This window comes from Myodes glareolus, chromosome 17 (genome assembly GCF_982192425.1).
Source record: "Myodes glareolus chromosome 17, mMyoGla1.1, whole genome shotgun sequence".
In the NCBI taxonomy this organism is placed as follows: Eukaryota; Metazoa; Chordata; class Mammalia; order Rodentia; family Cricetidae; genus Myodes; species Myodes glareolus.
The window spans coordinates 4,559,285-4,630,794 of record NC_142042.1 but is presented as its reverse complement, the minus strand read 5'-3'; the positions used below and the strand labels follow the sequence as shown (position 1 = coordinate 4,630,794).

Genomic DNA, 71,510 nt, shown 5'->3' with positions numbered 1-71,510 from the left:
TCAAGTGGCTGATTTATATAGCTCCTTAAGTGTGGAAAAGGTGACATGTGCCACCAGATCTGCAGTAGAGAGCTACCTGTGCAAGCCACCAGGTCCTTTTCCATCCTCTATGTGGATGAATGTCATGGAAGACCTGGTTCAAAGGATGTTTGACTCCATAAAAGAAGGTGCGTGGAACAAAACTGACCACATGAAGCAGGGCACCCTTGCTGGTTCACTGTGGATGACGTGATTGCTAAGTCATTTTCATAAATCACATAGCCTATGTCTACAATTGTGTGAGCATGTGTGGAAGTGTGGGGATAGAGCACAGAAGGATTAGAAAGTAGACACAAAATAGTCAACATTGGCTGATCCCATAGTCTGTGTCCCAAATCCAAGAAAACGAAGTATTAGAAGCAATTAACAAAGGTTAGCTGTTTCTGAAAAGGGAATTTAATTATTTAGATTTCATTTGTATTCTATGTATATGCTCAAGCATTGAATGCTGGAATGGAAATGACATTTATGTTTATAGTATCAACGCACCCTATATGGTTCTCAAGAACAAAGCTAATCAAAATGTACAAGACTTCTATGGTGAAAGGTAGAAAAATGACACAAGAAAGGGTTTACACAGGCGAGGAAGATCCGGCTTAAGGGAGAGTGTTCTCTAGCATGGGCAGAGCTCCAGAGTTAGCACCCAGTGCCCTGCCAACAAAAAGTTGGTTTGCATATTTGGATCATGTGATTAGAGACTTTTAAACCACGTGATTAGAGATATGCAATTTTCCAGAGCTGCAGAATGAATTAGTAAAATGGAGACTCAGTAAGACTGACAGCCAGGGCTAGCCCCCACAATATCAAAAGCAAGAGTGTTGATGGTCCATGGCTGGCTGGACTCAGCCCAGTAAGAGTTTGTCTTTCGATCTGTGTCTGAGGACAGGAAAACAGCCAGGGCCCCAATAAAATAGCAATATAAGGCAAGTATTCTGACTCGTTCTAAGGAATCTAGGCCATTTTATTCAAGCCTTTAACTAGCTAGTTAGGTCATGAAGCACGCTCATTTACATCAGAGACGGTCCTCTGCCTTAGCCAGTATTCCAATTTATGTGATGCTCTTACTCAAAAAAGGCTCTTGTGGAACACCTAGAAAATATTTAACCAGGCACCTGAGCACTTCATGTCCTGATCAAGTTGACACAAAAAATTAACCATTATTTCAGATTTATGAAAATGAAAAAGTAATATTAGCAAAGATAGTATTTTTTTACCAAGGTGGATAGAATTTAATTCAATTCTAAGCAAAACTATATTTCAACAATTTGATAAAAATATTCTACAAATAATGAAAGAGTAAAGGGACAAAAATAATTTAAAATATGCTAGAAGAGAACTATCATTTTGTATTAGTTTTCTATGGCTGCTGTAATAAATTACCATCAAATTAAAGATTGAGAGCCATACAAACACATTCTCTTAAGTGTTCTGTGGATTAGAAACCCAGCATGGCTCGGTTACCTCTGGGAGCCAGAGAGTGGTGACCCTTCTGGGAGCAACCACAACAGCTCTTTTCTTGGCCTCATTCCCAGCTGGTACCTCCTCCCTCCATTTTCCTAAAGGACAACCTTTCCTGGTCCTCACTGTTCTTCTGTGACGCCACCACCTCCGAACCGGCTGCAGTAGCTTTTCTGTATGCTAGATGAGCTTGAATCTGCCTGGATGACCCCAGACATTCTCTTATCATAAGGTCGGTCCTTCACCTGGATGACCCCAAACAATCTCCAATCACAAGGTCGGTCCATCATTTGATCTCATTCACACAATCTCTTATGCCATGCAAGGTAACAGATGTGATCCAGAGGTTCTGAGATTTATTTCTCTGCCTACCACAGCACTTGCCACAACATCAATTATAGCATAAAAACCAGTACTGCAGCAGCAGTGGCTATGACAGCGAAGTTGAAAAAGGTCACGAGCAGTAGGTTGCTGAGTTTGGGAGAGGGCACCTGCAAGCAGTAGGTGACAGACCTATTAGTGATGTCACGCAAACAACAAAACAAAAAGCAAAGTGCAAACAAACACAACTCTAAGGTAAAATGACACCCAGACTACTCACTTGGCGATGAAACACTACAGACCACCCTTCTGACGTGCAAATATGAAGGAGATTCTTCCACAGGAAAGGGAAAAGTTTGCTATGTTTGTACATGTTTACATGTAAGTGGTTTCAGGAGAACAGCATCATTAAGTCAGTCCACCAATGGAGACAGAAATGTATTTGTGATCAACACCTTAAGAACTGAAATCCTATATAAAGTAAGAGAGCAACAAGCAAAAGCCAAGAGCAAGTAATTTTCAGGGGTGTGAATAGCTGCAGAAATAGAAAAGCACGCACAGTATCATTAATAATCAAGGAATCGCAAATTAAAACTCCAGAGGTGTAATTTTATAACTATTAAAGACAGAATAATTAATGAGATTATATCGAGTGTAGGGAATGTATTAGTAATATTTTTTGGTGTTCTTGCTGTTGTAAAAAGCCAGATAAAAGAGCACCTTAAGGAAGGGAAGGATGACCTTAACTCCTGGTCTGCAGGAGCACAGCCTGTCTTAGTTAGGGCTTCCATTGCTGTGAAGAGACACCATGACAACGGCAACTCTCATAGGGGAAAACATTTAGTTTGTGTGGCTTACATTTTCAGAGGCTTACTACACTATCAACATGGTGGGACATGGTGGTGTGCAGGCAGGCATGGTGCAGGGGAAGCCGCTGAGAGTTCTACATCTTGATGCACAGACAATGGAAGCAACTGTGAGCCACACTGGGTACAACTTGAGCATGGGAGCCCTCAAAGCCCACCCCTACAGTGACACACTTCCTCCAGCAAGGCCCCATCTCCTAATAATGTCACTTCCTTTGGGGGCCATTTCTTTCAAGCCACAATATTTCACTGGCTGGCCCCCAAAGGCTTGTGGTCACATCAAAAATCAAAAATGCATTCAGTTCAATCAAAAGTACCCATAGTCTCATATAACAGTATCAAATTCATTTAAAAGTATGAAGTTCAAAGTCTCTTCTGAGATTCATCCAATCTCTTAACTATAAAAGCAAAAACAAAAAGCGGATCACATGCTTCCAACATACAATGGCACAGGACCTACAATGCCATTCCGAAACATAGGAAAGGGAGCCCAGTAAGAAAATCCTGGACTGAAGACAGACCAGAGATCAGCTGGGCCAGCTCCACACTCTGCATCTCCATGTTTGACACCAAAGAGCTCTTCAAGACTCCAACTTCTTTCAGCCTTGTTGACTGCAACACACGTTTTCTACTGCTGTTAGCAGGTATCTCACAACTCGGTCAACTCCAGCACCTTGGGGTCTCCAAGGAAATCCAGGCTTCAACTGCACAGATTCACACAACGACTCTCTAGGTCTCCATTCAGGAAAATCCCTGACACATGCCTAAGCCTTCCTTAGTAGAGGAGTAATATAGCCCTTTCTTCTGCTCTCAAAGCCATAACCACATGGCCAAAGATGCCACGTTCTGCTGCCTCCTGGGGCTGGAGCATGGCCCCTCATTCAATTACATCTGCACCAGCCTTCTGTTTTCCATGGTTTCCTTCACTGCCGAACCCCAGCTGTTCTGAAACTCGCTCTGTAGACCAGGCTGGCCTCAAACTCAGAGATCCACCAGCCTCTGCCTTCAAAGTGCTGGGATTAAAGGTGTGTACCACTACACCTAGCTCTAAGATTTTTGTTAATTCCTTTTCAGAAGTTGGGAATTTAGCTGGGTGGAATCTTTCCATTTCTTAATCTGTTTATCTCCTTGAACACAGGACCTAGCTCCATTCCACTTCCTAGTTCTCCTTTTCTCCTTAAATACTTTACCTTGCTCAGCTTGCTCTTTCCATTATACATCTTCATTAGAGTTAACACTAGTAACCACACAGTCTATACTAGGCTGTTTTGAGATTTTCTCTGCTAAGGGAATTAATCCAAAACTCTTCACTTTAGCCTCGGGCAGACTTTTTAGACAAGGGCAAAAAGCAGCCACCTTCTTCACCAAGCCATCACAAGAACAATTTCTGAGCAACATACTAAAATTCTTCTCTACTGAAACCTCTTGAGCCAGCACCCCATAGCTCAAATCACTCTTAGCAACGCTGTCTTCCTAGCTCCTACTGGCTTGGCCCATTAAGCAGTGCTTAAAGCATTCCACTGCTTTACTAACCCAAACTCCCACAGTCCAGATTTCTCCCAACAAAAGCATGGTCAGAACTTTCACAGCAATACCCCAGTCCCTGGGGCCACACTCTATCTTAGTTAGGGTTTCTATTGCTGTGAGGAGACACCACGGCTAAGGCAACTCCTACAGAGGAAAACATTTAAATGAGGTGGAGGTTTAGTCCATTATCACGGTGATGGCGTGGCAGCTGGGAGTATAATGGCCTGTAGGCAGACGTGGTGCTGGAGAGGGAGCTGAGAGTTCTCACAACGTCACTCACGGGCCAGAGGAAGTGGTCAGTCTTGCTGGGTGTGGCTTGAGCATCTATGTCACCTCAAACCCACCTTCACTTCTGCCAACAAGGCCGTGTCTTCCACTAATGCCGCTCCCTTTGGTGGTCATTTCCTTTCAAGCCAGGACACAGTCTTTGCATTAGGTGTTGGGGAAGGCCCGCCCACAGAAAAGTGAGGCATTGGTCACATGTCTGCCGTCAGTCACAAAACACAGAAGTAGAAAGTCTGACTTCTGGTGCTCAACTTACGTCCTACCTTTCATTTGGTTCAGAACATCAGAGCACAGGAGAAGCCACTCACACTCAGAGTCTCTCTCTCTCTCTCTCTCTCTCTCTCTCTCTCTCTCTCTCTGCTAAACCTCCCTGGAAACATCCACACAGACATGCTTAGGGATGTATCTCATTGGTGATTCCAAATCCTGTCATGCTGACAAAAAACAACCTCACAGTGGTGATGGAGGACAACAGGGACTCTGCTAATGACAGTACGACTTGTCACGGTCCTTTTGGAAAAGAATCTGGAACCACATAGAAAGGTTGAATGTTACTGCTCCATGGGATCTAGTAGCTTGACTCCACACTTCTCTAGAAAAACATAGGCGTAAAAGTGTTTAATAAGCAAATATGATGTCCATTCTGCAAACTGGGAAGAGCCTAGTAGATACTGAGCCCGAGTCTTAGAAGAGGAGTATGTTTTTTAACTAAGGGGCAGTGGAGAGCTATATTGGCATATGTCTATAGCTGATACAAATAAATGTTGGACACACCTTAATTAGGAAGTTGCAACAACGAAAGAATACACACAGCCCAAGGTCATGGAGAGAAATTATTGAGCAATTTCAACAAATTTGGCATGCAGCATTGAGGAACACACGCCGCACAGTAGAGGTAGGAAGGCAGATGTAGAAATGTAACTTCTCAGGGCTGAGGCTGACTAAGGGCAAGGACCATGGGACAGGCCAAAGTTCTATGCTCCTTAGTGGCTGTGCGCAGTGATGTTAATTGTAGACTAACATCCAAAGCTAGGCTGTTTTAGCATCCTCTTCACCTTGATGGTAGGAAAGGAGATCTGTTACATAACATTTTGTCCTTCTCTGTGTGTTTTATATTTCAAGGGAGCAAAATCAGGGGCAGGCGAGAGACAAGAGGAGGGCCAAGCCTTATAAGAAAATTCTGTTGATGCAAAAATCATCCAATCATTTTTTTCCCAACAAACATTTGCTACGCAGGTTTGCTCTGTGACTTATCTTTGTGCTAAGAATCTGGGTGGAATCCTATTTTAATTTAACCTGTGCCAGAATTATTTAGTAAGGGAGTATGATGCCTTGTGACTTCAATCAGCTGAAGTCAAACCCAATAGAGAGGTTTTATTTTGTGTAATATAGACCAGAGCAAGCCTTTGGTAACTGCTGGACTGTGCCTGTCTAATTGGATGGCTGCTGAATCTTTTCAGGACATCCTCCGCCCGTTTGCCCGGCTCCTTCCTCATCATTCAAAGCTAAACCATCTGCGGTAATGAATGTAAGGCTTCCTGCTCTCAGTTGTCTCCTGATTCCTCTACTAAATGCTGCTTGTCACTTTCAATTTAGGAAAACATCATTATGCTCTCCAATTCCTCCTGTATGAGGTTCCTACCAGAATCTCAGCCCCTAGCCCACTCGAAGGGGCACTTCAGTTTGTCCAGAAGTTTCTAGATGTGGTATTAGCTCCATGGTGCTGACCAGAGAAGCAGTGATTATTTTTATCTTGAGCTTGCATTGTTCTTCAGGTTCAGCGTGGTGTCTGTGGAGAAGCCCAGAATGTCGCTTTGTGATGAGCTTGTTACCTGGAGTGATTCAAATGGCAATCCTGAGCGGATGCAGGGAAGAAAGTTTCAGAAAAATGTTTCCGCATTAAAATCCAACCCTGAACCTTGTGCTGGCAGTAACTGACAGGATTTCAGCTTGTTTCCACTATAGGATGTGGGTGGTCTGTGCTTTGGATGCTGGTAGGCTGCTCCAAAATTGAATAGAAGCAGAGAAGGAGGCGGGGGTACCTGAATAGAGGGTCCTATGGAGGCTTACATAAGGGTAGGAAAAGCTCTCCCAGGGAAGCTAGGCCTGGGAAAGAAGCAAGAAACAGCTTAGTTGTCAGCTAAGGATGCAGCTGTGGAGTCTGTAGTCTTTCCAGGATGCAGCAGAAGTGGTCCTTGGGACACTGTCAGATCATGACTCTTGTTGGCCGTGTCAGATCACGACAGCCTCCCGTCACTGGTTTTCCGAAACTATGTAGCACGGTTCAGCCCACTCAGTTAAGGACTGTGACCTTTACCTTCTCCCCTGATCAACAGAGGACACAGCTCGCAGCACCCTGGACCACACCTGAGTCCTGAGTGGTTCATCAAGCCCCTTCTTGAGGATGCAATAGTCATGGTTACTTGTGAGACTAACACGATTAATCTGGCTTTATTAGAAAAATAAAACCATTAATGGCTTGATCGTGCAAACCCAACCTTGCCATGTATCATAGAAGAAGTTTCTTGTTCTCGGGGAGCAGAAAATACTCTTTGTGTTTGTAGCACTACATTAATTAGAAGTAGACTCTAAAGAGGAACATTCCAGAGAAAACTTGTGAGGTTTTGTTCTCTTGCCCTTTTCCCTGGCAGATTTGGATCTTTACTCCTTCAAGCCTATATCTTAAGTCTCTTTGTTAGGGACCAGCAATAAATTACCTGAGGTCAAGTTCTGTTTATACAGTGGACGGTTCTGAGAGAATTACCTTCTTGACTTAATAGCTTCCTTTCGGGTGACATTTCTCCCTGAAAGAAGACAAATTGTCCAAGGTCAGCCTGCAGATCAGCTCCGAGTGTAAGAGGAAATTGTAGTGGATCAGCCAAATTGCACCAGCTCCTCCAACCAGCATCCGGCAGCACGCCGCCAGTCAGGGGTTGCCCTGAGGGACAAGCAGGGCAGCCTAGGGCTCACCCTGCAAGAACAGCTTTTGAAACTTTCTTTCTCTTCAGGCTGCCCATGGATTTTTGTGGTCGTGCAGCCTCAAAAGTTCTTCCTGAGGTCGAGGAATCTTCCAGTGTTCTGTCGAGTTCCTTTAAAACCTATCTCCCTCTACCCAAGTCTCATTCAGGAGTCTGAAGGGAAAGAGGGTGCGAGGTAAGACTCAGTGTGAACTTGGAGCTGTCTGGTTTCACGTTGGCAGTGACGAAGTAAGCTTCAAATTGCCATTCTGACAAAGGATGGAACTTGAGAAATTAGAAGTGGACTTAAAACCATTGATCATTCTCAGAGCACGGAAAACAGAGGCGCTGTTCCTAAAGGGGGCCGTCCCTGCAGGAAGAAGTGGCCTCAAACTCGTCTATAATATATCCACATACCAGGGAAGTGGTAGACCGGCCATCGCTTCTCTCCCTCACAGAAAAATCTCCAAGAAAGAGAGAAAAACAGACTCGCACGTCTCCTTTTAATTAAGCATTTCGCCCTTTGAAGTTACTCCGATTTTTTTTCACGTTGGTGATGTAATTTATGTAAATAATCATCTATCTATGGAAGGAGTGCGTCTGTCAAGAGCTGAAATAAAAAACATCCGTCATTTTGAAGTGATTAACATTCTCCAGATGTCTGCATCATCAGGTTTCAGGAGTTTCTCTTTGTTGTGATAATGACATAGTATCCAGAGCAAGGGTGTTTACTTTTTTGCATGGGTCAAATGTAGATCTTTCACAATCCTATTAAGGCATGCAGTTCATTGTAATTGTGTGTGTAGATGAAAGCATATTCGGTTATTATTATTCCTCTTAATTGTAAACTGCTGCTGGTAATTTTACTGTAAAGCTCAAACAAAAGGAGAGCACTTGAAAGGCCCACCACTGCCCACTTATGTAATCAATTTATATATGTCAAGTTTGTACTGGGATGGTTATCCCCTTCTGTTACCAGACATGTGACACGCTACCACCCTGCAGCTCCGGGCCACGCACGCATGCCTATGGTTCCCCGTGCAGGCTGCTTGGAAATACAGTTCATGTCGAAGATAATGTTAAATGACAGTTCCAAACTTGTTCCCTCAGGCCTGCTTGACCCTGGGGTTCAAGGTAAAACAGGAATGGTTCCGTTTACCTTCAGGGCCTGAGCATCCTCACGGCAGACAGATTAAACTTGGAGGCTCGGCGCAGGTCCCCGGAGGCCCAATTACCCCTGTTAGGGGACCCACTGAAGCATTAATGACAGATAGGTACTTCATTCATAAAGTCAGGCTCCACTCATGTCTAGCATTACCCCCCGCACATCCCTGCTGGCTTCAGATCCAAAATGCTTGTAGGGATTTATTAAAACCGTTTGACTGGGGCACAAACTGACTACACGCTTATTAGGGGCTACCTAAGTGTGGGCAAGGCAGAGAGGGAGGTCTCAGATCCCAGCTCAGCCTTGTAGAGCTGGGTTAATTAAGAGCAAGAGGTGCAGAACAATTCCATGAAGACTGTTCGTTAGTACTAATACGTCTTGTCACTGCACCTCCTCACACATACGCCTCAGAACTTCACGTAGTCTTATCCCAACGATGGCCACACACTTTCCTCTCTCTTGAGCATGTCAATGACAATGTTTCCTTTAATATTCTCAGGATAAAGCTCTACGAAGGCTAGATGTTACAGAGTCAGACAGAATGCTTTTTTCTGACTGGACTGAGTCTTGGTCACAAGCTAATAATTAATAGTTGCCATCTGCTATGCCCTGTGCACAACCTCAAATCGCTCTTCATTTGTATTTGAATGCACACACGTTTCTTTTAATCATTCCATGGGCATGTAAATACCTTGATAAGCCTTAAGTTCCTCCACGGTCCAATCAGGCCCCTCTGATGGGGCTTTTGAACGAGAACTTCATTAAAGCCCAAATCCCTGCTATAAGTGACGGAGGGCTGGAATGCTGGGTTAGGAAGCCAGGACCGTAGGCTTTCATCTTGTCGTCTCCCAGCACCAGAGCCTGCATCCCATTACCTTTCTGGACATATGTAATGGCCTCTGTCACCTAAGGATGGACGTCTTCACTGTTCTTTCTGTGTGACCTTGCCTTTCCACTATGTTGAGTGCTGAGTCCAAGATTATCTTGGGCTCTGTGAACCTCTATTTCTTTGTAGTAGAGAATAAGACACACTTCATGGTTTTTATACATCGGAACCTTGGTTTTTCTGTGTATCCAAAGGCTCCACATTGTCGTAAGTAAATGTGTATGCATATGTATGTGTGATGTTTGTATGTATGTATGTATGTATGCATGCACATATATGCAGAGCAGTCGGGGAACATATCAAGACCCTTTTCCGCTCAAGCACCTCCTCCACCATCAGCACTACTCTTGAGACAAGATGGACAATGAGGTTTACATCTATCTTCATATCAAAGTAAAATGGGAATGTTGATGAAAAATTAAAAGATCGTCTGCTAGGGTAAGCGACTCACTTGGGGTCTTACCTTTGCTTACCTACTGAGCACCCTTTTCCTGAGTCAAATACTTGCTGGCTGGTGACTGGGTGGTGCGAAGGCCAGGCTCCAGCTGTGTCAGATGAAGGAGGATGAGCCTAGGAGCTCCAGGGGAAGCTTGTTTCCCTTTTCCACGTTTCCTCTCACTTTGGACCCATTACTTCCAAGCATGAAAAAGTTTCCCATTATGATTTGGTTTTGAGAACTAACCTCATGGATCAAACTGTGGCCATACCTCTGCGGGTGGAACAGGCAAAGGCCATGAGACAACACAGGCTTTCTCAAATGCTTATCCTTCTACCTCAGGATAGACATCTTGGCCACAGTTCCTCTCTGTGCCAACAAACCCCAGTGAGGTTCTCTTTTGTCCAAGAATTCCCAGCTTCCCATTTGCTTGGCCATTCAAGTATTCCCAGCTCAGTTTTCGGTTCTCTTGGAATTCTGTGGCTCCAACAGAGCTATGGGAATGTTGGTACTAAACCTCACCTCCAGCAGCTTGTCACTGACATGCTGGCATCATGTAGTGTCACGCTATGGACCTGTGAAGTTCAGGGATGTATAAAGTTGGAAAGCAATGGAGAAAGTATGGCTGAGCTGTTCTCAAGGCCGTTTAAGGACAAAGCAGAGACAAGACACTATGCAACCTCCAAAGTTAAAGCATTTACAACAAACCTTTACAGAAACAGTTTTTAACATGTGTCCCAATGTCCAAGTTTTAGCATGCGGCCCAACATCCAGTTTCTAAAACTGGGTATCTCACTGCATACAGGAGATATGAAAAATTAGGCAACAACTCAAAAGTTTTCGAACTTGCAACAAACAAAAATTAATTCAGCATCGAATGCTTGAAAATTTGAGGTGTTTCTGGCAGAGCTCCTCTGTGTTGCAGGCTTCCTTGCAGCCTTGGTTCTGAGACACAGGATACAAACTTTGCACTGGGCATGTAGCCATATCATGTATCACCAACAAATGCTGCCTGAAACTGCCAAGGCCCACATTTGAAGCTATTACATGTTATTAATTGTAGTGTTTTTAATACACATACAAAGTTTCCTTCTCTATAGAAGCATGATGTTTTCATTATAGAACACAAAAGCTTTTAATATTTTCCTAACATCATTTCTCTGCATGTGAGTATCCAATTAGTATTATCTTTGAGTTGTATTGAATTAGAATGCTAGATTTAAAAACTGATGCTTGAGTTGAAAATTTGAGTTTCATAAAATATATTTTGATGAATGTCGCCTTGGGATTAGAATGGAATATCTGGCAACTTCTGAAATCGCCCTAGAGATGCTTCCATTACTTTGTACTATACATTTACGTGAAGCAGCATTCTCATGATTGACATTATAAATCAAAATACTGATTCATTCTGAGAAATATTTAAGACACTCTACTACATCCTGCAGTATCAAATATTCAGTCAAGATTTAATTCTTTGTGTGAAACCAAACAAGCACACCCATGTTATTACTCTGAAAATTCTGTCATCTGTAACAGGAAATAAAATACAAAGACTTATTTAAGTAAGGTTTGTAATGATTTGTTGTTATTAAATATTTGATCTGTACATATATTTAACATACCTCCGTATCTAGGGTATCATAAAAATTTCTCATGAAAAAAGGTTGAGATAGGAAAAAGCTTGAGAAACCTGAGTCTAATGTATTAGGAACTGGTCTACAAGATAAAAACCACAAATAAAACAAAAATGAAGGCATGCTTGTTTATGCTTTAACCCCAGCACTTGAGAGGCTGAGGCAGGAGAATCACCAGGAAGTCAAGCGCAGGCTAGATACATAGAGTCTGATATCCATCTAACAAATGCTTTCCTAAACTTTACTCTAAATAAAACTAACTGTAATTTATTTATAAAAAAAATCATAAGTGTGAAGGGTTTTCTTTCGGATAAATGAAATAAACAGAAACAACACAACTCTACATGGAAAGTACTTGCCATACTTTGTGTGAAAAAAGGTGTTAATGTCATAAAAGGTTAATGGTATTGCTATGCACCAATAAGAAGGGTATTTTCACAGAAAATCATCAAAATCGGGGAACAATAACTTCCAATGGAAGACAAACAAATGGCACAAAGTAGCTAAAAGGGCTACTAACCTAAAACAAACACTGAAATGATGCTTTGACTATATGTAGAAATAAAATCCCAACAACTAACATTGATGAACTTATAGAAATATGGCTACTTAATATCTAATAATTAGCATTTAGTAAAATGGCATAATTGTTAAGAAGTAGCAAGTTAAAATAAAAACAAATGTAAAATATAAAGATAAAAATAAAATAATATAAAAATAACTCTAAAATGTTAACAGGGTTGAGTAGCCATGGTAGAGGATTGCCTAGCACTCAGGGACTAGGTTCCATCCCAGCACCACAAAAATACTGAAAAGATATCAGTATGGTATGTTTAACATAACCAAAATAATTAATGAGAATATTTGCAAAAATATATACCCAAAATCAAAAATCAAATAGCTTTAAATATTGTTACCAGTGTTACCCAAGCACTTCCAAGTGAGGAAACTACAACAAACCCATCGAACCATGAAAATGACACTGACTGCTTTGTCCTTGTCTTTCTCCATTTTGGTTGTGCCCCTAAGTGCCTATCCCAACAGGATAAATCTAGATGACACACTGCCTTGAGTTCTCAATGAGTCCCTTCAGCATGCTATCTTCTGAAACAGTCAAAGCATTTCTCAAGTTGTCTTTGACACTTCTGACCTTGACTCTTTTGACCTTTAGAGTGCCCTTCCTCGACGTCTGTCCAGCACTCCTGGGACTAGACTCTAGCTGGGCAATAGTGGCAGGAACATCGCAGGACCTGGTGCTGTACAGGTTCTCCTTTTTGCTCCCTGGTAGCTGGTTAGTTTAATCTGTGAGCGCCGTAGGTCATGTCCACTCTTATTCCCTTATTGAAATCATGTCTGCCTTTGTGACTTCTAAACTATGAAGTTGCTCTTCTTAGTTGAAACCAAGAAGTATTTTTGAAGAGAGATACTGAATAATATCTAAAGAATCCTGATCTTCAAACTTCAAGTCACTGTGGGCATTGTTTCTTACTTTATTGCAATCTGTTCATGACTCTACTCATGCTTGGTGCACAGTCTGCTCAAACAGCAAGAACTCACTCAGGTCACTAAATGTTCTTTTTTAAGACCTTCAACCATTCACAGATTTCTTTTTCTGCTTTCTGTTCCAAGAAGGCAATCAGAGCACAGTACACAAAGGGTTATGGCTTTGTGTCCTCACATTTGGGGGCTCTAGTGGTTGTGTGTAGAGCTAGCAAGGCAGTTGGGACAGGCTAGGGACCTTGATCACTGAGAGGAACCTGATCAAATGCTTTATAGTATTGATCATGAAACTTTAGGTTTCTTTGTTCTTGGTTTAATGTTTTATGTTGTGTTAGCTTATACGGTAATTATTGTAATGGAGACCACAGAATCCTTTCTCCATGTCAGTCACTCTTCTTATCCTGCAAGTGTATTGGCTTGCCATGTTCATCATGTTCAGATTCACTGATAATACCAGCTTTACCCACAGTTCATGTATGACAAAAGTCAGAAACAAGAAACTTAAATAAACTTATTAAAATAACTACTGGGGCTAATTTTGATCATAGATAGTTCCGAGGGTCTAGCTTTTTGACCACTAAGGTAATTTTATAAATCTATTTTTTTTTTCTGTAACACATGACCCAAAATAAGTGTTAGGGCCTGGATTAGCTGCCACAAGAATTTCAGCTCCATCAGCAAGGACTTTAGGTTAGCAATGTAAATTATTCCATCCTAGCTCCTTTGGGTCTAAGTAAATTTTTTTCCTTGTATCATATCCTAGGACACACACACACACACACACACACACACACACACACACACACACAGCAATGTTATAATACATTGTAAGATGTATCTCATCGTCTTTACTAGATGTTAACCTATTTATGACAGTGACTTCATCCCCAATGTCATTCTGCTCATTAGAAGCAAGTTGGCATTTCACTCATACCCAAATAGGGGAGATTTTTCTAGAATCTGAAGCCTTGAGGGTACCCACCCTAGAACTGTCTGCCCTGGGTAATACCGGAAGAGTGGACTTGGAAGGACAAATGGAAAATACTTACCATATTTGACAAGGGAAGCATTCACAAAATTCTACAAAACAGAGAAAGACATAAAGGATAAAAGGTGACCTCAGAGATTAAAAATATAACTGAATTTTAAAAGAAGTAATTATGCGTATAACATAAGCACACAATTTCAAAACCTGCTGAGGTGACTTAAGTTCTGACTGTGTTTCTGATCTCGGGGAAGAGAGCACATCCTTCTGTCTCCCTGCAGTGCTGTCAGATCCGTGTTCTGTCTCTAGGGTCTGGCCAGCTGCCTTGTTCCCAGTGAGAGGCAGAATTTCAGGAAACAAAATACATACATATATGCTTACATACATACATTCGTACACACATACCTCAATGGTTGCTGGAGTGTTGGCTCAGAAGTTAAGAGCCCACACTGCTATTATAGAGAACCAAGTCTAGATTCAGTATCCACTTCATATAGGTCACAACCTCCTGTAACTCTAATTCCAGGGGATCTGACACCCTCTTCTCGCCTCCCTGGGCACCTGCACTCACATGTACATACCATACACACACACACACACACAGACACACACACACATGCATAATAAAAGCAGTTAAAATATTTTTTAAAGGACAAGCAAGTAGACACACAGTTGAATCCCAACTGACTCCACTATGCCTAGTTCAGTGGGCAGCAAGCACAGTGGAGGAGCGGACCATGTGGTCTAGCTGTCTTCAGCATCAGTCTCAACCGTCAGCTCCTCTTGCTTGAGTTTCTGTGTTGTCATTGTCTGTTTCCAGGATGGATGTGTGAGGCAAGTGAGCTTCCTCCTCTCCTTCAAACGCGACAGGGCTGGCTCCAATGAGCCTTGTACGTCCCTGCTTCCAAAGCTGTCTGTTCCCTTCCCCATTCTCTCTGGCCTTATGATTTATGTCTATTTATTAGAAAGAAGAATAATGGGCTCGGGGAAGAATTGAATGCAAATGTCTGCTTGGCGCACCGTTTTTAACTTGAAATGACGGCTTGTAATTGACATCATTGATTTCACGCAGTATCAAGTTTCGTGTTCCACCCTAGTCCTAACATGTTTTTCTTCCCTGGCAATGGAGAGATGTGATGCTGGGATATCACCCTCACAACCCACTTCATCCTCCATCTGAACCCAGCTCTTCACACGATCAGAAGAACCATGTCTCTTGGTTCTCTAGGTTTTATTCTTTCTTTTATTCTGGGAGATATATTTACTGTTCCATGCATATCCTGCAGAAAATTTGTGGACTATGCTTTTATATCAGGTATCTCATTACATTACCAACAGCTGGCTCTTTAAAGGGTATTTTGGACATGTGCACAGGATGAGGAAATGGCAAATGAGAAAACTGGGTTCAAAAATCTCTTTTAGAGGCAGAAAAACTAGCTTTGAATCCCTTGTCTACTGTTTGTACTTGCTGTGAGACATCCTTGAGCCCAATTTGTGTGTGTGTGTGTGTGTGTGTGTGTGTGTGTGCGTGCGTGTGCGCGTGTGTGCACAAATGGAGGGTTGAGTATCTTCTGGCAGCCCACACAGTTAAGAACTTAAGTTCATGGTGTGACTTAAAGGAATGTCCACGTGTAAGAAGAAAAGGACACAAGCCGAAGGAAAGAAGAGGTGATGAGGTGGGGTTGTGATTTCAATGCATTGTCTTCAGGACCCATGCTGAAACCTAGTTTGCAATCTGGTAGCATCAGAAAATAAAGCCTTGATGCCTGATTAGCTCAGAATGGCAGCCCATTAAGGAATAGGCTCGGTGTCCTTGTAAGAGGCCCAGAGAGCTGCTCTGACTCCTCTACAAAGGGGAGACACAGTTAAGAAGGCACTGTCTACAAACCAGAAACTGGACCCTCGTCAGATGCTAGCTCTGTTTGCACCAGATCTCAGACTTTCCAACTTAATGCAGAGTAATGGAATTTCTATTGTTCATAATGGATTAATTTATAATATTGTGTTCTAATGGCTCACGCAGACAAAGGCAGAGGTGATATCACACACACACACACACACACACACACACACACACACACACACACACACACACACAATCTACCCAGGACTTCATGGTGGCTTTGAGCAGGACAGTGGGCATAGCAGTGGTCGAAGTGGACAATGCCTCTTAGCTCCTGCATCTGATTGGAGAAAGAGTTTACAGAATCAGTGCGGATGTGAGGGAAGTAGCTGAGTTCACGACCTGAATTCTTTGGTATGGAGAATGGAAAGGATGCCTTTAGCCGAGCCAGGGGATGCACAGGAAAGTAGCTCACACAGGAGGGTGGAAACGACAGGAATTGAGTTTTAGACATATTATTTGTCAGATCCCACCTTTGCTTGTTAAAGTGCAAATGCAAAATTCACGATCAGCTGAATGTATAAATGTGGAACTCTGGATTCTGTGCTGACGATACAATTTGGGGATTATTGGAATAGAAATAATATATCTTTTGTGGGTGTATGTGAGAGTATAAATGTGTATGATTGTGTGTGAAAGTGTTTGAGTGAATGTGGGTGTGTGAGTGTGTGAGTGTGAGCGTATATGAGTATGTGTGAGTGCAAGTAGGTTTGCATGAGTGAATGTGGGTGTGCAAGTTTGTGAGTGTGAGCGTATATGAGTATATGTGAATGCAAGTAGGTGTGCATGAGTGATTGTGGGTATGTGAGTGAGTGTATGAGCATGTGTGTCGGTGTGTTTATGTACAAGTATGTGTAAGTGAATGTGGGTGTGTTGATGAGTGTGAGTGTGCATGCATTATGGTGGAGATGGGAGATTTGTTGGGACATGCTTGCCAGTAAGAGCAAGGTACCTATACCCTGGGGCCCTAGAGCAAAGCTGTGGATGTCGCAAACAAGTGTTAGGTCTTTCTTACAGGTTCTGCCCTTCCCCAGTCCCAGCAATTTCTAAATCGACCCTTTGTTACCATGTCACCATTTGTCTGGCAGGCTTGAGTGTTAGTCTGTTTTCCCCTGCTGTTATCAAGCATTCTGACCCCAAGTGACTTGGAGAGGTTGATGCTAATTTTTTTTTAAGGTCAGAGGGCATCGCGGGGGGAGGGGGGGGTTGGGGCAGGAACTGAGGCGGAAACCATGGAGGATGCTGCTTGCTTGCTTGCTCACAGCTCCTGCTCAGCTAGCTTTCTTCCACAGCCCAGGACCTAGGGATGGTGTGTGGCCATCCTAAAGCAGCCATCACTCATGCGAATCTGTCACTGACATGGTCACAGGCTGATGGGACCGGGACAACTGTGGACGTGAGGCGTCCCCTCTTCCCAGGCGACTCTACGTCATATCAAGTTGACAGTGAAATGTAAGGAGGACACTGGCATCCAGCAGTGACCGTCCTTTCCAGGAAGACGCGTGAGAAATAAGAGACTGCACTGAACCTTGGAGAGCGAAGCTTGGCATTCTACCCACGAGATGAAATTCCTTGGCTTGATCATTTTCTTTGGGCATTTGCTCTTCTTAGCAGTGCTGCATCAGGGATTTTTTTTTTTTTTTGGCCTCAGGTTCATTTATAGATACATTCCTGCAAACAGCATGTGGCCAAACAAGGCTGAAATTTGAGGTTCTACTCTAGTTGTATAATAAACATGATGCCAGCAGAAATATCTAGCAAACTTGTTCCCCTCAGAACTTTCAGATTATTTTAAAGATGCAAACAACCAAAGCAGGCTTTCCATCTCCTTATTTGGATGCAAAGATAACCATTGATTTGCCTGAAATGTTTGACTTATTGATTTTAGACAACAGTATTTAAATCTATTTGTAAAGATTTATTTATTGTCATCTCATGGGGCTAAGTAGACAGTGACTGTAGAGGCCAGAAGAAGGCACTGGATCCCCAGGAAGTGGAGTTACGCATAGTTGTGAGTCACCATGTGTGTGCTGGCAACTGAGCCCTGGACCTCTGCAAAAGCAGCTAGTGCTCTTAATTACTGAGCCTTTTCCCAAGCCCTATAATTGTATTCAGAACTGGTAAAATATTGTGCTCCATTACAAGTTTAAGAGATTTTCTTAAAGCTACAAACTTTGGGGCTTCAGAGAAACTAGAAAGAAAACGAAGAGTTCACAGACTGGGAGAAAATCCACTAACCACACACCTGGTCACAGCTGGGTAACCACGTGTTATACACAGCCCAGCTTAAAGATGGGCAAAGGGATCAATGAGACATTCATTTAAAGAAATATACAGAAGTCTGATATGATTATGGAATGATTGCTCCTGCCATTAGTCACTAGAGGGATTCGAATAAAAAACATGAGGTCATGCCGTCACCCACTGGAGTAGCCGTGATGAAGACAGGACAGTAACAAGTGTCATCATGGACATGGTAAAACAGATACTCACACTACTGGTAAGAAAGGAGCCATCTGCAAAAGGTTCGGCAGTTTCTCTTCGTGTGTGTGTGTGTGTGTGTGTGTGTGTGTGTGTGTGTGTGTGTGTGTATTACGTATATATCACCACAAAGATTTGTGTGGGAATTCTGTAACAGCATATCCTTAATGATGGCAGAAATTGAAACACTGCTGCAGCCAAGCCTCTTACATCAATGAATTGATACAATGTGATTCATCCATAAAATAAACCACTGCCTAGACGTGAAAAGTAACAAAGGATGAAGCTGGCAAAGATCTCTGAGTCATCCTACACATCCAAGACAACCCAGTGAGAGCGCTGAACATGACGAAGCATATACTGCACAACCGCATTTATAAAAAAAGTCCTCAGTCTCAAATCTACAGGGACAGAAAAGATATTAATGCTGCCCAGGCCGTGGGTGGGGTAGAGAGGGGCTACAGACAAGGACCTCTACTTAGGATGACAGAAACATTCTGTCTTTAGATTGTGGACACCTAAGGGCTGCACAGTTTAATAAGTATACAAAAGTTTATTGAACCATGAAGTGAATGGATGATAAATTATATTTTTTTCTTTAATTTTTAAAAATTGGAATTAAAATATGATTATACTATTTTGAAGCTGGTGAAGAAGTGGTGTATTGTGATTTTAGAGATGTTGAGGAGTAAGGGCTTCCTGGGCACCTTACTCATGCTCTTGAGTCTCACCATGTCACTCAGGTTAAGTGTTACTGAGACTTTCAGAGTGTACTTGGAAAAAGATGGTTTTGGGGAAATTATTCTGACATTTTGATTTGGGGCAACAGGGGCAGAAGAGGAGGGATAGACGGGTTGATCGCAAAGTTGATGCACAGTAACTGGATCCAGAAAGTTTCCAGAACGATCAGCCTTGCAACCTGGAAACGCCTGTTTTCTTGGGTTTCCATCATGCACCTCAAGCAGTGAGAGATGCCCAACTTGACTCTTAAGCAAAACATCTGCCACCCTTGACAGCGAGGTCTTCTTAAGTCAGAAGTCATCCCGTGTCATAGCTAATTTTTACAAAATAAAACTTCAAGAATTTTAAATCCCTCCTTAGTACAGACCTTACACTTTGGGGAAAATTTACTAACCCCTCTCCCCACCCCTGAAACCCCAGACAAGGAGAACAAAAAGCACCCATCTCTGTGCTATTTTCCCGGGAAAGAGATTATGCTAGCGTTATAGAAAATGTGCATTCCAACGCCACAGTCCTAACTCTGGACCCCACACCTGTTTATTTCTGAAGGGTTAAAGATATGGAAATATATGCTTCAGGGCTCTTTCCAAACTTACTTATTGAGTACAGGAGTTCAGGGTCCAACGTGGTTGTTATCTCAAGTGAGAAACTTCTCTCTGAGAAACAGAAAATAGGTGCATTAGGGAGTGAATGCACCCCGTTACCTGCTCCCATCCCCCACTCACTCTGGCTCTTTAGAGACGCATTCTGCATGATGGTGGCTAAAAGGTGGCAGCTGTGTCAGAGTCGTGGACCCTAAATCGCTGAGCAGAAGCGCGAGGGGGGAAGCTGTGATTGCTCACAGTACAGGAGTGAATATGTGCTCTCAACCACAAATCAAGCAGGCTGGAAGGAAAAAAAAAAGGCCCAATCAAGGCAGTAATGGCCTCCACTTCACAATCAGACAAGTGCTTCATACTTGAAAAATCCTACCATTTATAGCTGATTGCTAACCCTGGCCTCATTTCTAATCTAAAGGGCGAGTAATAATTTGGACAAGGAATTAGAACAACTTCCCAACAATTTAGCAAATTGTTATTATTTTGGGGGGAGGGGAGGTGGAAAGGAGTTGCTTTTGTAATGAGTGTCTCTCGTGGGCTACCATTTTCATGACATCAAATTCCATCTCTGCCGTGCTGGCAAGTAGCTAGCAGATAGTGGAAATAAGTGAAATAAAGGAGAGAGAGAGAAAGGGAGAGAGAGAGAGAGAGAGAGAGAGAGAGAGAGAGAGAGAGAGAGAGAGAGAGGGAGGAGGAGGAGGAGGAGGAGGAGGAGGAGGAGGAGGAGGAGGAGGAGGAGGAGGAGGAGTGTCTCCAATGAATGGAGAAACAGGGCCGTGGATTCTTTTGAAAACGCTGACCTACGGTATCCCCACATAAATTTGGACAATCGTCACTGATCGCTACTGTTTTAGAAAGGGTGTTGACCTTTCAGAGGATCTGACTTCTTAAAACATCATAAAGTTTCCACTGGGTGGTTCTTTTAGTAGTGGCAGATTTGGATCAGGGAAAGGTACTAATTCTAGAAAGCTACAACACAGCATGTGTGTGTACTCTTGTTTTAATATGTCCTATGGTACAGCATGTTCCTTTGCATATTGTCATTTTTGCTCATTAAACCATGCACACACACGATTATTTCATTAACACATTAATCCACAAAATTGAGGAATCTATGATGTAGGTTATTTTGAGATGAATGCACCTTTTCCTCTGAGCATGGCATTTTTGTACAATTAATATTACTCACACATATCAAACTCAGTAGCATACTAGTCAAAAACATACTGTTTTCTATTTTAAATTTTATTTTTATTTATGTGTATGTATAGGTGTGTGTCATATGTGTATAGGTGCAGAGGCCAGAAGGATATGTCAGGTCAGCTGGAGCTGGAGTTCCAGGCAGCTCTGAGCTGTGCAGCAGTGGTGCCAAGGACAGAATGTGCGTCCTCCTTAAGAATAGCCAGCGTTCTTCATCACTGTGTTATCTCTCCAGCCCCTATCAGTATTTTTTTTTTTCTGAAAAACAATTTGACTGGTGGGATTGGTGGACAGACAGATAGACACACCAACTCACAGACTCAGGAGAGACCACAGAACTGCTTGCCCAGCTTCTTCTCCTTCAAAGGAAGAACCAGGGCAGGGGACAGGTAGGAATCTCATAAAGAAGGAGAAGGCAGCAAATGATGGCTCAGCCTGAGGCCTAAGGTCCTCGCCCACCACACCTTCTGCGTTGTGAGTCTCTCCATCCTGAGTCTGCAGTCTCCTGGATGTGCCATGGGCTTTAAGCTGTTTTTCAGGCTCTGGCACATTAGCCATAGACTGCAGAGCCATCACAGACTCTGGGGAAGAAGATATTCCTGAGGTTAGTGTGTGCAGTGTGCAGCCCACAACAAGAATAACCTTTTGTTATCTACCTAATGGGACTTAGATGGCTCAGAGAACACCTTTGTTTTGGGCCTGAGGGTCACAACCTGCCAGCTTTGGCAGATACCTCACTTTACGAACTCTTTCCTATTTATTTAGAACAGACACTTGGTAGTAGAATACAACACAACGATGCTCTTCCAAGATTTCTGACCTTTAAGGTAAGCAACCAGCAGCAGGAAGGTCCCGCGGCTCTGCCTCCTCAGCCATGCGGGGTAAATGACAGGTCTGGGCATCCAGGCCACGCTTCCAATCTAGAATAGGGGAGGCCTTAGTGAACATTGTAAATTATTTATTCCTTTCTAGTGGACAAAGTAACTTTCTTTCGGTACTTGTATGTTTAGCAAATACTAGGTGTGGGAAATATATGTGGTTTTTGAACCCAAGGAAATATTTTTATTTTAGATTGGAAATCTTGAACACAGCAGGGTCACTCCTGAAGCAGGGTAGACTTTGCGCAGGCCTAAAGCTTGGATTAAATGAACAAATACAACTTTTCTTCATTTCTGCAAGTGATTTCAGTAAATCTTAAAGTAACTGTACCTTTAAGAAACCCAGAATGGACTTACAGCTAGCAATTACCCATTCCAGTCCATGTAAACAGGATCATAATTCATTCTACAGAGTCGACAGCTCATTTGAAAATGCCCACTGCGAATCTGAAAACAGCATATATATTTGCATAATTTCACATGTCCGGCTCCTAGTCTCCAAGCGAGTTTTTACAAAGAAATAAGTAATTGGTATTGATAAATTCCAGGTAACGGCAGCAAAGGCACTTTTTGAAGAGAGCCCGAACTTTCCAACACCTTCTGGAGTAGAATGTCCGAGATATTAGAAAGAAATGGGAATTGTATTATGGGTGGAACAGAGCCTCGTCCTCGCGGCTATGTGCTGCACAGCAGTTTGAAATCTAGAGTTCCCCCGTGGCTCAGGGGGTCAGAATATTTGAAGCACCGGGTCACTGTGTCATAGTGCGGATAGCCCTCCGCCCCCCTGCTCCCTACCCCCTGCCCCGCGCCCAGTCCCGGGTACCGGCCAATGGCCGATGTCTGGAGAGAATTTACGAAAATGAACTCAGGAGAAACTGAGAGCATATTGTTGTTTCACGTTCGTGAAATCAGAGAAGGTTGACAGTGTGGTCCAGGTCGGGACACTCCGGACAGAGACAGGCCACACGACCTTGTCCCTACCCTGTCCTTGGGTCCTAGTCGATTACCACAAACTGAAATGACCCCTAGTGTTAAACCGCGGACTTTCTTTTTACCAGGCACCAGACATTTCTAAACGCAGGGAGGGTCAGCGCAGGTTTGCCAGTCTCAATTTCAGAGACCCCCATCGTGGCTCTGTAAAGGACATCGCTTTTTCTCTTGTCCATTTAACACGGGAATATAACCCTGGGCTCTCGACCGACTCAGATTTTCTTTCCAGAAGGGACTTTTGAGTCACAGCGGATTCCTGGGACTCTTGAGTTCCTAGAGCAGTTGTAGCTACAGAGGCAGAGGAAGGCAAACAACGAAATATAATAGACTTTCGCGTTCTTTCCAGCAGCGTTGCTAAGCGCGGAGTGCGGAAAGCCAGCAAGGCAGGACTGCCCAGGCGGGAACGGAAAAGTCCCGCTCTTCTCAGCTGTGCAAATCGCGACTTCGCTGTGAGAAGGCGTTCGGGGCATTTGTGTTTAAAAGGGCTTGTGCCACCAGCCCTGCACAAACAAATCCTGCAGAATCTGTTTAACTGATTCTTTTTTAAGTCTTAAAGAGCAAATTTGGGGAGAGGAATGTAGTACAGAGGGATTCGCCTCTCTTTAGACGGAAGTCATCTTAAAGCATTGCCGCTGAGAGAGGGTGGTGTCCAAGACTCAGCCACTGACCAAAGGCCATCCGGCTGGGTTTGCAACAAATAAAGCTATTAAATATTAGTGTGGTTTACAGAAGGAAGGCATAAATTTTTTTTAAAAAAAAAGCTTAAAAAAACCTGATTCTAACTATGGCAAAATGAAACTGTAATGCACAGGCATACAGGCTTTATAGAAAGCCGTTTATGAGACAAACCCCTCTTGTGAGCCAAGAAATTCAGTGTTTGTAAATGAAAAGCAGGAAGAAGCAAAAATAAGAACGAACAAAATGCAGGTTTGTAATACAGGCTGAAAATGAAAATTACCTAACAAAGTGTGATGTAATTAATTTCAGAAAATTATATACTGATGAATACTAACATATAAAAATCCACTTTCATATATATGCTCTGAATCAAGCTATGAGTTTAATTTGGAAGCCTTTCTGGAGGAAAAACATGAATGTCCCAATGTGTTCATTGCTACCACAGTAATTATCTACAAAGAATACTCCATGATGACAAACTTCATTACTCAATAACACTGGTAAACATTAAAATATTTAAAGAATAATGCTGTGCATCATGGTTTATTCTATTTAAATGTCACAATTACAGCAGCCTTTTATGCCTGTATTTCTTTGGATTGCTAAGAATTGATGTGCTACTTGTGCAAGCTGATATTATAGTCATATGACCTAATTAAACATCGGGATTCATATTTTAAATATATAATTACCAGAGTCATCATTTTAAAAAACGTAATTACCGCTTTCTACATTAATAGCAGAAATTGGTATTCAGTGTCAACAGGCAATGGAAAGTTCCTGCATAATGTTTGTCTTTTCTGTAAAGAAACAATGAAAATAATTTTGGTGTGGAAACCCATTTTAAATATTATTTTCATAGAACAGATTGCCCTGTCTTTAAACGCCGAGAATTTCTGCTTTCAGAACCTTCCAGAATTATCTGATGTCATTTGTAATTCATTCATTTTTGTTGCTGGAAGCACATTTTCACTCTGAGAGTTTGGGAAATCCACACACAACATCAGCAAGATATCTAAGTGACGCAACATTCTCCCATTATTTCAAAACAGAGCCGCTTCAAAGATTCGGGGGCTTTGGGGAAGATTTCATTTCTGAATTGCAGAATCAATCATCACGACCTCTTCGTGATTTCAATATTGCAAATCCCTTCTGATTAGCCCTCTTTAAGCGGGAGATGAACTGGCTTCGGAATTGTTCGGCCCTGTTGGAAGCCCTGTCTCAGAGAACAGCAGATGATGTAATTAAATTGCATCGTGTGTTTTCCATAGAAAGAAGGCATGATTTGAGGACTGATGTGAATGATCCACTCATTCCTATATTTAGACTGCTCACGTCAGCAGGGCAGCAGGCCACGGACCAACAACTGAGGATCTGGATCATATGTAGTTTTTAATTTTAAAAATATGGAAAGATTAAAAAAAAATAAAGTAACTGAAAAATGGCCGATGAAATGTTCCCCCATTTAAAGAGCTATTCTTCATCCCTGGAGTGAAAGAACGCCCCATTTTCCCATTCAGAGGATTGATTGACTCAGACTGCAATACAGAACCGTCTGGGGAAGCAGTTAAGCTTAGGATCCAATAAGGAGCCAGGCCAGAAAGCAAGCACTTCAAGTCCATGGAGGAGCGCCTGCCAAATTCCTCCTCAGTTTGTAAGTGAAAATACAAATGTGATATTTAACAAAAACGCTCCTTTGTCTTTTAAATGGAACGTGTAAACTAGAGATTATGCGGCTAAGCCAGATCTTATTTGAGCTCCTTCTAGCACATAATAGCAGTAGCAAGGAGGTGAATCATTGGCCGTTTCTCAACATTTGATCACACTCATATTTACAAGAAGGACGATAGTTCTAACCAGGCTCCCCTTCTAGTTTCTCTTCACGGATTTCCACTTTTATACAGGCAGACCACAACGTTGCCCCACATTAACGCTGTGTTATACTTGAAATTATCAACGCTGCACTGAGTTGAAAAGGGTACCCTTTACCCTTTAGCTAGAGAGTCACAGAGAGAAAGCAGTGTCCCTTGACACCAAGAGATCAGACATTCTCTGGAGGGGCTGGGACGATGCTCAGTAGACAGGGTGCTGGATGTGCAGCCATGAAGTCCTGAGTTCAATCTCTAATAAGCAAGTAAAAGACCAGATGCATCTCACAATTCAAGCCTTGGGGAAATGCAGACAAGAGGTTCCCGGGGTTCACTGGCCGGCCAGCCCATTCTAACTGGTGAGACAACCTGCCTCACAACCCAGGATGGATATCTCCTGAGGATCAGCACCTGAGGCTCACTCTCACCTGCTCTCTAAAATGCACAGGCTTAGGTGGACCCCAGCCACACACACTTAATAAACAGTGCACTGTTTACAAGGGATTATTAAATGTAGATACTGAAGTTTTTTTTTTCCAAGCGTTAGGCAACATAACGAGCGTAAAGATAGACAGACTCCTCTGAAAACTTTAGAACCGTCGGAGAAAACAGTGTAAGGTGGAAATCTATAGTCCTGATGAATTTGACTATAATTATCCACTCATCCCAAGAAAGCTGGAGATTTAATTCACATATATCGAGACAGCAATTTCTCTAGAGGCCTACACACACACAAACACACACACAGAGAGAAAGAGGAGAGAGAGTCATCTTTTAAAATTATATAAATGATTCTGATTATAAATTTGTTAGCTCACATACCCAACAAATGAAATATACTTACAGCATGAAGATGAGCAGAACAACTATATATACTAATACATATGTTTTACATGTAGAATATATTGTATGTATATATACACATATATGTGTGTGTACACACACACACACACACACACACCAGACTAAAAGTGTGAAGCCGCTGTTGTTCTGATGATGTTTACTGCTTTTTGTGTGACAATTCCAGCATTGGCCTTCAACAACAAGGCTAAAATGTTCCCAGTAAATAGCTTTTTGGCAAAAAAAAAAAAAAAAAAATTACCAAATGACTAAAATATCATTAAGTGATTTCATTATTTAAAAATGTCGATAGAAGTTAGCTTTCCAATGTGCTTTAAAAATAAACCATTAGCATATTCGAGGATTATAAAGAATGCTCAGCCAGGCTCTGCCCGTCACGGGTGACTCAGGCAGCGGTGTGAACTGTGTGTCCTACTCTGCCACCTGGTGGCCAAGGTGGGCAAGAGCCGAGTCCACATTCACCCGCTTCTTGCTCCTCTTTCTCTTTTGTAAACTGGTTAACTAAGCTTCCCCCTGCTGTGATGCTTCTGATGCTGTGGAAGCCTTTGACAGTTCATGCAAATGACCCATTCCAAAGCATCAGCACAGACAGGACTGGTGGCTTTAGGAATCTACTGTTCTTTTTTTTTTTTTTCTTTTTTGTTTTTGGAGTCAGGGTTTCTCTGTGTAGGCCTGACTGGAACTCACTCTTTAGACCAGGCTGACCTGTGTGAGAGATCTGCCTGCCTTTGTCTCCTGAGTACTGGGATTAAAGGTGTGCCATCACCTCTGGGCAGAAACCTGTTGTTAAGATAAGGAAATTCAAAACAATTCTTTTATCTTTACGTGGTGCATCTGAAGACGTGTAACCAGTTTATTTTAGTCTCCTTGTACTTTGGAAGAGAAGCAGGGATTTAGTCATGGAAAACCGAGGAACAAAGGACCTCAGTAAGGACTTCTATGCACAAGACTCCGGGGCTTTAATGGGAATTTCTCACTGCCTTCCTAGAGAAGAAAGCAGCCCATGACATTCCTGTCAGCACATCTTGAAGGTGACATGCACTGCAAAATCTAACCTTGGAATAATGATCATTTGCTAATAATTATCATGCACGATGAACAATTTCATAATTATATACAAAAATAACCTACTGTCACAAATGCAGAAAACCTCTAGGCACAAATGTCAAATGGGCTGCAAACTCACAAGATGAGCAAGGTAAGAAGACCCGCAAAACACACAAGGGACAACCGAGAGACTCCCATGGGCTACACCTCGGACCATGTAAACATTAACACAGATGGTGACAGCAATGACACATCATTGAATAGAATAACCTACGTGACAAACGTGTGTGTGTGCACGTGCGTGTGTGTGGGTGCGCGAGTGTGTATGCATGTGTGTGGGTGCATGGGTATGCATTCCTGAGCATGCACACACATGCTCACAGACAAAGTAGAACCCCAACTAATAAAAAAAAAGAAATAAAAGAGCAAACGTAATAACTGATTTGAATATGATTGTGAGTGGATGGTGAATCAGGTCAGTGAGATTTTGATAAAAAAAATGGGGTATTCATAGATTCCAAAATATAAAAGCTCAAACGAATTTCCTTTTTCTAGCATTTATTCTGTTATGTTTTGAGCATCATACATGAGAACTCTGCCTACATTATTTCCGTCTTACACCCCGTCCCTGGCTCACCCCATCCCTTTCACCTTCACGACTTCTTATCACTGTTTCATGTGTCACCTGCTGAGTCTCCTTAGTGTCGCTCATATGCACATGTGTTTAGAAATGGCTGCTTGGGGCTGGGTAACCTTCCAGGGGCCTCTTTTCTAGAGGGGACTGATTCTCCCACTCTCGGGAGCCATTAATTACTGTAGCCCTTAATCTAGGGAGAGCCTTGTGAGATTTCCCATCCAGGCTGGCAAGTGAACTAACTGCTGGCGTCATTGTTTGGGGGCCACGCTGTTGAGATTTCATGGGTGCAACTCCCCTGTCACAGGTAGAAGACACTGTTTCATAGCCGCTGTCCTCATCTAGAAGACACCATCTCCCACTAGTCACCCTGGTCCACTGACTCTTACAATCTTCCTACCCTCTCTTCCGTGATATTCACATTTCTTATGAGTTACAAGAGGAAAAAGTGTAATTAGGATGGAGAAATTGAACCAACACCACATTAGCCAAGTCATTTAAAGAAAGGAAATACAGTTAGCTATCACATTGGTAGACTGTGTTTAGGAAGCACAGTTGGCCATCACATTGGTAGGCTCTATTTCTGTGAATTTGCCAATCACAAGTCAAAAATATGTGAAAAAGTTGCATCTACTCTGACTGCGGAGACCTTTCCTTGTTATTATTCTCTAAGCATTCAAAGGGCATAAGGCGTTATAAGACATCACTGTATGTTTTAACACTTATGGGGAGATATGCATGGGACATATGAAAATACATTACCATTTTATATAGGAGCCAGAGCACCCACTAATCTGGGTATCCAAAGGCATTCCTGATCATATTCCCCACAGATGTTGAGAGATGACTGCATACATTGACATATGTAAGAGTTAAAAAAGGTTGAGCTTTATTTCTATGTCCAGAACTTGGAAACAACCCAGATTTCTCTCAGCTGAAGAATGGATAAAGAGATTGTAGTACATTTACATCATGGAGTGCTACTCAGCTGTTAAAAACAATGACATCTGGAAACTTGTGGACAAATGAATGGAACTAGGAAAAAATCATCCCCAGTGAGGTAACCCAGACCCAAAAGGACAGACATGGCATGTACTCACTCAGAAGTGGATATTATTTGTAAAGGATAGCCATGCTACAATTCACAGACCCAGAGAGGCCAGGTAACAAGGAGGGCCCGGGTGGGGGTGCTTGGATCTCCCAAGAAAGGTGGACTGGGGCTGGGTGGGATGGGAACATGAGGGATCCATCAGGTTGGGACTGTTTGGAGGGAGAGAGTACTGAAAGACTGGGAATGAGGTGCATTTCAGGGTCGGGGAGAAGCCTGGTGCAAGGGAAACTCCCAGGAATCCACAAGGATGGCCCCAGCTGAGACTCCTAGCAATAGGGGATATGAAGCCTGAACTGGTCCTCTCCTGCAACCAGGCAAGACTTCCAGTGGAGGGATTGGGGCACTAAACCAGCCACACAGCCTTGACCTGCAGTCTGCCCTGGCTGTGGGATGTGCTGGGATTGCTACCCAATCTACCTCAGTTGTCATCAGAGGGCCTTTATTCAGTAACCGATGGAAACAGATGCAGAGACCCACAAACAACATTCGGCTGAGCTCAGAGAATCCTGCTGAAGAGAGAGAGGAAGGATTGTATAATCCAGAAGGGTCAAGGTTATCACAAGAAAACCCACAGAAATAAGTAATCTGGGCTTATACAGGCACACCGAGTCTGAATTGACAACCAGGGAGCCTGCATGGGACCGACCTACACATAGTTGTCAGTTGTATAGCTTGAACTACTCATGGGACTTCTAACAGTGAAACAGGGCCCGTCCCTAATGCTTTGTCAGGTTTTAGGGAACCTATTCCTTATACTGGGTCACTTTGCCCAGCCTTAATACAAGGGGAGGTGCTCGGACCTCCTATACCTTCATATTCCCATGTTTTGTTATCCAGGGGAGGCCTGCCCCTTTCTGAGCAGAAGCAGAGGAGGAGTGGATGGGGGAAGGCAAAAGGGAGGGGGTGTAGGCAATGGGAGGAGAGGAGGGAGGGGAATCTGTGGTCAGGATATAAAATAAATAAAGTTAATTAATTAATTAATTAATTAATTAAGCATATGTCTTAGCTGGTAGAATGCTTGGCTAGCACACATGAGGCCATAGTTTCAATTCCCAGCATGATATAAATCAGGTGTCAAGGCAAGGAATTTACTCCCAGCACTCAGAAAGAAGAGACAGGAGAATTAGGAAGTCAAGGTCTTACTCAGCTATATAGAGAATTCAAGCACGGCCTGAAGATATTGGGGTCCTACCTCAAGAAGAAGAGTCATGTATATTGAATATATTCTGAGATGTTTACACACATTTGGTCACGTGTGTGTGTGTGTATGTGTGTGTGTGTGTGTGTGTGTATACGTATACACTATCCACTACCTACATACTTGTGAGCCAGGGGGCACAATCAGCTTTGGTGATTCTTTATGACTGTTGTTTTTCTTCAGTTCTGAAATTATCTCAATATTAAACAGTTAAAAAAAGACTGCTGAAAAAAATCAGAAAGGCTGTGTCCCGTTAATTTACAAAGCATATCTTAGAATTCTAGGGTCTGGACATTTTGTCAGGACAACTGTATTCGTTATTTTCTCGGCACCAAGTTAAGATGCCTGAAGGCAGCGCCTAAGGGAGGAAGGACCATCTGGCTCATGGTTTAGAGTGACATAGCATTCTGTGATGAGGTCTGGCGGAGTTCGTGATGGCAGGCAGACCAAGGGTTCAAACACATGAGCCTATGCAGGAGATTGCACATTCAGTTGATGAGAAATGAGACCTAAACTATGCATCTTAAAGTGACCTTGTACCTTGTGAAATGAGCTCAGGGCTTTAATGTTATTTATTATATTATTGAGCTTCTCTGATCTTACAAATAATAAAGTAAATGATACATAACATTTATCAAAACAAAGTATTTGCTGAACACCAACCATTATCAAGGACAGGGGACACAAAATGACAGAAATGGTGCTTCCTCCCTCTACCAATCCACATTAGCAGGGCAGTGTTGGGCTATGTTTGTAACTCATAATCACTGACATACTTATTGATTTGTGTAGTTGAGAGTCTAAGCAAAATGTGCCTTGGTAAAGATGGGGGGTGATGTGGGGAACAGGAAGGAGGAGGTGATGGAGGACAGGCAGAAGGAGGTGGAGGTGATGTTGGGGACAGGAAGGAGGAGGTGATGGAGGGCAGGAAGAAGGAGGTGGAGGTGATGTTGGGGACAGGAAGAACACAGGAGTGATGCAGGGAGCAGGAAGGAGGAGGTGATGGAGGGCAGGAAGAAGGAGGTGGAGGTGATATTGGGGACAGGAAGGAGGAGGTGATGGAGGACAGGAAGAAGGAGGTGGAGGTGATGTTGGGGACAGGAAGAACACAGGAGTGATGCGGGGAACAGGAAGGAGGAGGTGATGGAGGGCAGGAAGAAGGAGGTGGAGGTGATGTTGGGGACAGGAAGAACACAGGAGTGATGCGGGGAACAGGAAGGAGGAGGTGATGGAGGACAGAAAGAAGGAGGTGGAGGTGATGTTGGGGACAGGAAGCACAGAATGGATTCTGAAGTGGCTCTGGGAGGCCTCTCAAGAGCCCTGCCCAGGGTCCTGCAAGCTACAAGGGCTCTTGATTTGGTGTTCTTTTTCCTTGAGACAGACTTTCTGTACTGTGCTTGCTGGAACCCAGTATGTAAACCAGGCTAACTTTGAACTAGAAGTGATCCTCCTGCCGTGGCTGATGCTGGTTTACAGCTGTGCTCCGTCACACTCAGCGGTCTTTGGTGCTAGGGAGGACAGGAGGGGAGGGGAGATGTCCTTTTCTGACTGAAGAGTGTCAGGTATTCATGGAGGGGGCTCTGTCCTGCTCTACCAGGTACACAGTAGCTGCTCACTAAATACTTCAGGGGAAAATGAGTTAATAATGAAGCATATATAATTGTTTCACACATATGTAAATGCACAGTCAAACATTTAGTCATCGAGAGCTTTTACTTTTCTTTTGCAAGGCTTATAAGTAGCGTAGAGGAAACAGTTTCTTGTGGGGTAAAAGAGAAAGTCGTTTCTTGTGATGTATAGACTGTGAAAAATTTATGATAACAAAATCAACAGGCATTCTGGAAATGTGTTTGCAGGGAGGGAAAGCACTCTTGACGTGGTCTCTGACAGACCTTCCACACATCGTCTCCAGTCTTTGCAGGGGAGCCCTCAGGAGGCCAGGTGGACGGGGCACGGCTGGAAAGTGACTGAAGACACGACCAAGGGGATGCAGAGACACTGGGGAGAGGAGAGAACATGGCTGACAGAAGAACTTGGGCTCTGAAAGAGAGAACAGAGGTGAGGGCCATGAGGATCTGCACAGGCACGGGCCTTGAGTAAGAACAAGCTCACAACATTGGGTCGTGGGCCATGACAGGAGTGTTACACCAAAGCGGGGGCCAGAAGGGGAGGCTGGAATTCGTGAGCTGCTGTGCTTTTCCTTTCCAATATTTGTAAATCTAAAGATGCTGTAAAATTTACATCTATTGGAATGGATGAACACAGACTCACTACACAAGAAAGGAACATAGAAAATTCTAGGAAATTAAGTTATGCTACTGGGCTTTGACACATTGCATTTGCAACTACCTGAATCCCTGTTAGGACATTCCCACATGTGTAAAGTTCCAGGGGAATAGGGAAAAGAGAGGCTGCAGTCAAAGCTTCTCCGCAAAAGACTAAAAATCCTAACAAGAATATTTTATCACGCACCTTACATAGTAGTGTTAGATCTATCTCCCCATCTCTGATGAGTTTAAAGCCCCTTCTGTCTTCCAACACTAAGGGCATTTTTCAGAGATCTTCAATGCTTATTCCAGGAGCTAATCCATGCCTTACCTCTTTCCTAATGAGGACAGGACACTTAAATCACTGTTACTGTAACATGAAGGAGCCTACTTCTTGGGGTTTCTGTCCCACATGGTACCCCACAACTGGCAAGCCCCAAAGAAAATTACACAGAGGTCTCCATAAGTGGTGCGGGAGTATTATCTGTATTCTGTCAATCATGTATTTTAATAAAACGCTGATTGGCCAGGCAGGAAGAATAGGTGGGTCAACCAGACAGGAAGTAGAGGCGGGACGATGAGAACAGGAATATTCTGGGAAGCAGGAAGCTCCCTCTGCCATTCCTGCCCAGATCACCGAAGAAGCAACATGTGAGCAGACAGCTGAAAAAGGTACCAAGCCACGTGGCTAACATAGATCAGAATAATGGGTTAAGATAAGTCATAAGAACTAATAAGTAGCCTGACCTAATGGACCAATCAGCTTTATAACTTATAGAGATCTCTGTGTGATTGATTTTCTCTGGGACTTGCCGGCTGTAGGGTACTGGGCGGGAACAGATACCCCAACAAGCAGGCCTCCTCATGCTACACATAAGTTATAAGCTGATTGGCCCATTAGCTCAGGCTTCTTATTAGCTCTTATGACTTATATTAACCCATTATTCTGATCTATTTTAGCCACATGGCTCAATACCTTTTCCAGAAGGGCAGGTCACATCCCGCTTCTTAGGTGTCTGGACAGGAGAGGGAGGAATTAGTTTCCTCCTTCCCAGAATTCTCCTGTTCTCATTGTATCACCTCTACTTCCTATCTGGTTTTCCCACCTATACTTCCTGCCTGGCCAATCAGTGTTTATTTTCCTTTGTTTTTTTTTTTTTCTTAAGAGGGGGAAGTGTTGCAGGAGAATTGCCTGTTCTGTATTCTGTCAATCATGTTTTAAATATGAAAATAATAAGACAGATCTTGATGAGAGAAGAAAGAGTAATATGTTTGGGCATCAGACTGACCAAGGTTGGACTTGTGACAGTTTTGTCAATTTGGTGAGATTCAGAATCACCCAGGAGACAAACCTCTGGTGTCCTTGAGGTTTTGGAGAGGTTTAAATGGGGAGGGAAGATCCACCCTGATGTGGTGGCGCCATCCCATGGACTGTGTCTCAGACTCAAGCAACTGTGTCCCTCTCTCCCCGACTATGGGGTGCAGATGTAGTGCCTCAAGCTCAAGCTGCTAAACCTGGAGATGCCCCCCTGCAACCACGATGCGCCCACTGTGATGCCACCAACGTCATCTTTCTGACTGGTACATTTGAAACTGGGTATGACATCACCTTCACTTCCAACAGGCATAAACAGCAATGCTGCAGTGGGCTGCTACCAGCCGATGGTCTCCGGCTTTCACTCTGGCACAGATAGCACTGAAGTGCGAACGCAGCAGGAGCTACAATTTCCATTGCGCAGAAGAACTGCAAACCTAGAAAATAGGTTAGGACCTCTGACATCAGAACTCAAGCTGTCAGAGCACACGTGTTCTATTTTTTGGGGATGTCTGCATCCCAGTGACCATTCCCAGGCAAGTTTAGAGAAGCTACATCCAAGTGTTCCACGGGCTGCCAGGAGCAAGCTCTGGTGGTGAGGGACAAAGCAGAAAGAAGGCTCAGATATTTCCCTGAACAAAATGCCAAGGAGAACATTAGTCGCTTTTATCCACAAAACTGAGTGGGGAGAAAACACTTGTCCGTGGTAAGAGATACAAACTCAGACCTTCCCATTAAAAAAAAAAAGCGGAGGGTTGGGCTGAGGCTGTTCCTATGGTTCCCACTCAAAAGTTCATGATGCTGAGGCTGCCTCAGAAGAGAACTGATCTTTTCCTACTTCAGACAAACAGAAACAGGAATCAAAAAGACAGGCATCAAAAGTTGTAAGTTTATTTGTGGAGTGACTCCTAATATCCTGAAGAAAAGTGTTCAGAGAGCAAACATACACAAAGCTACTTTGAAAAGCCATTTACACTTGTGAGCTTCTCTGAAACAGAGAGAAATGAAGTCTTGTACCCACAGGGCTGATGCACTCAGCAAACACGGCACTCTTGTAAAGAGCATCTTTATAATGTGTGTCTTAGTCATCCTCCGAGGAGAACACAGCACCGATTCCCAGGCCGTCGCCACTGTCCAGCTCCTTTTCTGTGTCTTCAGGGACAGAAGGGTCAGGTGCTTTTTCTCGGTTCCTTTTATTCTTATGAGTACAAATTGGGTTGTTTTTCTCTTTGATCTCAGAATGTGAGTTAGAAATGGGTTTTCTTTCTATAGCATGTTGTAGACAGTTATAAAACCTGTAAGGGATCAAATATATGGTTACATATACTGACTGGCATTCTAAAAGTTAATGACTGTAATACACCTAGACTTAATCTATTTTTTAAGCTTGACAATGTCATGGTTTAGCTTGATAAATTATAAAGTCAATCAACTAAAACTTGGCCTTCATCATTGTGAAACTGTGTTCTCACTCCTCACAGACACCCGTTTCTAGTCCAGGGCTGTGTTCCCATCTTCGCATCAGCATACCTCTCTCCTCACAGTCAGTTCCTTCCACGCAGTGATCTCCTTCTAAACCCTGCCCCAGGGCTGGGTCAGAGTTCCCCTTCACCACACTTCTGGCTGCATAATACTTTCTCTAGGAAATAATAGCACCTCATTTTGGAAACCCAGTGACTCCAAGGCCCATCTTGGGCGTTCACCATTCCTTGGGCAGAATTACAGTTACTTGGTGGTGGTCAGAATGCCCAGCTGTACTGTTACAAAAGCTGCGGATCTACCTTGGGCTCATTTTTCAACTGCACTGCCGAGCAGTCCTGCACACTTCAGTGCTTTCTGAAAGAACACTTAAGTACATATCCATCCCCATCCAGTTCACTGTCGTCATGACAACATCTGCACACTGCTGACTCCTAGAGTCCTACTGACCAGAAGCACACACTGTCCAACCTGGGCGAGACTGCGGTCAGCACTGGGAGGGGTTAGCTGTGGAGTTCTCATCTATGTGGAGTGGAGCTGGGGGCTGCAGCAGACAGAAGGGCGGCCAGAGAAACATTTCACCAACCCCTTACTCATTCAGTCACTAACAGTATTGAAGTCACCCGCTAGTTAAAGTAAATACCCATAAAAACCTAAATACAAGAACTCAAACAAATAGGGAAACATCACCAGACTGAATTTGGCAATGATGGCTTTCTTGGGTTTAATACCCAAAACAGACAACAACAGAAAACCAGACAAATAGCTTCCTAAGAAGCTAAAACTTTCTGTGTAAAGGGACCACTGCCAGGGCGGTGCCGTTCCCTGCACGGAAAGCGTAAACAACTGCCCATCAACAGATGAACAGGGGATTGTGGCTTCTCCTAATGTTTTATTAGTCAATAAAGTTCAGGAGTCAAATATTAGGGAATAAACTTGATAAATTCATGGAGCGACGGAACACCTTTCCTACTAAAAAAGGCTACTACCATTTTAGTTCCCCCTCTTCTCTGCATCCTTCTACCCCTTCTGCGTCAGCCAGAAAACTCGACAGTCTACACCATGGGTGGTCTCAGGGAGAAAACACACACAAATCTCCCACCACAGGAAAACACAATGGGGTGTGGCCAGTCTGGAAAAGGAAAGTGACTGAGGCATCCACAGTACAGCAGCGTCCTTAGTGGCAGGTTAGTAGTCAGGGGCTGTAGTCAGGGGCGGTCCTCTTGCAAAGCATGCACAAGGCCCCAGGATACCCAGTATTGCAACAAATAAAACCACAACCACACGAGAGTACACCAATACAGGCTACACACAGGACAGACTGCGTGATCAAGCAGCTGCAGCCACGCTCACACACATGGACAGCGGAGTGCTGGGAGCAGCTGTAGGACAGACAGAGGGCCAGAGTTCAGTGTCTGCTCAGGATGATGAAAGCTCTGAAGATGAATGGCGGTGATGGCTACCAATGCAGACATACACAATGCCATCGGTCAGAACGGCTACCTAATGCAGACGTACACAACGTCACTGGTCAGAACGGCTACCTAATGCAGACGTACACAACGTCACTGGTCAGAACGGCTACCTAATGCGGACGTACACAATGTCACTGGTCAGAACGGCTACCTAATGCGGACGTACACAATGCCATTGGTCAGAACGGCTACCTAATGCGGACGTACACAATGCCATTGGTCAGAACGGCTACCTAATGCGGACGTACACAATGCCATCGGTCAGAATGGCTACTAATGCAGACGTACAGAATGCCATTGGTTAGAATGGTAAATTTCTGTCACTCATATTTTACCACAGTAAAAAGGTTAAAAAAAAACCCAACCAGTGCAAACAGATTCAATTACTTTGCCTTTCTGATTTCTTTATTCTTAACAATATTATATATGCCAATATATTCAGCCCTTTATTCTGTTTTATTTAATATTTTATTATACAGTTGATGAAAAAAAGAACATTGTTAATTTCTTTCTACTCGGTGCCACATGGCTTCACTGAATCCAGGTCCTGACCCGGTACTAACAAAGAACCCCTCCAAAGGCAGATCTACAAACTTCTGGTTTCCCACCTGGATATTGTTATATATGAAACATCTTTTGGTGTCTGTCGGGTCCCTGTCTCCTCCAGTCTCCAATCTGGCTCTTTACGAAGCAGCCATGGTCCCAGGACTGCCCTGCCTGGCTCCAGATGCTCACCACAGCCTTTCCACTGCTCTGCTGAGCAGCTTTTCACCCGTCCCACAGAGAAGCAGGCATGGGGACTGCTGTTCACAAACATGAACGTGACCTTTTCTCTATTAAAAGTATCTAGGGTTTGAGGAGATGGCTCAGTGGGTAACAGCGCTTGCTGCGTAAGCGTCAGGGCCTGAGTTCAGACCCAGCACCACAGCCGAGGCTCGTGGGCGTCTGACCCTGAGGAGCAGAGACTGAGGGCACCGCCAGGGTTGGTCAGGGACCCTGTCCCAAGGCAGAGAGTGAGAGCAGGACACAAGACTTCCAGATCTGAACATATGTGCAGACCACACACACACACACACACCCCATACATAGGCACACCTGCATAGATACCACCCCCTCCATACATAGGTATACTTGTACACACAGAGCACACACCACATACACTGACACCACTCTCATACATACATATGTGCACACATGTGGCCCGACACACATATAACACACTGATACATAAGGATGCACACTGACACACGAGTACGCCATGCACACACACACATCATACCTACATATACATATGCACGCATCTAACAACACACACAACATATCTGTAAGTACTTTAACTTTTAACTCTTATCTTTGTCACGCTTCTAAATCAGCTATTGTTGATGTTTGCTGGCTTGAGAGCTCCAGTTCTATCTGAACCACGAGAAACATGTCCCCCCCACCGCCCTCTCCCCTTCTCCCCCCTCCTCCCCACCCCCTGTGCTCACCCGCTGTTGCTGACGCCCTTTTCCCTCTAAGACCAGGAGTTCCGTGCCTGCATCTGGCTGATGTGCAGCCGGCTCCCAGAGGAGCACCTTAATTTGCTCACATGCTCTGGAGCCACACGTAATCTTGTAATCAGGATCTTAAGACACTTTTTACCCTTCTTTAATTTTTTCCTGATTTTATATGATGAGCCTGGCTCTCTTGATAGTGGCATGCAGACTATCATCTCAAAATACATTTTTGAGTCAAAGGATTTAACTCATAATTTGATTTTATGGTTGGTGTGCGTGGCTCAATTAACTTCACCAGGTGTATAGTTAGTTGATCTTGGGCTATATTTATAATCTTGTTGAAATTCAGGGCAGAATATAGAGAAACTGAGCCATTGCTTCCTGCATTTCTACAAACGGCTCCGTGGAACACATCTGTAGACTTTCGACTCTGGTGGCTGTACGTGTCTCTGTGCAGTTCCTGTCTGCAGTCTGGTGGGCGGCCAGGCACGTGTCAGCTGATCCCACTTTGGGCAGGATGTTCATGCTTTGTGGCCGGGTTTATGAGCAATTTTTTAAAACCAGGATCTACCTGCTGTAATCCTGAGATAACCACTGTGGGGGAGGAATCAGCTTCTCACCCTTGCATTGCTCTGAGATGGCCACCGTGGGTGAGACATGGCTTCTCACCCCTGCAATGATGAGATGGCCACTGTGTGTGAGGAATTGGCTTCTCACCCCTGCAATGCTCGGAGACAGCCATGGGTGAGGCATGGCTTCTCACCCCTGCATTGCTCTGAGATAGCCATGGGTGAGGCATGGCTTCTCACCCCTGCAATGCTCGGAGACAGCCACTGTGGGTGAGGAATGGTCCTCTCATTCCTGGACCTAATCTGATACAGGTCACGCAGCTCTCCAGAGGAAGCTTCGTTAACTCTAAGGATTCCATGCTTTTGGGTGGGATGACTGTTGAGTGAATGAAGAGGAAGGGCTCTCCTGTTCTGAGAACTCACAGCAGGCACCAAGGCTTACCACAAAGAACATGATATTTAGTGATATCAGTAACTGTTCTCTGGGCTAGCATCTCCCCAGATTAGTGATAACACAATCAGAAACAAGACAGTGACCAGTGGAGCTGGGCTGAGGAACTTGGTGGGACAGGGTTGAACAAGGCTGTTGTGGGGACAAGTTCCCACTGCTATCACGGCACCTTCAGTTTTAGCTGCAGCTGCAAATCTCTAGGTAGTTGAGAGGTTCAGGCAGGGAGTTCACTGCATGGGTTTCCTCTGTAGCATGGACAAGACTCTGACAGCAGTACAGAGACCAGAGACAGACCTGGTCCACACCTGCTCTGAGAGAGCTGAAGGGATGCTGCACAGGCCGTGAGTGAACAAAGAGACAATGAAGATGGCAGGGAAATGACTGGATAGGTATTTAGGGAGTGATGAGACATGGGACTGTCAAGAGGGTGGGAAGAAGGAGAAAGGGAAATCACAAATGACGCCCAAATGCCCATTGCTCTGAAACTTGGAAACATGCAACTTGGGCTGGTGAGCCACAGTGCAGTGACTCAGTGGGTAAGAGCACCTGCCACGTGAGCCTGACAGCCTGTGTTTAGCCTCTGAAACCCATGCAACCCACGGAGTTGTCCCTGCCCTTCACAAGTGTGCTTGGGCTGCGCATGCACACTCACATGACGAGTGCATGCATGCGCACACACAAAACAACCCCCCCAAAAATACACCAAAACCCCAAACCAACAGATACACAGCTTGCCCAGAGGAGTGCATGTGGAAGGCAGTGTTTATAGGAAACCCCTGTACAAGGGAGCGTGTGCTCATCCACTTGCAGGTGGCAGAGCTGAAGAACAAGAACCCAGAGCTGTGAGCTGAAATCTAGTCTTCTTTCCAATGGGCTATGATGTAATTCCAGATCTGCTCCATGGCAACAGATGGCTGTGGAACCAGCCCAGGGTTCCACGGATGCTGGACTCTCTCTGGTGCACTCTCCTGGCGGTCACATGTCTGGCTGACTCTGTGAAGCCTCCCTCTGCAATCTCTGAGTGCCTGTCAGTGTGCCCTAGTCCCCCAGATGGCCTCAATCACCCTTTTTTTCTCCACAGGAGGTCTACAATCACACGAGCAGTTTAGACTATAAACTTAAAGGAGTATGTGTCCCCATTTTCAAGAATGACATAGGAATATATAAATTACATGGAAATGAATAACTGACTGTACCTTTCAATTCTTTTCTTGTTTTCCTCCATTTTCTGATTTGCTATAGTTAATAGGAACTCAATATATTCCTCTGTAACCATCAATTTTCCCTTATGGCTTAATGGAACTTCTAATCCATGTGTGCTCCGGACAGCCTAGAAGAGAAAGCAGTTTAGGTATGAAGAACAGGGCCCAGTGAGAGAGAGGTTCTGCCAGAGCTCAGCCGGGACAGTTCCCTTCCTCAGAGCACATAGGCCCTTGATGTCTGTCATTTAGTTAAACTCAAGCAAAGCAAAGGAGATGAACAGAGTTCTTGTCATGTACAGCTTCTTCTCCAGCAGGGCGTCTGCACAGGCATTCTCAGAGAAGCAGACATCAAAGAGTCCAGGAACTCTGAGCAGTTTCCACCCCACTAGAGCTAAGAAACAAAGGAAACATCTGTCTCTTCCAGCATCTGTTGGAGCGGAGATGGCAAGGAGAAGCCACGCTTCCTCCATCGTGCAGCGCGTGGGGCTGGCAATCTCAGCAGCTCTGTCAGGGAGAGTCAGGATATTCCCCAAGGAAGCTTGGGAGACCCTGGTGCTTTAAAGGAGAGATTCTGACAATTATCAGCTAGGAATTGGAGAACTCTCCGGAGCCAGCCCATCAGGAGACAATCTCAGAAGTGAGAAGATGGATGCTGAGCTCTGACTCAGGCAGGGTGTAGGGCCTGGCTGGAAAGGCACGGAGGCAGATATGATCAGACCAGTGGCTAATGGACATAGGGGACAAAGGAGAGAAAGGTGAAGAAATGGTTGTGCTTTCTTTTGGGGACCAGATATGCTGTGTAGCGAAGGCTTTGATTTACTGTCTAGATGCTTCCTAAGTTCTTTGTAAACCACCTCTATTTGTTAAAAACAGAAAGAGTGGAGGGAGCGAGAATAGCAGGAATTTGACATGTCCAAATACAGTATGTGCTGTGCAGACGGTGAACACAACACGATCTGGGCAAAATCACTATGGGTTGGCTTAGCCAGGGAAGGACAAGGAGAACGCAGTATTTAAGAGCCTTGGGGACCATCCAGATTGAGGGCTGGCAAACCTTTGCTATGAAGGGCAGATAATAAATCCCCTTGTTTTTTCAGGCCATGCAGTATCTGTCACTACTCAGATCTGATGGAACGGTGCAAAAGAAGTGGTGCCCAAGCATGAATCAGAAGGTAGAGTGGACTTGGTTTCCCAGCGGCTGGACGTGGTCCAAGGAGAGCAGTCTTCTGACCTCCGAGCTGACAGCAGACCCCAAGGCATCAAAGAGCTCACGGAAGTAATAAAGCATGGCTGTAATCAGGAGGTCACCAACATGGAGGACTAGATACCCATGAGGCTCTCAACACAGCACAAGCATACTCATTCCATTATCCCTTGATGACTCAGGAGGAGGCTGGGAGTGCAAAGAACCAGGTTCAAGGTAAGCAGAGAAGGGGGATAGAAAACAGGACTCAAATGTAAGCCCAAACTCTGCATTTCTATGTAGGCAGAGCCTGCCACTTCAGTAAGGCATTCTGAAGAGCGGGAGCAATAACAGCTGGCTCTGGTGACCCAGATTATGTCACAGCCACAGAACTGCTCCTGCCGATGACCTTACCATCATGGTCTTTCCTCGTTTTCCCACTGTGATGCCAGAGTTCCTGAAGCCAGAGTCGATGGCCACTGAATGCTGCAAGAAAACACACACCCTAAGTTTTGCCAGCTAGCCAGACCCTTACTTATGTCCCATAAGTGCCCTAAGCAGCACCCATCCCAATGAGACATTTGCCTCCTCTGGAATAAATACAAACCTCTCTGAAGAGACAGCACAGGCCTTTTCTACTTCCCCCTAGCACCCGACAGATTGGGCGATACTGAGCATGCTCATGGGCAGGGAATATCTGTGGCTCTACTGTATCAGCTCTGCCTGTCAGTCTCCACCCCAGCTCTGACCACAGAGAGTGAATCCAACAGGTAACAGCAGGGTTAGCTCTCAGGGCTGGACCTGGGTATGGAAACTGGACAAGTCAAACTTAAGCAGCATTTGGAGTATACTCTGGAGCAAGAGGCAATAAGGATACATCCAAATCTAGAGGAGAAACTATCCCAGGATGCCGAGTACTGCATCTTAACTGACGCTTAAAGGGCATCTCTAGGGGCTTCACTTTCCCCAGTGCCTGTCTCTGGGCACAGCTTTAAATGGTGCACGCTGGCATCTCTCCAGTGTGTTTCTTCCATCCCTCTACACAAGTGCCAATCAAGGCACCCACGGCAGGCCAACCCAGCCTCTCATTTGTAGAAAGGCTTTTATGCTGGCAATGACTCAGCTGCTCTGTGATGCACAGGAACGGAGTGCTCTTACTAAGTTACACTTGTAATGGAACAGCTCTGCGTGGAAGTAAAAGGTGTAAAAACGAACAGGGAGACGTCAAACAGGGAGTCCCACAGCTTCCTCCTAAAACTTGGAAGAAAACCAAAGACACAGGCCTGTGAAATTCACATGGAGGATGGTGAGGATGGTGGCGGCCATGTGTGAGTATGTATTTTATTTTCCCAGAGATGACCAGGAGTTCCTGTTCATAACACTCAATAAAAATAGTTAGACTGAACAACCAGATGAAAGCAACTAAATCAAAACATTAGCTGAATAAACCATCAATGAATTTCAAAGGGTGGCTTAAAGCCTAAAGCTGATTTTGCCCACAGATGTTGAGATTCAAGAGCCGGCACAAAGTCTTACCAGGGTCTGTGCGTCCTGCAGAGTCCGGCACTGCACGTGGAGGATAAACGGTTCGAACTTCAGAACGGCACTGCTGGTCGCACCCTGCAGAGCTGCCATCTGCAGGGACCAAGGGCAGCATCACACGGCTGCCCTGCCTTGCCCCGCCAACCCTTCCCTCCCACCTTCCTTCGCTCTCCTAGAAAGTCTTGCTTGCCAAGCACACACCTCTGTAATTCCTTTCCTCTGCTTTCTTGGCATTCTTTCATTAAGAACATTATTACAGCTTGTTTTCTTTCAATTGTTTCTTTAAGTTTATTTATTTATTGGGAGGAGTGTCTGCATTAAGACAACTCTCCTTGGTTCTCTTCCTTTACCATGTAGGTCCTGGATATCAACTTAGCCATCAGGATGGGTGGGCAGTAGGTGCTTTTATCCACGGAGCCACCTGATTTGCCTTTTTTACCCCCAAAGGACTTGATTTCTACCTTTCCCACAAATCTGAGTCTTCTGTACCCTTTCCAGCTGTTTCAACCGAAAAATGTAAACTATTGTTTAATTTAATTTCTTAAGGATGTAGTACCTGGAGCCTGTACTTTGGAAAGCTGGTGAAATGTTCTGGTGTTAGACTGAGACAGGGGCACAGGCACTGTGCGTCCCAGAAGAACGTTCTGCAGGGTATGAGATGGGCTGCTAAGCATGGGAACCGTGTGACACACAAAGAACTCAGAGCAGCCAGCACTTTTCTGCTCCCTCTGGACTGGTACAGCCCATCTCCTGCAGATGCCACAGGTAAAAGTACAGGTCTTTCTATTGAAGCACAACGTGGATGTGCGCAGTGTCCTTCTCAGCGGCAGCACAGCTCTACCAGCCAGGGTCCGCACACAGTTTACCGGCTGAGGCTCCACAAGGACATGGGCTATACAGTCTTTCCCATGCCGGGGTCTGGATTACCCCTCATTCCCGCGCTAAGCAAATATTACACCGTGGCCATCTAGCGTGTGCTGCTTGTTCTTAGCGACTGGAGTCACCCACCAGTTTCCTTCCTGAGTGGCATGTGGCATGTACAGCTGAAACAATGGCACGAGGCACACATAATACTAATCTGAGCTAAAATCTATACCAGTTATTATTTCTGCCTGCCTGGTACTTGGGAGCAGCACCCTCTCACCTTCACACACTGACTCTAGTGAGCCGTCAGTTATGACCCTGATCTCACCCTCCCTATCAACCAGAAGCCTCAATTGTCCGTGTCCAACCAGAGTCTATTATCAACCACTAGCAAAAGCAATTCATTTAGCATGAAGCATCAAATCCATCTAGGACAACTCAGAATCCGTCTTTCGGATTGGTCCATGGATGCTGGATAAAGGACATCTTTCTCTGCTGGGAGTGCTTGCAGTTTCCCTGGCTGCTACAAAGACCCTCTGCAGCAGAAAAGCAACTGCAGGCAGAGGAACACACGGCCCGCTCCCAGAGACACAGACAGAGCCACATGCAACATGAGAACACTGAACCTCAGCCTCCACGTCTGTCCTTTCATCTTTTCTGCACAGGATGGGACTGGATTTCTAAAGGACCAGAAGGGAAAGGCACCTGCCTGATACAACCTTCCATGTGCTCACCTAACACTCAAGTCTCAGAGACACACAACTGAGCACAGCCATGAAGGAGGCTGTGAAACGGATCCATGATGTATAATTATTTCAAACACTGAAGCCAGCAATGCAGAGAGGGAAAATCCCCTTCTTCTATAATTTGTTCCAGGTTGCAAAGTTATTAAATAACCGAAATGGAAGACTTCAATTCAATGTGCCAAATGCCCATAGACTCTCTGCTGCCGAGAGGACGCTCTGCTGAGCTGCAGGCACACGGACACTCTCAGCATAACGTTCTCAGCCCGACAGGACCAATGGAGCCCGAGTTCTGCAGGCTTCAGCATCTTCAGCCATTACAATTATACAGGTGAATCTTCTACTCTTTCCACACAGTTAAAGTAACTGTGGAATTTTAAAGTTGATTTTTTTTAAAAAAAATATTAAAAACTTACCACATCCTCTTTCACACAAGGTTTGTGTGTGACCAGCAGCCAGCAACAGTGCTGTTTCTGAACCCCAGAATCATTTGGGCTCTAAAATGACAGGTAACTTAATTATAGCATTTAACAAAACAAGTACAATGCATTGTACAGTATGATGGGCATTCTTAAATTAATACACATAAGGATTACTAAAAATAATTCAATATATTTTGGGGCAAAGACAACGAAGAAGGAAAATCAACTCAAATAACTTAGGGCTTGAATGATAACAGTACTCGTGTGTTCAGAAACACGGCTGTGTGTTTGCATCTGTGTTTGGGCTGGGATGCTAGCAACGGACACCCCAGGACTCATGAGTGCTAGGTGGGTGCACTCACCACGGGCCATGTGCCATTTGGTCATGTTTTTGTTGGAAGAGAAGGATGCAAAAAAAAAAAAAAAGAGAAGGATGCTGAGGGGTTAGATGCTAGCAGCATCTGATCACAAAAGATGACAAAGGGAGGGGACACCTGTAGAACGGTCCGGCTGATACCACAACCCAGCGTTTGCTGATACCTGGGATGGGCACTCCTCTCAACACGTTCCTCATCACTTTGGGCACAATTTTGTGATTTCTATTATTACACTGTATTGGCAAAGAAGCTAGGACCAAAGTGTCAAAGATTTGAAAAGGCTACTATTACAACATTGACTTAAATGTTGTTTATTTGCAAATTCTAGTAGGAATATACAGATGCTCCTCCAAAATACTTGAAACTGAAAGGAGAAGATCTTGCATGTAGAGATGGTTATGTCTCTAAAATAAACATTTATACAAGGGCACTGGAGGATGCTCTGCCATCTGGTCTCAGAATCACGTCTCCTGAAAAACTGGTTTTCACAGTAAGACTTTAGTAACAGTGCTTGGCCTTGTGCTGTCTGCTACAAACCTCAGAGCCAAACGAGTGGTCTACATTTAACCAATTTACAGGATCTAATACCATGACTTGGGAACATCTTCAGTTCCTCTATGTTCCTCTTATCCTGGTTTTTCACTTTCCTTCTTTTCTAATAAGAATAAAACTAAATACCAATGAAGTATAAGATACATAAGCTAAAAAGAAGTCCAAAAAGAGTCCTAAGACAGTTCAGGGTGAACAGTCACTACTAAGTGGGTACTAGGCTTCTGTCAGTCTGTCTGCACCTCTTTGGGTGTTTGTAGAAGAGTGGAGTCTGGGGACTCATGTCTCAGATATCTGGGTTGAGGGCAAGCATTACAGAAAAACAGCTACTCCAGAAGCTGAGGCAGGAGAATTACAGGTTCAAGACCAGCCTAGGCAGCTTCAAAATACCCTGCTTTAAAAGGTAAAAGGCAGGGAGGAGCTGGGGACACAGCTCAGTTGCAGAGTGCCTGCCTAGCACCTGTGAGGCCCCAGTTCTAGTTCTCAGTACTGCCACTCCTAAATGAAGAACACAAGCCAGACAAAAGCAGGTAACCAAAAGCCAAGGAGAAAGGAGTTCAATTTTGGCAATGGCTAAAATGGAAATAGGGCCGCAGGACATAGTACAACATAAATTTAAATTTTCTGAAGTAAGAAATGTGCCCCAAAGTTTCAGCAGTTGCTTAGCCAAGAATCCTGCCTTAAAAGGTGACTATGAAAAAGGACAGACGTTTTAATGTGTAATAAGGTTTGGAGGAGAGAAAACAGTGTTTCAGAGACACATTAGGAACGGTCTGAAAAAAAAAAACCCAGATGGGGCAGTGGTAGAAGGGGTGAGGGCAGCTAGCTTTGGGTGCCCACGCACAGAACGTGATAGAAGCATAAACGTGAATAGGCCTTGCTAATCCGGGAGTTCGGTAAACGATTAATTACTCTGGATCTACAAAGTGCACCCGTGTATGTGTGCTCTACGATGCTCTGGATACAGTAACAGTAACAAAATGAATACGAGGCAACTTCAACGAATGATGTGGGCCAGGCACGGTGACAAACACTGAAAATAAACGACTCAATTTCCTCCACACGAAATCCTATGCAACAGAAGTTATCTAGTTATCCTCAGTTCTTGGGACAGCAGGAGATGGGAGTAGGCACCTTTCCTAGGTCAATACGGATAACTGGTTAGCGTTCTCAGCCTGAGGCTTTTGCATCTCCAAATGTACCGGCTGCATTTAGAGCCAGAAAAAAAAAAAGGGCAGCGCTGCAGTAGTGGAGTGGGCCACTGGGTGGCAGTGACCCTGAACCTCAGCGATGCTCATTTAGAAAGAGCAGGGACTTGGGGAGAGCGGCTCAGGTGAGGATTCAGGTGCTTCCATCCCTCTAGCATTCCACAAATCCAATTCTCCTAGCGCTGAAGCTACTTTCACACCGTCCTGGGGACGCGGGTGCTTGTGAGAGCGGCGACAGGTAGGCAGCTAGCACCGTTGGGAAGCACAGGGACCGAGGTGGTACTGGCAGGACGAGCCAGGGAGCCTCACCCCGTCCAGGAGGAGGATCCGGCCTGCGCAGGAGCTGGTAGTGAAGAACTCTTCCCGCGAGTTCAGGAGCTCCACCACTGCCACCGCGTCCTCGTCCACGCTGCCTTTCCGGCTGAGGTCCGCCTTGCTAAGGCTCTGCGCCTTCCAGCGGCCGAACTCTGCACCGCGGTCCATGAGCCAGAGCGACCTGAGCTCATCCGCCGCGCGCCTCCGTGGGCGCGGACGTACTACCGCCACGGTGGCCGCGGAGGGCCAAACTCCTGCGTTTGCGCGGTCAGCTGATGCCAGCCTCCGCCCCCTAGAGGAGGCGTAGCGACAAGGAGGAGCCCTGCAAAAGTTGGAAAGGGACAGAAGGTTTATCTTGCCGAGGAACTTTTGGAGCTTAGGAGGTTTTGATTCTTACTCTAAGAGAAGGGTAAGTGGTTTTTAAACGTCGATCTCTCCAAATGAGCTGCGCTTGGTTTTGACTACTTGTCTTTCCTTCCCTCTGTCCCGGGGTACCGATTTACAACCTGGCGGTTGACCAGGACTGCAAGCTCCTAGCCCTGTCTGCTGGGAGGCTTTTAAAAAGCAAGCAAGCAAGCAAACAAACAAACAAAAACAACCCACAACTACCACCACCAACAAAAACAAATCCTAGGCTCGAGGAGGATCTACCCTTGAGATGTGCACAGCCGGTGGCCGGGTGGTTCAATCCGGGTGATTTCTGCAGCCACCAAGGCTCATGTGCCCCTACTCCGGGTTCACAACTCCCCAGCTACAGGCAGAGAGAGGACTTTCTGTACTCTGTCCTCCAGTCTGCACGCAGCTGGCGTTAGTATCTTCCTTTAAACTCCGTGGCACCAACCTACCATAGTCTTCAAAAGAAGAGGGACAGAGAGGGGGAAAAAAACCGTAATACTTTCTTAACTACATCTTGTACATTTACAGTTTCTACAGGGTTGACGTAAACAGAAAACACATGTTAATGATTGATTGAAAGGCGCAAAGGTAAGGTTGGACTGCTTGCCTGTGAGCCCCCAAAGCCACCATGACTTCCTGCTGGCTCTGGCTCTTAGGGAAGGCAGCGGTCACAGTACGTCTCCCCACTGTCTCACAGTGGAGCCAGGTGATCTCTGTGAGCACAAGGCCGAGACAAAGTCACACAGACACAAGAATGGTACTGGCCACTTTAATTTTGATCATTTATCTGCATTCCCAACTTAATAATAAGTCCACATGCTACAACAGGCCATTCTAGAACAGTGGCAGTACATCTTAAAACTATTGGGTCTCTTTCTTAGCCTTCCTTTTAAAATACCTCCAGAAATTCTTAATTTATTTTATTGTGTTCTTTTTAAAATATATTTTATGCATGTAGGCATTTTGCCTGTGTGTCTGCACCATATGCATGCCAAGGGCTCTCAGAGGACAGAGGAGGGTGTGGGCTCTCAGTCTGGAGTGAGAGTTGGTTTTGAACCTGACCCTCCATGGTGCTGGAAATCCAGATGAAATCCTCAGCAAGGAGACAAGTGCTCTTTGCTGCCGACCCTAACCTCGGCCCCCCTGCTCTCGGTAAGGGGGCTTTACTCTGAGCTTGAGAACTGACCCAGCAGTTCTCTGTTAAGATTTCTACACTTTTTCCTATGCCTTCCGTTTTCATTTAAACCTATGGATGAGTTAGTTCAAACATAGCCTAGAGGAGGAATTTCTAACTATGTATGTTCTAGAAACAAAAGTAAAATAAAAAATAAACCAAAGTATTGTATTTATAACATAGGTATTTGATAAATAGAAGTCATTTAACCACAGCATAGTTACAACAAACAAATAAAAACCAACAAAGCAGCCAGGCTAGGAAGGCTGAGGCAGGAAAATCACTGAGACTCCAGTCCAACCTGGTCTACAAACTGAGTTCTAGGTCAGCCTAGGCTCCGGTGTGAGATGCTCCGCGTTATCCCGCCTGAGACCGTGGGTGATGCTAAAGCTTACTGTGCTCCAGGCACCCGCGTGGGGTCTCTCTGCTGTTGCGGGTGATCCCCATAGATAGCTTATGCAGGGAGTGCGCTACCATCGGGGCCGATTAGCTTTCCCGATAGACCCATATCCTGTGTGTTTCTGCTGTATTTCTCAGTTTATAGGCATTTGAAGAATGCCCAGGTAGATGACTTCGTTAGAAACTTTCAGTGAAGCGTTTATCTAATTATTCTTTGTCAATAGAAAATCGGGAGTCAGATATTGGAGTAAGAACTTGAAATGATCGGAAAAGCGATAGAGAAACCACTAGAGACTTCCTCTCCATTTCTCAATCCAAAAAACTGAGCCCCTCTCTCAGCCCCGCCTCACTGCTTCCTGTTTCCTATCTATCCTCAGTCCTCCAAGACCTCTATGGTTAATTTTGGTCCGCTAGTGGCTAGCTCTGCCCTCTGACTCAAAGCAAACTTGATTGTCAGAGTGTTATCAACTACCACACAACACTCCAGCCTGCAGCTTGGTGATCCCAGTTTCTCATCCATCCCAGAATTCATTTCACAGACATTAAGGACAATCTAGGCCAATATTTCCAGAGGTGAGTTTGGAGGATCATACATTAGAAAAACAGTGTCCGCCAACATTGAAGTCTCAGGACTTGGGCTCTAGCTCCCTGTGACCTGTGTGACCCTGCCCGGGCCCTGAACCTCTTCTGGTGTCTTCTCATTTTTAAAATAAGGGCTTTGCTTTTAGTTCTGCATAAGGTAACAGTTTTAGTAACTTTCCATTCTTGCCTATTGTGAAGATAATTAGATGTGTGGAGATAAAGAAAAACCGCATACGTTTTAGGAAAAGCTGAATATTAGGGCTTAAAGAATTTCATAATTGCTGTTGGTATATCCTGCTGTTTCTTTCTTTGTGATTCCCTTTGATACGGCACCAGGGTTATGGAGCGAATGATGATAGTGTGGTTGAGTTCAAAGGCAGAGAGTTTGGTCTGGAACCCGATCAGTTGAATGCAAGGGCTCAGTGGGGAATAAGATCAAGGGAAGCAGAAGGGTGGTGCTACCCTTCGCAACATTATCCAGAGTGGTAGGGGAGGTAGGGAGGAGGAGGGAGAGAGGAGGGCCAGTCTCCTGGGCCCTGGACCACCGCCTTCCTTCGCTGCTCTCCTGACCTCCTTCCTTCCCCCCTCAAAATGTAAGAAAATAAATGCGTTAGCAACAAGAGACAGACCCTGGCTTAGAACAATTTTGATTTTATTATTACTATAGTCTTTTCAGGCTGGTAAGGGTGTCTGTTGGTCAGATGTGTTGGAAATGATAGAAGGTGAAGAAGCAGAGTAAGGTGGCAACATCCCTGAATCACAGCATTCAAGATGCAGAGGCTGTAGGACGGAGAACTGGGGGCCAGTGTGGGCTGCGTAGGATTTTCAAGACCAACCTGGTCTACATAGCTAGACCCTATCTCGACAAAGCTGAAATCCGGTGTAGAGCCCTGTTGTAGATGCTTAGCAGGCACAGGGCCCAGGTTCCAGCCACAGCCTGGCAATGAAAGAGTGTGAGTGTGGTGTGTGTGTGTGTGTGTGTGTGTGTGTGTGTGTGTGTGTGTGTGATGTGTGTGGTGTGTGTACAGTTCACGGCATTTTCTGGGTTTGGCACAGCATCTCCCCTGGAAAGTGTCATCCTCTGAGCGAAGCAACTGAAGCAGAAAGCTTTGACTCCTTGTTTACGAGAGATACGCCAATATCACGATCCGTGACTGTTGACATTCCCTCATTGAAAGGTGGGGTTGTACGACCCTTAGCTGATATTCCAGCCACTCCCCTTCTGGACCTCAGGGCCAACTGTGTGTGATTTTGCCCTAACTGCGCTTGGCCTCATTGTCCCAGAAGGTCTAGAATGTTTGGCAGATGGAAGCTTAACTGAAGAGGGTTTCCATCTGTCCGTCCGTGCTGGGTGAGACTTTCCAGTGGTGTGGTAGATGTGGAGTCATCTGAGCTCTAAGAAACCCCTCGCCCATGCTCTGTAAGTCAGCCTTGCAAACGCACGGGAGCCCTCCGTCAGATGTGGCTTATGCTGAGGCCCCATAACAAGGTGGGGTATGTGTTTACATCTCTCCAGGGACAGTTTGGCCACACTCACATTTAATGTTAAAAACCTGTCTGTTGAGTGAACAGCGACCAGCGCATGTGTGGTATTAGTGTTTTGCTTGACTTCTTTTCTGGACTGAATAGAAAACTCGGCATTTGTTTTTCTCAGGTTCCGAGGTTTGCTTCTCCAATATTCCTGGTGTTTGAGGGATGTGATTGTTCTTCCAGCTAACAAAACCTCCCAGGTCATAGCAGAATCTATTTGATTGGATTTATTTAAAGAAATTATGAAAAGGCGCAGTTAAAATTATGGGGATATAACTAAACCCGTTCTTTACATCTCTTCCACTTTGGTGTTTCAGTTACTTAATTTTATTTGGTAACTAGCTTTGCTTTTCTTAGAGTTTATTTTTAACTGGGCTTTTTTCTTCCTTTTAATAATTACAGGAGGGAATAAAGGTTACCCGGACCTTTGTAATATATAAACAGCCACACTACTTTTTAGGTTTAAATTTTCTTTCTGTTTTTGTTATAGTGAACTGCAGAGGGACTGTGAGAGATGATTCTGTGGGTAAAGGCACTTGCCACCAAAGCTAACCACCTCATTTTGTTCCCGGGACCCACATGGTGGAAGGAAAGAACAGGCTCTTGGCTGTTCTACCTACATGCCTATATGTGCCCACACTTTCTTTTATATACGCACACACTCATATAAACAAACATAATAGAAAGCTACAGGAAGACTAATGTTCCCATAACCTGATGAATTTCAAAAGCTGGGTGCTAAAAGGGAAAAGGAAATACCACAATTCAGTACAATTCAATATAAATAAAGTTAGTAAATATACAAAATAATTGCACACATTACTCTTGAGTGCACATAAACACATTGGGCAGTTACTAGCATTGGATTTATGGTACTAACCGATTTTTCAAAGTGTGGCCAGAGCTGGCTGGAGGATGAGTGCAATGGGCTTCAGTTATGGCTATAATACTTTAGGTTATTAAAAGGCTAACTTGTTAAAGCTAGGCATAAATGTTTATTCCTTTTGTTCTCTGGACTTTCAGCAGTTCATAATCTGACTGAAAATCCCTAAATCTAATGTTTGTAAGATTTTTAAGACACCGCAACCGAATCTTAGACAAACAAACAAACAAAAGCCATCAGATATGGTATCCTGCTATGTTTTCCAGACGTTTTTGTTTGTGTGTTGTTGAAGGCACTAACCCCCCAAGGGAAGTGGTATGGCGTATTTTGCTTTGTAGCTGAAGGATTTTCAGGATGAAAGGTCCCTGAATGTGAGATGAGCTCAGTGGGAAGCTTCTGGTTTAAACTGCTGTTTGAAACTTTGTTTAATATGTCCTCTCTCGGGGAGAGAAAACAGTGACAGCTTGGGTACAATGTGATAATATATTAATGCTTTCTTAGTCTCTAGGTCGCCATGGCAACTGGACAAAAGTTGATGAGGGCTATTAGAGTGTTTGAGTTTGGTGGACCAGAAGTGCTGAAACTCCAGTCCAACGTGGCAGTTCCTGTCCCCAAAGACCACCAGGTGAGGATAACCATTCTGTGCAGGTGATGCTTGCTCTGAGCAGACGCGCAGCAATCTACAAAGATGCTGGACTAGAATGCTGTTTAACTGTCTCTGTGAATCCTGACAAAGTAATGCACATGGTAATTACTGAAGTAGACAGTGAAAAGGAATTACCCTGGCTACCACTGATGTGGGATTCTCCTCTATATGCTGTGAATACCATTGGTGAATAAAGAAACTGCCTTGGCCTGTTGATAGGACAGGGTAGAGCTAGGTGGGGAAATCTAAACTGAATGCTGGGAGAAAGGAGGTGGAGTCAAAGAGAAGCCATGTAGCCCCCCACCGTAGACAGATGCCAGAACTTTACCCAATAAGCCACAGCCTTGTGGCTATACACAGAATAATGGAAATGGGTTAAATTAAGATGTAAGAGCTAGCCAATAAGAAGTTAGAGCTAATAGGCCAATCAGTGATTTAATTAGTACAGTTTCTGTGTGGTTGTTTAGGTTCTAGGATGAACAAGTGGCCTCATACAATGCTACCACAGCCTTTTTAAGGCTGGACATCACCTGTATAGTCTAGTAATGGGGTTTCAATGTCATCATGCGAATTCTGAATATGTTTGTTATCAGGAACCTCCCTGATTTTTCTTTTTCACATGGTGGGAAAATAATTTCCCCTCTGCATTATTAAGAGAATTCAGTTATTCAGTTGTAGGATTTTATTGTCTCTAGTGATTTGTTTTGTAGCAATATCCTTTTGATTTGAATTGTGCATATAGTCTAAAAACCTTAGCAAACCTTAGAAGAAAAAAAAATTTTTTTCAGCTTAGCCATAGCTCATCTTTCCAGGTTCATTCCTAACCACCCTCTCAGCAGACTGTAGCGGCCTTAAGTTTATCCGGTTTCTTCACGAGACTCTCTTTCCATCATGGTACACATTCCTTGGACCTGAAGAGCACCCCTCCCCTTCTGTCAGACCTCTCTTTCCTCTTACAGCAGAGATAGATACTGACTGTGTTCTGAAGGAGACCGTGCTTCTCTGCCGTATGTGGGCTTGGCTCAGGGACTCCAGCACACTATAAGCCTTCTGCTGTCAGTCTACATCCGCAGCCCCCAAACTCAGCTCTTTGATAGATGTAGCCTCAGAACCTCAGTGGTCCACCAACAGAAGATTGTGTCCCTATTCCTGCAGAGCTGGTGGGAGCCGTCCTCCACCAGCGACGGGGGAACCCAGGCCTCTTTCAGTGTGGGCTTCGTGGACTTCAGCATGGAGCTTGCGTGGAAAGAGATGGTTTTGGGGGAGGTTTTGCTAGACCAAGCCTGCAAGTGACTGAAGCGCTTTGGCTCACTTTCCTGTGGTTCCCCCTCAGTCCCTTGGCTCCTCATGAGTGAAGGAGAACGGGTGTCTTAATTACTTTTCTATTGCGTGAAGAGACACCATGACCAAGGCAACTGATAGGAAAAATGAGCTTACTGGATCTTACAGTTCCAGAGGGTGAATCCATGGGGTTTCTGTTGCTGTGATGAGCCTTCATGACCAAAAGTTACTTGGGAAGGAAAGGGTTTATTTCACTCACGCTTGCATAGACTGATTCATCACTGAAAACAGAGGGGGAACCTGAAGGCAGGAGCTGAAGGCAAAGACCATGGAGGGGTTCTGCTTACTGGTGTGAACCTCATGGTTTACTCAGCCTGCTTTGTCATAGAACCCACGACCACCAGCCCTGGGATGGTGTCAAGCACTGGGCTGGGCCCTCATACATTAATCACTAATTAAGAAAATACCCTATAGACCTGCCCACAGCCCAATCTTGTTGGGGCATTTCCTCAGTTGGGTTCCCCGCCTCTCAGATGACTAGAGCTTGCGTTGAGTTGGCATGGAACTAGTGGCATAATTTGCCCCTTATCAATCTGATGAACAATATCCCTGTTAAGACACAACCTTTCCGTTCTCATTCTTCCCCAAGATCACAAGCTAATATCATCACAATATAAACTATTTTACAGACTTAAGAGCCCCACAGTCTTTACAAATTCAAACACTTTAAAATTTCAGTCTCTTTAAAAATCCAAAGTCTGTGTAAAACTTCAAAACCTCTTTTAAAGTTCAAAGTCTCTGAGCTATGGGCTCCTGTGAAGTCACGGTAAGTCAAGTGCTTTCTTACTCCAAGAGGTGTAGTAACAACCTGAACGAAGCAAAGCTAAGTTGCAGCAGTGTCTCAGTGTCTTCCACCTTCCCCCAAAACCCAGCCGGGTCAGGCCTGTCACCTGCTCCCGGGTGCCCACTTGTCTGTTGCTGTGACAAAATATTGTAATCAAGCTTGGGGAGGAGGAGACTGTTGCACTCCCGGTTCCATATCACAGTTCATCCAAGCAGTGAGGGCAGAAACGCAAACAGGGCAGGAGCCTCAAGACGGAGGCTCGTGCAGAGGCCATGGAGAGTGCTGCTTACTGGCTTGCTCTTCATGGCTTGATCTGCCTGCTTTCTTACAGTACCCAGGATCACCTGCTTAGGGATGGCACCTCCCACAATGGGCTGGGCCCTCCCACACTAGTATTTAAGAGACTACCTTCTGGGCTGGTCTATAGTCAGACCCTATGGAAACAGTTTCTCGGTTGGTGTTCCCTGCTCTCAGATGACTACAGTGTGTGCCAAGTTGGCGTTACAACTAGCTGGCACATGGTATAGTATTCCTCATACATATCTAAGAAGAGGAAGTTGCTCTTATGGACACATGGAGTTCGCTGAAACACACCTCTCTGAACGTCTTTTATTGTTTCCTGAGAGTTTTAAATAGCGTGTAAGCCAGCCTACGTTACTTCTTAATGTAGACTTAGAATGCAGGCTTGTTGAAGGCACAGGCTTGTTGGGTCTTGCTTTTTTTTTTTTTAAATTTTCCTCAGTTTTTCTAGCTCTGTCATTATACTTTAAGCATCATTGTAAGGCAGTGCTACAGTGCTCTGTGTGACCTGAGTTGTTTTGTCGTTACAGGTTCTAATCAAAGTCCACGCCTGTGGTGTCAACCCTGTGGAGACCTATATTCGCTCTGGCACCTACAGCCGAAAACCCGTCTTGCCCTACACTCCAGGCACCGATGTGGCGGGGGTCATCGAATCTGTTGGAGACAGTGTATCTGCTTTCAAGGTATCTTCCATTTTTGATGGTTTCTATTTAGACTTAGTAGCATTCTTCTGAAATTTAATTATAGCTTTAAAGACTTTCAAAGGTACTGATTACACAATTTCTGCTAGTTGGGGTACTCCTCGCCAAAAAGAAAGTATTTCGTATCCAGAGGCCCTGCTCGTCCGCACAGCTGGGAATCAATAGTGGGTGATTTCGGTGTCATCACGACTCGGTGGATGAGTTGTGGTCTGTTTAGTCTAATAGAAACTTGTGAGTGAAGAAAACACATAGGGATGTCAGAGGGCCCCGGCTCTTCTCACACAGACAGAACACAGAGGGATGTCAGACGGCCCCGGCTCTTCTCACACAGACAGAACACAGAGGGATGTCAGACGGCCCCGGCTCTTCTCACACAGACGGAACACATAGGGATGTCAGACGGCCCCAACCCTTCTCACACAGCCAGAACACATAGGGATGTCAGACGGCCCCATTCCCTTCTCACACAGACAGAACACATAGGGATGTCAGACGGCCCAACCCTTCTCACACAGACAGAACCTTTTAATTTCACAGAGTAGGAAAGGCTTAGCTCTTTTGGAAGGTAAATAAAACACAAGCGTGTGCAGCGTCTCTCTGCCATGTCAGAGTTGAGGTCAGGGCTGTGATCATGGCTGTCGTTACTGTTCTGCCAAAAGACTTGCCCGGCATGGATCGTGTCTTTGGAGGATGCTTACGCCTACCCTCTTTCCCCCTGCTTCCTTGACCTGCTCAGCTTTGGCAGCATAGTCACCAAAATGGGGCTTCACTGGAGAAACTTAGCGTGGCCCTGTGCAGGAAGTGGGCAGATCCCTGCAGCTTTCTCGGCTGGTGGCAATGTGGCATCTGCCCCCATAGTGTCTCTAAAGCTTTCTTGCTAATGCCAGTAGTCCCGGAGTCAGCGGGCCCTTCTATGTCCTTATCATAACTTCCTGATGACATTTGATACTTTCAGTCGCTTAACGTTTTCTTAGACAGTAAAAGCCAAGCCCAGCTTTTCCTTCGGGTTCCGCAGTGCTCCTGTGCTGCTTGCCCTTCCTCTAGGCATCCTTGTTTGCCGTCGTTGCTCTGTGAATGCCACCTTAATCCTGCTACGCTCCCAGTCCCACCCGGATCTGCCTCCCATGCTTTCTTGCTTTGCCATTGCCTGTCTCCCTTTCCCTCCCCTCCTCTTAGACGTGAGCCTGCTTGAGATCTGGGACATTGTGCTGCTACTGCTACCCTTCACAGGACTCCAAAGCAGTATTCTCCTTCCGGCGAGTTCTTCATGTCCAAACTACACAGACGTCAATAGGGTGTGTTTTCAAGTCATAAAGCGGGACTTGTCTATTAGTCTTCCTTGCTCATTCTCAGACAACACCACCCATTGCTCACGCTGGCCTTTGGCTCTCAGTTTCCTTTTCACATCCACCCTACAGCACAGTGCTGTTGGCTTTTCATATCTCTTTGTTATGGGGCCAGTTTGTGTATACCGAGGCCATCACTGCACAGTCGTTTATTATAGGGTCTTCCTTTCTTTCTTCCTTCCTCCCTTCCCCTCTCTCTTTCTTTTTCTCCCTAAAGATATAGGCCAAGTATTCGTGTGGCCAGCCATTTCTCTAGGCACGTGGGATGTGTTACCAAAGTGTGTGCTTTTCTATGGCCGGAGTGGTAGCAGGTGGCCATTAACAGGGGGCCTTGCTTCTTGCTGTGAGAGGAACTGGGGTCTGCTTTATCTTTCTCTGCTATTTCAATCTTAATTGGATGCAACTAGGGAACTTAAGTGCACTCCAGTTTCCTCATCCGTTGGCGATGATGGAGCGCACATCTGCCCTAGGTCACTGTGGTGGTTGTGTAGAAGGCCCAGCTTAGTAAGTGCTCAGCAGAACTGCAGTCCTGTTCCCCTGCCTCCTTTAATGCTTCTTTTTATAAGTTCCCAGTTAGAAAACATGCAGAGACGTTCAGTGTTTCAGTTGTGTTTATCAGATACTGAGCTGGAGATACCCATATGTAAATGATTCTTTCTCGTCTTCCTGTAAGGTTGGAATTGTAAAAGTCTCATCTGTCTTGGCCTAATAGGAATCATGGCTGCGTGCACTCATTGATCTCTTTTTCAGAAAGGGGACCGGGTCTTCTGCTCCAGCACAATTTCTGGCGGTTATGCAGAGTTCGCTCTGGCAGCGGATCACACTGTCTACACCCTGCCGGAGACGCTGGACTTCAAGCAGGGCGCTGCGCTTGCGATCCCATACTTCACAGCCTGCCGGGCTCTGTTCCACAGGTGAGGGGCACTGCTGCTCACAGCCCAAGCGGGCGGCTCTGTTCCACAGGTGAGGAACACCCTTCACAGCCCAGGCTGGCGGCTCTCCCTACCTGTTTGCTGCCTGTACCGTGGCTGTTCGTCATTCACCATGAAACATATCTTGGGTCATGACAGTCATGGAGAGGGCAGGAGTTTGATCATTTTGAGGAAGAAAGATGGAATTAATCCTTTGAATGGAGATGATTTTCTCAAAACCTGGGAATCAGGAGGGACATGTTACAAGATCCTGAGGTATCTTTCTGTGTCTTAGTCACTGTTCTGTTGCTGGGAAGAGCCACGATGGCCACGGCAACTCTTACACAGGAAAGCATGTGATTGGGGGTTTGCTATGGTTTCAGAGCATCAGTTCACTGTCATTAAGACAGAGAGCATGGCAGCAGGCAGACATGGTGCTGCGGCTAAGAGTGCTACGTCTCCCAGGCAACAGAAAGTGACTGACTGTTACACCGAGGGCAGCTTAAGCAAAAGAGACCTCAAAGCCCAACCCCACAATGACACACTTCCTCCAACAAGGCCACACCTCCTCATAGTGCCACTCCCTTTGGGAGCCATATTTTTTCAAATCACCACATACATTGGGCAAATATTTCAAGAGAGTCAAGTTTTCTGATCAATCCAAGACTCTTTGGTGGTGAGCTGGAACCAGACAAAGGTAATCAGAGTGCTGAAGAGAAGCAGCAGCCAAGGGCGTGGTCACTGCTGCAGCAGTGGCCCTGGTGTCTGGTACTTCTCTGGTTATTCCCGTTGAACATGGAAGAGAGTGGATGAAAGTAAGGGAACACTGGACATGGGGTGCTGGGTATTCTTCATGAAGGTTGAGATCCAGAACACAGCTCAACTGGCGTTGAGTAATTAAAAACCGTAAGAGTTATCAAGTAGACGGCATGTGTACATGGTTTATACAGTGACGATGACTGTCGGTGTTTAAAAGAACATAGTTCCATGGCACAGGCGCAAAGCCTGAACATTTTACAAGATTTTCAGAGGTGCGGAGAGGCAAGGACATCTTATTAACACTGCCAAAAGCAGCCCACCTGCTATTACCTGGGTAACCCTGGACCACAGGATAAAGACTGAGCTGTAGAAAGCTTGTCTTGGGACCTCTGTGGGACACATGGGCATGAGGGACTCTAGTTCTTCTGGTTCAGAAGTTCCACCAACATATAAGGACTGTAGCCTAAGGACTGCAGTGTGATTTCTGCATCCAACATGGACAGAGGCAGGAAACAGATACCCAGTGGCATCTCTTGAGTGGGTACTGCATAGAAGAATTGTGTTCATTCATCGTGACTCTGGGAACCATCCTTTAGAGCCTCGAGTTAGAGGATGCTTGACTCCATGTCAGGATTCAGTAGCTCTTTGAGTGTTGGCTGAAGCAAGGGTAGAAATCCCTCAATGATGATGGGAAACACCAGCTCTTGGTTAGCGTCGAAGGAGAGAGTAATGCACCTCTGCTTTGTTCCGCAGTGCCCGTGTGCAAGCTGGGGAAAGCGTCCTGGTTCACGGGGCGAGTGGAGGAGTAAGTATCTCTTTTTAAGTCTGTTTAAGTGAGCATGGAGTTACGGGGTCTCATGTAATAGTTCTTGAGATCTCTTTACCTTTTTACTTTTAAAATTTTACAAAGTTATTCTTTGAGCATTTCATATGTTGCATTCAGTGGGTTTGATCTTTCCCCCAGCCCCCACCTCCAACATGACTTTCCCAACTTTATGTCCTCTTCTTTTAAAAATAACCCGTTGGGTCCAAAGTCAGTGATACCTAGATGAGAAGCCGTCTGCAGGAGCACAGTGGGCCCAGGAAGGCCACACGCTGCAGAAAACTGTCCCTTCCTCCCCCATCATCAGCTCCCCAGCAGGGACAAGACCTGGTGCACCCCTCCTCTCTCCGTGCTGGGACGCTGACACTGTACACAGCAAAGTCACTTTGAAGAGCCAAATTTATAGTCATGCTCCCCAACCTGGGCCTTTCATGCCGCGGAGCTTCTTGCAATGCAGTCCCAGAGTGGAATTCATGGCTGATGCTGTAGCATTTCTTGCCTAATCAATTCAGCACGACACCTGATAAAAAATTAACATGGTGGGCAGTGGTGAACTTTTCTTCTGTCCAGCCCCCCCCCTTCTCCCCACCAACACAATGCGCACTGTGGTGACATCCAAGGAGTGTGTGGTATATAGCCGTGTCCTCAACTCCACAACCCAAGACTTCAATTGTTAGCGTCTAGAGGGGCAAAGATTCCGAACCTAGAGCCTCAGCCCCTGTGGGAAATCACCAAGCACAGCACTGTTAGATGCCCCCTCAGCGAGCTTCCTGCAGCCTGTCTCCAAGGAACACAGAGGGAAAAGCAGAGTCGTGCATTTGGGATTTGGTAACTCCAGCACAGAGGGACTTTGGAAATGTTGGCGAGAAGATTTCACATTGTTAAAACCCAGGACCTGGGACGCAATGGCTCACCTTCAGGGAGCTTGTCAACCATCAGTACTGGGGGCTCTGGGTAGCTCATGGACACCGCAGGTAGTGCCCTGACAACATGACTCGGCCTCTAAACGTGCCAGGTAACTCAAAAAGTCAGGCCACTCTGCCTCTTTAGAGATGAACTTCCTGTTCCTTCCCCAGCTTCCTGAATGACTCAAAGAAATCAATCCTGGGGGACTTCACGGATTAGACGATGAATGAAAAAGCCCAAGGTGTCTTTGCAGCTTGAGGAAACACAACAGCTGAGCTCACTGATCACCACCACCAAAGGCTGGTTAGGAGGAAGTTTAAATTTAACCCAATAACCGCAGGTTTGGAAAGCACATTTGTTTATTTGATTGCTTTGGCTTTCTGAGAGCCTGGCGCTCTGTAGAGAGGAGAGATTTTGGTGCAGCGGAGAGGAGTTTGAAGGAAATCTCTTTATTCCCTTCACCCTCCTGTAGAAAGCCCCGTCGCTTCTGAGGGATTGGTTTGCTTTTTTAAAAGGTAAAATCCAAACTGTTGGTTTTCGGAGCTGGTTGAGCCCGCTAAATCCTGGCTGGCCTGGACGGGCTGACAGCCTGCTGTGTGAAGCACCTGTGATCCTCCTGCCCTATCAGAGGGACACAGAGCCCTGGCTTTCCCTGGCTTCTGTTTGTACTCTCTGTTCTCACTTAATTCCCGTTCCTGCGGGATTATGTTGTGGGTTTAAGATGATGTGGATTTACAAACACAGCCATTGTCCTAGTGTGTTGGTGGGGAGTGCCTCCTTTTACTGCCAGCAAAGTAAGGTGGAGACAAATACCTGGCAAATAACGGCACATAATCTCTTGGAAAAATATTGTGAGTCTAATTGTTGGCAAGGAGATAGCAGCCAGAAGCATTCAGGAGACTACTGAGAGGCCCCTCAGAGGAGAGCAGTACACGGTGTGTTTGCGTTAAGTCTCTGCTTTAAAGTGGGGTTTTATTAGGGCTGGAGTGTTAATAGAAAACTTCAGTCATTGGAGTCGATTGTGATGACTCCTTAGTGCGGTTTTCGCCGAATGGGCTGGCTGTATCCTTATTAGGTGGAGTCCTTCCTTCTTGTTTCTGTTAGATTACAGAAACCCTTCCATAGCCTGGCTTGCATAGCCTCGTCCACCCCTCGGACCTTACGGTCTTTAAACCTGTTTCAGCTCAGGAGGCTAGAATTGCCTCTGCTCTAGTGAGTTTCTCTCATTTTTCCAGTAATTATTTTTCCTATCTTGCCCAACCCTGTTGACCTTCCAGATCATAGCTTCTTCATTTTTTAATTTTTTTATTATGTATACAGTGTGCTGTCTGTGTGTTTTGCTTCCACGCCAGAAGAGGGCATCAGATCTCACTGTAGATGGCTGTGAGCCACCATGTGGTTCCTGGAACTGACCTCAGGACCTCTGGAAAAGTAGTCAATGCTCTTACCCTTTGCGCCATCTCTCCAGCCCTGCTTCTTCAGTCTTTACATTTATTATCTGTGTGTCTGAGCATGCTCTTGGTGACCGGAGGACCACGTGTGCACAAGCGGGTTCTCCGCCTCTACCACACGGTTTCTGACCTGACTCGGTGGAAAGCTTTCTAACCTACTGATCCTGTGTCAGCATGTGTCCAATTAATGTAGTAAGGAGCTGCGGGCAGGCCTGCTTTTCATCCCGCCTGGCTCCCGCACGGCTAGCTTAGCCCTGAAAATAACAACACACAAATTGTACTCATTTAAAGACTGCCTGACCCATTATCTCTAGAGAGTTAGCTACTGGCTAACTCTCACATCTTGATTAACCCATTTCTAATAATCTGTGTAGCACCACGAGGTGGTGGCTTACCGGGAAAGATTCAGCATGTCTGACCTGGTGGCTGGCTCCATGGCGTCTGCCTCATTGCCCTCTTCCCAGCATTCTGTTCTGTTTACTCCACCTACCTAATTTTCTGTCCTATCAAAGGGCCAAGGCAGTCTCTTTATTAACCAATGAAAATAACACATAACAGAAGGCCCACCTACATCAAATTAATGTCACCCCGGGATCACATGGTGTTAGAATGTGTGATTTTAATAAGGTGATGTGATACGGGAGGGAGTATACTCATTCAACAATGTGTACTCTACATGTGTACACACATATACATGGGTACACACGCCAGCACATAGGCACACATATACACAAGAAAGGCTTGATTTTAAAAATTGCTATTGAATTGTTACCTTGAGCTTCATTAAAAAAAAATAATTCAATGAATGTTGACCTGGGAGTAGGGAAGGATTTTCAACAATTCTGACGAGGGCCTAAGCATGTCTGCCTCTTTTGTACTACATGTATTTATGTGAGGTGTCATTCTTACCCTCAACGAGTATAACTTCAGAGTAATGGGTCACACTCCAGGAGGTCTGGTTTGTGTGTCCCATGCCTGTATGCCTAAGGTCACATAAGAACTTCTCAGGGGAAAAGGAGTCCTGAGTGGGAAGTGCCGAGGAGGTCCTGCTCTGTGTTTGGGCTTTAGCAGAAAAGAACAGCCAAATGTGTTGGCTCTTGGGAGCCTGAGGCAGAGGAGCTCATTGAGTTCAGTCCAGCCCGAGCTACGCAAAATGAGTTTCTCCAAAGAAATAGGGGGCTGGAGAGATGTCTCAGTGGTTAAGAACACTGATTGCTCTTCCAGGGGACCTGGGTTCAGTTCCCAGCACCCACATGGCAGCTCACAGCTGTAACTCTAAGATCTGACACTCTGATACAAACATGCATGCAGGCAAAAACACCAATGCATGTAAAATAAAAATAATAAATAAAGATAAAAAAGAAGTGAGTGAATATCTTCTTTTCAAGCAGTAAGTGCCTTTCTAAATTTGGCTTGTTGGGAAGTGTTTTGTTCCCTGTGAAAACTGAGAGTGAGCTGATGCCGTTGGAAAATCCAATGGATGCTGGGGTCAGCAGTCCCCAGTGGGGCGATTTTACACCACCTCACTTCCTTCCCGTGGGTTTGTCAGTGGCTAGAGCGTCTGTCTGTCCTGTGGGAGATGCGGTTAGAGGTTACAGCTGTCAGCCAGCCATTGCCATGGTGCTCAGTATTGCCCAGAGCCCTTACCTTGCCCTAGACCTTGGCCGCCGACTTTGTCTCCTCTGGGTCTTATGATTCTCCCCTGAGCCACGTCATCCCTCTTCCTGCCTTTTGACCATCCCATGAATGCTCTGTAACCAGCCCTGCCCTTTACCGTCTGCACATGCGGCTCGTGTTTGCCTCGCGCTCCTCCCGCCCCTCTCTTCCTGGGGCCTTTCTTCTGATGGCCCCGACAGCCCCTCTCCACACCTCTAACCCTTGCTGGTTTTGTTATTTTCCCTCGGACTTTCTGTTATCTTCTGACTTTACTCACTTGTTTGATCATTTATTATCTTTTTTTGTCTTCAGAATGTAATTTTTTAAAATTTGTTTATTTATTTTTACATTAAGTCCATGGCCAGCACAAGACAGGCACTCAATAAATGTGAGCCTATGAACCTGTGTCTTTGACTTAAATGACAGAGGCCTTATGCTTGTTATAAAGAATGTGGTAACTAACTGGTTAGTTTTAGGCAGGGAGCAGTGTTGAGGCCATCTTTAAAGCCCACACCTCCTGCACGAAGGCAGATGTTAGCAGGTGTTCTGATGATTAATGGGTTAATGGCAACGTTATATGGTCTGATGTGGCCCTGTTCTGCTGTATGAGATTTGGGCAGGGTTGCCGCTCCTCATCAGCATAACACAGAGAGACATGATGGAGACTCACCGAGCACTGTGAAGGTGGGGGGGGGGGCACAGCATAGGGAGAACTTAGCGTGTCTCCAGGATGCTATGAATGCGAACTTACAGCTGGTCTTCTTCTAACCTTCAGGACAGGTTATACACTAGTACTTCAACCTTCCTAATGCTGCAGCCCTTTAATGTAGTTCCTCACATTGTGGTGACTTCCCAACCTTAGAATTATTCCTTTGTTACTCCATAACTGTAATTTTGCTATTGTTATGAATCATAATGTAAATGTCAGATGTGCAGGATGTCTGAGGTATAGAATGTCCGATGTGCAGCATGTCTGAGGTGCCACCCTGTGGGAGGGCCGCTCCACCTCCGGGTCGAGAGACACTGCACTAGAGAGATCCGCAGTTCCCTGTAGATGTCAAAGGCTTTTCGGGAACGCAGAGAACGTGTCACGTCAGGCTTGTGTTCTGTTTTCCAGGTTGGACTGGCTACATGCCAGGTTGCCAGAGCTCATGGTTTAAAGGTTTTGGGCACCGCTGGTTCTGAGGAAGGAAAAAAGCTTGTTCTGCAAAATGGTGCTCATGAAGTGTTTGATCACAAAGAAGTTAATTATATTGATAAAATCAAGGTAAAGTTTTCTACAGTTTTACAGAAGTCAAATATTGCTTCTTGGAGACTTACTTAAGTTATTTTAACTACTACCCTTTTAATGAATGAATAAAATTCTGCTTAATAAATAAGATTGCTTCCATTTTCATACCTGTACTGCTCTCATCCCACATGTGTTTTAGTTGACTTAAAAGGCACAGGCATCTAGGTTTTCAGCCTTTGCTCTCATTTTTGCATTGTGAATACGTATTGAATGAGATGGAGCTTTTCTGAAAGACCTTGTTGTAAGCAAAATTTGCAGCTACACGGTGCTTGTAGGGCAGCTGTTACGATGTGAGATCCCACTGCGGTTGAGGTTCCCAGAATTACAAATCAGATTTATCTATCCTGAAAAGATGCTGCTTGTGAGCAGGGTCCTTGGGGAGGAATAATCACCGTCCCACCCACCATGGCGGGGAGCATTCAGGTAACTGTCGCATACAACACAGTTCATACAGGGAGAGCTTACAGGGGCGAAACTGACAGGGTAATGCGGGCAACCTGGAGGGCAGCAGGGAGAATGTGATTTAAAATGGACATAAGCAGGGCTGGTGGGGGAGATGGCTGGGGTGAACCGTGGGCTACAGCTTTTTTCTATGGAGATGGATCTGGAGAAGCCCCTGTAAGCTCTCCCAAGTCCTTGTCACCTGCTGCTTAAGCCTCTGTTTCCGCAGCCTTGATACTTGTAACTGAGCTCAGAGCCCCTCTGTCTTCTACTGTTCCCAGAGACATTTGTTCCTTTAAATGTATGAAGAAATAACTAGAATGAATCTCTGTTCAAAGAGGAATTTTGACCTTCCTGCCTCTTATTGAGCATCTAGTACTTAAAACATTGAACTATGAACACCCAAAAATAAAACAAAGGAAAAGGCATAGCCCTTTCCGTGGCATGCAGTTCAGATGCTCAGTCCAGAGCAGTTTGCATTGCCGTCCGCGACAAAGCTCTGGCTGAGGAGGTACCCCAAAGACCTCAGGTATGGCTTTCCCTCACCTTCCTTCTTGTGTTTAAGGATCTCCTTTTCATCCTCCGGGCTACTTTCTCTGAGGAAATTTCTCTGACCAGTGTAGGCAATTCAACTCCAACTTTTTCATTTTGTAACTCGTGGCTTAGGTCTGCTAATGTGGTACTGAAGCCTTACATAAGAGCTGTGCTTGTGGTATTCTCTTCCCCAACCCCTGGCTTTAAGTCTGTTAATCCATTTTTGTGGTCTACCCAGTGCTTGATTTAAGTATTCACTTCTGTTAAAACAAAATAAAACAAATGCAATATAAGATAACTAACTATAATATTGCTGGTTCTTCAAGAACCATTTTAAACATGGAGAACCAATACCCTACGGTGCAGACAAAGAGAATTAGTATAGCAAGCAAGTGATAAACCACTTAGTGCAACACTGAGTCTGCACACACACACAGTAATGTGCACCTCACCCACAGACACATTCTACAGTTCCTCCTTAGCCCAGATACACAGGTACCCACTTATACATACATATTTGCACACACAAATATATAAGCACGCATGTGCATGCACATATACACATACACACACACACACACACACACACACACACCCTGAAATGCCAAGTAGCTAGTACTTACTTGTTTCTTCATTTGTTAAGAAAAATAAAAAAACCCTAGGGTTTGGGAAGTTTTGGTTTGTTGTTTATTCTCTGTAAACATTTTTCACGATAGGAAGATTTTTAACTAAGAAAAAAGTATTGTAAGCAGAAGTTTCTGTCCCACCCTGTCCTGTGGCTGTTCATTCCCAAAGAAATGCACAGAGGCTTATATTAATTATAAACTGGCCTGTTAGCTCAGGCTTATTACTAACTAGCTCTTACAACTTAAGTTGACCCATAATTCTTGTCTGTGTTTAGCCACTCGACTTAGTACCTTCTCTCAGTGAGGCACTCTCATTCTGCTTCCTCTGCATCTGGCTGGTGACTGACTCTCTGCCTTTCCTCTTCCCAGAATTCTCCTAGTCTGGTTCCCTCTCCTATACTTCCTGCCTGGCTACTGGCCAGTCAGCATTTTATTAAACCAGTATGAGTGACAAATCTTTACAGTGTACAAGAGCATTATCCCACAGCAAAGTATTTTATATTCAGGCTGACTAGCACACACACAAAGAATTCATCAGATTTCATCTCATTATGGCAATTTATCAGGGGCCTCTTAGTCTTCACATGGCACAGGGCAGCTGCTTGCTTGGCACAGCATCATTGCCTTGTAATTAGATCATTTTAAAGCATGCATTGTTAGTCTTAAAAACGTAGCATCTATATGCCATCTCAAACGCATTTCTGTGAAACAAGCTGCCGGAGAAGCGGTTTCACAGTAGCTCACCTTTATCTTGTTCCTTTCATTATGCAGAAATCTGTTGGTGATGAAGGGGTTGATGTGGTTATTGAGATGCTGGCGAATGTGAACCTGAGTAATGACTTGAAGCTCCTGTCCCGTGGAGGGCGGGTAATCGTAAGTACTGTTCCTCATCGCTTTGAGTTTCCTGCCGTTGGCTCCATTCACAACAGTTTTCACTGTGGGCCCCGTGTTTTCATGACAGGTTGTTGGCTGTCGAGGCACTATTGAGATAAACCCAAGGGACACCATGGCAAAGGAGACGAGCATCATTGGAGTTTCTCTCTTTTCATCCACCAAGGTACAGATGGAGGTGGTTCTGATGTTGCTAACTTAAACACTGGGAAATTTGTCTATCGACAGATTGACAGTAAAAGTAGTTGTTGAGCTTGGTCACCCACCTAGAGAGGTAGATGCCAGTCAGGCACTAGATGGTATATAACTCAATCTGCGTTTGGGAGAGGGCATACTAGTCACAGCTATTTCAAGACAGTATTTCATATATTAACAGTGTCCCAGGATGTGTGATTGACAGAATTAAAAGGTTCTGGGCAAAGTGCTACCCTTGCAGGAGGACTTTTCTGGAATGGCTCTAGATAGCAAGGTTCCTTAATTCCACCAAACGCGAGTCCTGTGGTCCTTGCTGAGAAACAAATGACAATAAAGCACACTTTAATTTTTTTTCTCTCTCTCCCCTAGGAGGAACTTCAGCAGTTTGCAGGCATCCTCCAAACAGGAATAGAAAAAGGCTGGGTGAAACCCGTGATAGGTTCTGAGTACCCTTTGGAGAAAGTGGTCCAGGCCCATGAAGACATCATCCATAGCAGTGGGAAGACCGGGAAAATGATTCTTCTCTTATGATGACCAGCTCTTTCTGGGATGCCCTGTGCCATTGTGACAACTTCGTCACCAAGTCTTTCTGATATCATCTTTAATCAGTGTTCATTTCATTGAGTTTCATGTATTAAAAACACTAATTTAGGGAGTAGACAATGGAGTAACACCATAGTAGACAGCAGTGTGTAGTCTTGAGTGGTGTTAGCATGCATCCCAAAACTGGTTTTACTTCTCTCTCTTTGTTTTCTTTGTTTGGTTTAGTGTTTCTATTTTCTTTAGTTTTGAGACAGAGTCTTGCTCTGCCGTTCATGCTGGCATTGAACTCATGGTGATTCTTCTGTCTCAACTTTCCGAGAGCCGGTATAATAGCCTTGGACTGCCACACAACTTCATTTCAGAACTTCTTAATTCCTTAACTTCATGCCTTTGCCTAAAATGTACTAATTCAAAATAAGACTATGGGACTGTGGATCTGTTTGGGCTTCCAAGCCTACCTACCTTTATTAAGATTCACCAGTCCTCTGATTGGCGGTGACTGTCTTGGACCCTGCAGGCTTTCTGGACTGAAAAACATACTTCTCAAACTAACATCCTCCCAGTCTACAAGCCTCTGGGAAGGGCGAGCGTGAGTACTGGCTGGGGAAGCTGTCAGTCTGTTTCCCTCACACTCCCGAAACTGCTGACAACTCCCGGAGTGCTGGTCACCAGCTGCGTTCCAGAAGGTCAGCAACCTTATCTAGGTCTGTGGTGTTCAGCGCGGTCCTCCATTAAACGCCTCATGGTTCTTTAGGGCTTCCTGAGCGTGTGACACAAGTCACATAATCTGACATAATTTCACCTAAAATTGTAAGTTCACACATTTCACACATGGGCAAGGTCTGCTTTAGTTCTCATGGTTTTGTAACCAGGAATAAATTCTGTAGAACACTGAAGCCCGCGCCTGTCTCCTTCGTGGGGCACAAGCCTCATTTCCGCATCGCTCCCGACCTTGTGGCTGCTTAGTAGGCCTGTTCTACGCTGCAATTCTTTTAGATTAACTAAAAGGACGGCCTTTTAAAAGCCTCACACCAGTATTCCATCCAAGGAGATGAGGTTGCGTCACTCACATTGGGCTTTGTGTTTTCCACATGAACGCATCACCCTGTCTCGTGGTGCATTATGTGGATGATTGTCCTGTTTCGTTTGTTCTGGTGAACACCACGCTGCCCTCTGAATGTGGACCCTGCTAAGTCGTGAGCAGACATCACTGGTCAAGTTGGAGGACGTGGCCACTGACGTATGTGCTGTGACCAGTGTGTTTTAGCCATTAGCATGGTCTACATTCAGCCACAATTATCTTCCTCATTAACTGTCATATCAAATAACATTCAGCAGAGTTTCAGAAAGATGGTATCTTGGATCCTCAGCATAGTATTTTATGTGCTCCCTAAAGTGGAGGGTTCTTTGTTTATGCAAAAAGGTAAAGGAATGATGCCTGTGTGAACAGCTTGATCTGTTTGCATAACTGTGAATGAGCTAACACACAGCCATTGCTATAGGCCAGTTCCTTTTGAGGGCAAAGCTAGCCGCACTTAGAGTGACCTGCCAGGTTAAGGCTCTGCGGCACCAGGTGTGTTTCTGCGTGAGTCTCTAATTCTGGTGCTAGTCCTTTTTCAACTTCTGGATCACTGCCATCACTAACTAGGACCCAGATCACCAGGGGCTGTCCTCTACAAAAGGCAGATAACAACCTTTTCAGTTCCCAACCTTCTAGATTTCTGTTCTTGGGTTCTCTGAGTTCTGTGCCCAAGACTCGTGTTGGAGAACCAGGATGACGGGCGGCCCTGATGGCCAAAGCTGTAAGAGCGCACGCAAGACACGTAACCTAGACCCATGACCAGGAGCTTAGAGTGGAGTGGACTTTCGTGGGTTTTGTTTGTTTTGTTTTGTTTGACTGGCTATTGATGTTAAACTTCAAGCTCTTGCTTACCTCTCAAGCTCTTTGGCTTTCCTGACCGTCTATTCCTCTGGCTGCCATAGGCATCGTACAGCCTGCTTCCCAGCTCCCTGCCATCGGGTCGGGTTCCATAGGCGTTGAACGGCCTGCTGCCCACCTCCGCTCTGCATGGGTTCCTCCCACCCTTCTGACGCTGTTCATTATCCTCACCGGGGCTTCACTTGCTGTTGGGCTAGCAGTCACAGCGACTCAGTTGGTTCCTCAGTGGCTGAGCAGCCGTCCATTACAAGTGTGGAAAAGCACTCTGCTGGAGTCAGATGTGACAAAGACACATACAACAACTCATGTCCCGGGTTCCACTGTTGACTGGGGATATGACCCTGTGAAATGTTTCTCACCCTTGCGGGATGGGAGGGGGTGAGGAATCTGTCATGGATCCAGAGAAACATTGCAATCAAGGTATACTTTAAGAGGTTAGAAAGAATTCCCTCAGGCAGTTGTGGGGCTGGTGTGCCTGCGGCAGCAGGCCAGAATGCAGGATGGGCTTTTCACTCTGGAGTTCTTTACGAAGCTCCAGTTTTTGTTCTAAATCCTTTGAGTCATTGCAAATGGCCTCCCTGCACTACTGAAAGAAATTTCCCTAGAGTTGCTACAATTTATTTTCTGTAAACAGATAAAACATGCATGACTATGTTGGCATGGAACGAAAGCGTCACAGGTGACATGGGATACAGGGCCGTCACTTGATGTTGCTTGGACATTCTACCTGTCCATTTAACTCTCCTGATGCCCT

At 45.0% G+C, this 71,510-nt stretch overlaps 2 protein-coding genes across 4 annotated transcripts; one reads left to right on the top strand and one right to left on the bottom strand.

Moving 5' to 3' along the window:
* Window positions 1-31,945: 31,945 nt before the first annotated feature.
* Window positions 31,946-47,941, bottom strand: Tyw3 (tRNA-yW synthesizing protein 3 homolog). Of its 2 annotated transcripts, none has more exons than XM_048453534.3 (6): window positions 47,703-47,941; window positions 45,254-45,334; window positions 43,225-43,323; window positions 42,103-42,174; window positions 40,500-40,633; window positions 31,946-32,291 (listed from the first exon to the last, which is right to left on the bottom strand). In XM_048453534.3, the coding sequence occupies exons 1-6, from the start codon at window positions 47,874-47,876 to the stop codon at window positions 32,078-32,080; spliced, it is 774 nt and encodes a 257-aa protein (XP_048309491.3). In that variant the 5' UTR covers window positions 47,877-47,941; the 3' UTR covers window positions 31,946-32,077. The 2 variants fall into 2 exon arrangements, with proteins under 2 accessions (XP_048309491.3, XP_048309490.3); XM_048453533.3 differs by lacking the exon at window positions 31,946-32,291 and adding an exon at window positions 34,701-35,128 and having other exon boundaries at window positions 47,703-47,936.
* A 17-nt stretch (window positions 47,942-47,958) lies between these two features.
* On the top strand, window positions 47,959-69,713 carry Cryz (crystallin zeta). 2 transcript variants are annotated; one of them, XM_048453530.3, is made up of 9 exons: window positions 47,959-48,117; window positions 53,174-53,297; window positions 56,274-56,426; window positions 58,541-58,704; window positions 60,214-60,265; window positions 65,414-65,563; window positions 67,960-68,061; window positions 68,150-68,245; window positions 68,644-69,713. In XM_048453530.3, the coding sequence occupies exons 2-9, from the start codon at window positions 53,187-53,189 to the stop codon at window positions 68,803-68,805; spliced, it is 990 nt and encodes a 329-aa protein (XP_048309487.1). In that variant the 5' UTR covers window positions 47,959-48,117; window positions 53,174-53,186; the 3' UTR covers window positions 68,806-69,713. The 2 variants fall into 2 exon arrangements, with proteins under 2 accessions (XP_048309487.1, XP_048309488.1); XM_048453531.3 differs by lacking the exon at window positions 47,959-48,117 and adding an exon at window positions 50,097-50,250.
* Window positions 69,714-71,510: the final 1,797 nt, after the last annotated feature.

Bases quoted from the DNA above. Each gene is read 5' to 3' on its own strand.
- Cryz (XM_048453530.3), top strand. From the start codon at position 53,187: ATGGCAACTGGACAAAAGTTGATGAGGGCTATTAGAGTGTTTGAGTTT. The intron at 65,564-67,959 runs GTAAAGTTTTCT...TTCATTATGCAG, and splicing joins ATTATATTGATAAAATCAAG to AAATCTGTTGGTGATGAAGG. The intron at 68,246-68,643 runs GTACAGATGGAG...TCTCTCCCCTAG, and splicing joins CTCTCTTTTCATCCACCAAG to GAGGAACTTCAGCAGTTTGC.
- Tyw3 (XM_048453534.3), bottom strand. From the start codon at position 47,876: ATGGACCGCGGTGCAGAGTTCGGCCGCTGGAAGGCGCAGAGCCTTAGC. The intron at 40,634-42,102 runs GTAAGGTCATCG...TTTCTCTTCTAG, and splicing joins AACGAGGAAAGACCATGATG to GCTGTCCGGAGCACACATGG. The intron at 32,292-40,499 runs GTACAGTCAGTT...TCTCTCTTTCAG, and splicing joins AACAAGAAAAGAATTGAAAG to AGCCCAAGTTCTTCTGTCAG.